Genomic DNA, 72,089 nt, shown 5'->3' with positions numbered 1-72,089 from the left:
GTTTGCGACCCCATGAATCGCAGCACGCCAGGCCTTCCTGTCCATCACCAACTTCTGGAGCTCACCCAAACCCATGTCCATTGAGTCAGTGATGCCATCCAACCATCTCATCCTCTGTCGTCCCCTTCTCCTCCTGCCTTCAATCTTTCCCAGCATCAGGGTCTTTTCAAATGAGTCAGCTCTTCGCATTAGGTGGCCGAAATTTTGGAGTTTCAGCTTCAACATCAGTCCTTCCAAAGAACACACAGGACTGATCTCCTTTAGGATGGACTGGTTGGATCTCCTTGCAGTCCAAGGGACTCTCAAGAGTCTTCTCCAAGACCACAGTTCAAAAGCATCAATTCTTTGGCAATGCTATATTTTCTTTATTATTTTTAGGCAGTTTCCTCACAGTCCTAGTTTGCTGAGAGTTTTCCTGAAAGGTTATTGAATTTTGTCAAATGCCTCTTCAGTATCTATTGAGATGGCACATAAACAAACACAGAGTCAAGAGGGTAAGTTCTACAACAGTACAGAAAGGAAGTTCTGAGGCTACAAAGGAAGGGCTAATGTAAAGCTTCAGAAGGGAAGTGGTACATGAATAGTGCCTTAAAGGGATAGAGTCTCACTGAACCACGAGGGAGGGAAGAGGATTCCAGGCAGAAAGAACAGAATGACCAATATGCCAGCACATTTGGAAAACTCAGCAGTGGCCACAGGACTGGAAAAGGTCAGCTTTCATTCCAATCCCAAAGAAAGGCAACGCCAAAGAATGCTCAAACTACCACACAATTGCACTCATCTCACACGCTAGTAAAGTAATGCTCAAAATTCTCCAAGCCAGGCTTCAGCAATACATGAACCATGAACTTCCAGATGTTCAAGCTGGTTTTAGAAAAGGCAGAGGAACCAGAGATCAAATTGCCAACATCCACTGGATCATGGAAAAAGCAAGAGAGTTCCAGAAAAACATCTATTTCTGCTTTATTGACTATGCCAAAGCCTTTGCCTGTGTGGATTACAATAAACTGTGGGAAATTCTGAAAGAGATGGGAATACAGACCACCTGACCTGCCTCTTGAGAAACCTATATGCAGGTCAGGAAGCAACAGTTAGAACTGAACACGGAACAACAGATTGGTTCCAAATAGGAAAAGGAATATGTCAAGGCTGTATATTGTCACCCTGCTTATTTAATTTATATGCAGAGTACATCATGAGAAATGCTGGGCTGGAAGAAGCACAAGCTGGAATCAAGGTTTCTGGGAGAAATATCAATAACCTCAGATATGCAGATGACACCACCCTTATGGCAGAAAGTGAAGAAGAACTAAAAAGTCTCTTGATGAAAGTGAAAGTGGAGAGTGAGAGAGTTGGCTTAAAGCTCAACATTCAGAAAACTAAGATCATGGCATCTGGTCTTATCACTTCATGGGAAATAGATGGAGAAACAGTGGAAACAGTGTCAGACTTTATTTTTGGGGGGGCTCCAAAATCACTGCAGATGGTGATTGCAGCCATGAAATTAAAAGATGCTTACTCCTTGGAAGGAAAGTTATGACCAACCTAGATAGCATATTCAAAAGCAGACATTACTTTGCCAACAAAGGTCCATCTAGTCAAGGCTATGGTTTTTCCAGTGGTCCTGTATGGATGTGAGAGTTGGACTGTGAAGAAGGCTGAGCGCCGAAGAATTGATGCTTTTGAACTGTGGTGTTGGAGAAGACTCTTGGGAGTCCCTTGGACTGCAAGGAACTCCAACCAGTCCAATCTAAAGGAGATCAGTCCTGGGTGTTCGTTGGAAGGACTGATACTGAAGCTGAAACTCCAGTACTTTGGCCACCTCATGTGAAGAGTTGACTCACTGGCAAGGACCCTGATGCTGGGAGGGATTGGGGGCAGGAGGAGAAGGGGACGACAGAGGATGAGATGGTTGGATGGCATCACTGACTCGATGGACGTGAGTTTGAGTGAACTCCCAGGAGTTGGTGATGGACAGGGAGGCCTGGTGTGCTGTGATTCATGGGGTCGCAAAGAGTCGGACACTGAGTGACTGAGCGGAACTGAACTGAAGGCCTAGAGTGATGAGAGTGGAGGAGATGGTAGGGAAGATGGTAAGGATGGTTTCACGGCTGCCGTGAAAGATGAGCGCACAGGAAGAACAGAGGAAAGGTGGAAGAGTTAGTAGGAAATGTAAGGAGGAAAAGTGAAAGTGAGGTCGCTCAGTCGTGTCCGACTCTTTGTGACCCCATGAACTGTAGCCCAGCAGGCTCCTCCATCCATGGGATTCTCCAGGCAAGAATACTGGAATGGGTTGCCATTTCCTTCTCCAGGGGATCTTCCTGACCCAGGGATCGAACCCAGGTCTCCCGCATTGCAGGCAGATGCTTTTAACCTCTGAGCCACCAGGGAAGACCAAGGAAGAAAAGTAGGGGTCAAATTAGCCTGGGCTTTGATGGTACGTGGGCTTTCCCAGTGGCTCAGCAGTAAAGAATCCACCTGTAATGTAAGAGCCACAGGAGACACAGGTTCAATCCCTGAGTTGGGAAGATCCCTGGAGAGGGGCATGGCAACCCCATTCCAGTATTCTTGCCTGGAGATTCCCCACGAGGAGCCTGGTAGGCTATAGTCCATAGGGTTGCTAAGAGTCAGACATGAGTGAAGTGACTTAGCATGCCTGTATGGATGCTATGTAAAAACCCACCGAAGCTGACAAAGGTCGAAAAGATGGAATTGCTTAAGAAATAGGCGATTTCTCAGAACCCAAAGACAAGACCACATCACAGAGTCAAGAAGACTGAAACTTGGAGGTAGGTCATGGTGAGCCCAGGCAGTGTTCACGCTTCAATTTTTCTCTTCTCTCTGCAGACAGAAGTGTTTCCTTCTTTCTCTTTTCAGACAGGAATTCTGGTCAATCCAGTCTCTGCGACACCTGTCCTGTGCATAGCACTAGCGTCTGCATGGAACAGATGCAGACACCCAGAGAAAACAACTCTGCGGTCCCAGTGCCAGTTCTTGATGTGACATTTCTGGTTGGTACAGCTCCCATCATGGGACCGCCCCTAGTTCATTCAACTTTTGCTAAAGGCCGAGGTCACATTTTTGTGAATATGGTGCCTGGACAGACTGGTTCCAAATAGGAAAAGGAGTACGTCAAGGCTGTATATTGTCACCCTGCTTATTTAACTTCTATGCAGAGTACATCATGAGAAACGCTGGACTGGAAGAAACACAAGCTGGAGTCAAGATTGCCAGGAGAAATATCAATAACCTCAGATATGGCAGAAAGTGAAAAGGAACTGAAAAGCCTCTTGATGAAAGTGAAAGAGGAGAGTGAAAAAGTTGGCTTAAAGCTCAACATTCAGAAAACGAAGATCATGGCATCCGGTCTCATCACTCCATGGGAAATAGATGGGGAAACAGTGGAAACAGTGCCAGACTTTATTTTTTTGGGCTCCAAAATCACTGTAGATGGTGATTGCAGCCATGAAATTAAAAGACACTTACTCCTTGGAAGAAAAGTTATGACCAACCTAGATAGCATATTCAAAAGCAGAGACATTACTTTGCTGACTAAGGTCCGCCTAGTCAAGGCTGTGGTTTTTCCAGTAGTCATGTATGGATGTGAGAGTTGGACTGTGAAGAAGGCTGAGCGCCGAAGAATTGATGCTTTTGAACTGTGGTGTTGGAGAAGACTCTTGAGAGTCCCTTGGACTGCAAGGAGATCCAACCAGTCCATTCTGAAGGAGATCAGCCCTGAGATTTCTTTGGAAGGAATGATGCTAAAGCCGAAGCTCCAGTACTTTGGCCACCTCATGTGAAGGGTTGACTCATTGGAAAAGACTTTGATGCTGGGAGGGATTGAGGGCAGGAGGAGAAGGGGATGACAGAGGATGAGATGGCTGGATGGCATCACTGACTCGATGGATGCGAGTCTGAGTGAACTCTGGGAGTTGGTGATGGACAGGGAGGCCTGGCGTGCTGCGATTCATGGGGTCGCAAAGAGTCGGACACGACTGAGCGACTGAACTCAACTGAACTGATCCCAGCCCTGGATGGGAGAAGGAACGATTCCCAGAGAAAGGGGACCTGTGACTCATGGACTGGGTGGATACCCCAGAAATTCTCACCTGTGGTCCTGGAAGCCACAATAAGGGGTTTGGACTTTATCCTGTGGGCAACTGGAGAGACTGAGAGGAATGAAAAAGATCACGTTTGGCTTTAGAAATGTGGACTACATGGAAATGGATCATAAGGGGGGAGAAACTCAGGGCTTGGGAAAGTGTTGAAATAATCAGGCCACAAAATGACAAGGCCCAAATTAAGAAAAAGTAATGAGACTGGAGAAGCATTTTAAGGATTGAAGCAATAGGCTTTGGTGACTGATCAGAAGTGGAGGCTGGGGGTGAAGGAGCTGAGAGGTTCCTTGCTTTCCTGCCAGTGGGATAAGGAGGAGAGTGAGCTAGTCAGTAGGACCGAGGCTACAGAAGGTGGAGGAACTGGGAGGGACAGGCATAGAACAAGGAGTGTGGGGAAGTAAGGCTAGCCTTACACACACTGAATGTGAGAGGTACCTGGACGAAGAAATCGATGGGTCACATCTGCTGAGCCTTTCCCCAGACAGACCCCCTTGAAACAAGCTGCATTGCTAATAAAAGAGCATTGGGAGGCATCATGAAATGATTCTCATCTCAATTAGTAATTGTGAAAACAGGAGGAAGCCAAATCTAGAAGGGAGAGTGTGGGCTTTGAAGTCAGTCCATGTGTGTATCCCTCCGCTGTGTGACCTTGAGAAAAGCAGTCAACCTTTCTGAGTCTCAATTTTGTCATCTGTGAAATGGTATATCGGGCTGATCTTACAGAATTATGATGAAAAATAAGTGTAATAATATCTGTAGAGTCCTTACAAAATAGAAGGCCCTCAGGAAGTGGTCACTGGGATCATTACTGTTTTTCACCATCATGTGATCTGGATTTTTGCAGGCAGGCAGAAATGCTGTAGGGCTTCCCAGGTGGTGCAAGTGGTAAAGAATCCCTCTGCCAATGCAGGAGACACAAGAGACAGAGGTTCAATCCCTGGGTTAGGATGATCCCCTGGAGAAGGAAATGGCAACCCACTACAGTGTTTCTTGTCTGGAAAATTCCATGGACAGAGGAGCCTGGCAGGCTACAGTTCATAGGGCCACAAAGATCTGCCATAACTGAGCACACACGCACAGAAATGCTATATCCTCAGTTTCAGGACTGAAGCTGGGTTTCCCGAAGAAGCAAGCCCATCCACTCCCTGCCATAAATGCTTCCTGAAATGATTCATCAAACCTATGGACCATTTAATGAAACTAACGCAGCAATTGAAAGCAAAATAGATGCAAAATTTGGGTCTACACAAGTGATCAACTGACTCTAAGCTGATAAATTTGACTATTGAGAACGTCGGGAGGCATCAGTGCTCAAACTGATGGTGAAGATAAGAACAAGAGCCATCTATGGGCTCTTTATTGCATGTTGAATACTGTTCTGAGGATTTAGAAACTATAAACTCGTTAAACCTTCGCAAACAACCCTACAAAATCAGTGCTATTATTATCACCCCCATTTTACAGGTAAGGAAACTGAGGCCCAAGGAGGTAAAGTAATCTTCCAAGACTGTACTGCTGGGATGCAGTAGAGCCAAGACTGGCTCCCAGAAAGTCTGCCCTGGGGCTCACCGGCTCATCAGGTCACAAATACTACATAATTCAAACTTATTTTTCATTGTTCTTCCAAAGGACATCTCACTGTTTAGCTGAGCATTGATTCAACTGAGTGTGAGGAATGTTGGAAATAATTTCTTTGGGGCGAATTTCCTCTCTGAAATACATTAGGGCATTTAGCTCCTCATACACCCTCGCTTGCATTCAAATATGCCCTTGTGAGGAGGAAAGAGACTTCTACTGAGGGAGCAGATAGTTATGGCACTTGCCAGCCAGGTAGTGTCCTGCTTCCCATCACAATTTGGGGTAGAGGAGAGGGAAGGATGTTAAAATCTGAACACGCAATGGGAGGGCATCCTTCAGCGGGAGGGCTCCTACGGGGCCTGTCTCGGGAAGCCCAGGCTCAGAGATGTGGAAAGAGATCAAGAATCTTAACCATTGAGGGTCAAGGGCCTCCCTGAGAATCTAAAGAAAACTGTAGACTCTTTCCTCATAAAAATGCATAAGCACAACCCTATATAAAAATGAAGTGAAGTCGCTCAGTTGTGTCCGACTCTTTGCAACCCCATGGACTGTAGCCTACCAGGCTCCTCTGTCCATGGGATTTTCCAGGCAATAGTCCTGGAGTGGGTTGCCATTTCCTTCTCCAGGGGATCTTCCCAACCCAGGGATCGAACCCGGGTCTCCCGCATTGTAGACAGATGCATTCTCTTTTTAAAAAGGGACTTCCTTGGTGGTCCAGTGGTTAAGAATCCGCCTTCCAATGAAGGGGACATGGGTTCGATCCCTGGTCGGGGAACTAGGATCCCACATGTCACAGGGCAACTAAACCCCCACGCCACAACCACTGAGCCCTCGAGCCACAAGCAGGGAGGGAGAAGCCCACGTGCCACAGTGAAGAGCCCGCGTGCCCCAGCGAAGACCTGAGGCAGCCCAAAGTAGATAAAATAGTTTTGAAATGCACAAGCACGACTCTAAATAAAAATACCATAAATCTGGGGGAACATGGATCCCCTGAAATGCACCCCGGAACCTCAGATTAAAAAGCTCTGCCACAGAAGATAGACCAGGCAGGCACTTTAATAATCATTCCCTCCAAATTCAGTCTCAGCTTATTAATTTGTAATGTAACTCCCTGGAAATCTCTCTGTAATATTGAAATTCATTATGCCCACTTATCATGCTCTGCCCTTGAGACACTTGTGAAATTAGCTGCGGAGACCAATTTGGATGGGCAGGCCCCATTTCTCACCTGACACGGCGTTATATAAGGAGTTATGCCCTGCCTAGCCAGTCTGGAGTACCGCATCACTTTGAAAATTCAAATAAAATGACTCAGCCCTCATCCTGATTATGATGGAAACTCTGTTCTTATTATAAGCATCTCCTTCCCTAAATAATGTCTGAAATGCTGAGGAATGGTTGCCGAGTCTGTGATCAATCCTTCTGAAGCCCACTCACCACCAGGTGCGGCTGTTGCTGTGGTGGTCACAGTGCTCCACGCACACAAGCAAGTCAGCAATAAGGAGTTTTCTTCAAACTCCTTAATTTGAGAAGTCACCGATGTCCCACCTGCGGGGCTGGCAGCAAGGCCAGCATCATTCTTCAACACATTTTATTATTTCTATTTTTGGGGCCATGCATCACGTCATATGGGATCTTAGTTCCTCAACCAGGGATCAAAATAATTGTCAAGGACCCACAGCTGAGATCCTGGGAAGATTAACAGAGGATTGGGAGGGGTTCCCAAGCAAAGTTGGGAGGAGGTGTGGTTTAACAATTTTGAAATGACTTTTTATATATTCTAGGGTTATGGAGATAAGTCAGTGTGTCACGGATAATAGGATCCAGGATTTTCATTGCTGGAAAATGAAATTATAAATATAGAAAATGCAAGGATGAGAGGTATCAGCATGAGCTCATGGTTTCTAATGGTTTTTAATATAATATAGATATATAAAATGTGAAGATATATATATATATAGTGTGTGTGTGTGCATATGTATATGCATTTATGGGCTTCCTTAGTGGCTCAGATGGTAAAGAATCCGCCTGCAAAGCAGGAGACCTGGGTTAGATCCCTGGGTCAGGAAGATCCATTGGAGAAGGGAATTGCTACCCTTTCCAGTATTCTTGCCTGGAGAATCCCATGGACAGAGAAACCTGGAAGGCTGCAGTCCACAGAGTCACAAAGAGTCGGACACAACTGAGCAACTTTCACTTTCACACACATACACACATATGTATATTTATATATATCTTACTTCTTTCCACCAAGAAGGACAAAAATCACTGATACTCCAGTAGCAGAGAGCATGCCTGGCACCCAGATCTTGGTTTCTAAATCTTTCCCACTGAAAAGCAAGAGGGGTCCGTAGGAAGACAGTTGATTTCAAGGCTGGAGCAGGGATTGGACAAAGTGAGCATGGAACATCTTATGCCAAAAAAGTGTAAAAGTACTCAAAGAATGATGGAAAATTTGAAAGGATATAGAACCAGTCGAAGAGCCCCCTAAAGGCCAAATCTTGGACAACTTAAGCATTGGAATAAATCATGACAGGAGCAAATTATAACCCACTAAACCAAATACAAATACATCGGTAAAAACTGATAAAAATAAATAAATGGGAGAGAAGAGCTCTCTTACAATGTTATACATCAAATGCAGAGGAAATGATGAAGATAGAAAATCATCATTTGGCAATCACAGTGGTAATAACTGATTCATCAATTGACTCATTGATGGATACTAAAGCTAGTGGATTAAAGTGTCATGAGAAACAGGATAGTCACATGGTCTCGAAGAATCTCTATGTAAGACACCTATTAATAACAAAGAAAAAAACTGTAACTTTGAGAAAATTGTCAGAAACCATCACAACCAAGTTCAAATTCAGCATCGCTGGTAATGAGGCAAATCAGCAATGAATATCTTCTGGCTGAAGCACTGAACTGAATACTTCCAGAGTATTTCCTGTCAAAAATGTATAAGCTAAATCTAATCATGAGAAAATAGCAAAACCCATATTGAAGGACAGCCTGCAGGCTAACTGGCCAGTATTCTTCAAAAGTGTCAGTACCATGGAAGGCAAAGAAAGCCAGAGAAACTGGTACAAGTTAAAGGAGATAATAGAAACAGGACAAGTGAATACAATATGTGACCCAGGATTTTCTTTTACTGTAAATGACATTTTTTTTGTATGATCGGCAAAATTTGAGCAAGGTCTGTAGATTACATGATCACATTATAAAATACCAAGTTCCAGTTTTAATAATTAAACTTGTTTATGAAAGAGGAATTTTCTTGTTTTCAGAGAGATGTACAGTGAATTACACAGGGATGAGGAGTTACCTTGGAGAAGGAAATGGCAACCCACTCCAGTATCCTTGCCTGGGGAATCCCCGTGGGTGAAGGGGCCTGGTGGGCTACAGTCCATGCAGTCACAAAGAGTCAGACATGACTGAGCGACTAAGAACAAGCACATGGAGTTTCCGTGCTTTACTTTCAAACCGTTGAGAGTGTTGGAGGGTAGGGAGATGGAATGTCAACATTTGAGCAGTTTGGGTGAATGGTATATGGGATTTTTGGGTACTATTTTCATATCTTATCTGTAGGTCAAAATAAAAAGAGTTTTATAACAATGATTTTCCTGTTCTTCCTGTTTCTGTGGATTGCGGGGCTCAGCTGGTCAGTTTCTTTCTGGTCTTACTCAGGATCTCTTGCCTCTAGAGTCAGATGTTGGCTGGGGCAGGAATATCCAAGATGGTGCCACTCACATCTCCCTCTCTCATCCGGATTTCGGTGAGGGTGACTGGGAGGCTGGACTAGAGGGATGCTGCGATGGAGGGCCCCTCCCTCTCACACAGCCTCAGGGTTTCTCCCTCTCCAGGCTGTCCCATGTGGTCTGTCCTGCAGGACTTCTTACGTGGTGACTGGGGGGAGTCCCACAAGTGCCGAAGTGAAAGTCTCCAGGCCCTCTCGAATCCTAGGGCCAGAAGAGATCATTTGTCACTTCCACCGTGGTCTCTGTTGATTTAAGAGAGCCACAGGGCCAGCCAGACTTCACAGAGTTCCAAGTGGCTAACTGGAGGTCAGGTCTGGAGACCAGCTACCTACCCAAAGCTGATCTGGCATGGGCAGGCAAGCCAATGCTTTCAGGGAACCTGGCGAACCAAGTATGCAGTTGGAGGACCCACACATGGCTGGTTGAGAAGTCCACGGGAGGCTGTTACCTCTGTGTCTGGGTTGAGCCTGCAGATGCTATTGGTCAGCAGGCAGGGTCAATGTCAGAAAAAAGAGTTGGTCACAGATGTAGGAAGAGTGAGGGTAAGCTTGAAACTGCCAGCAATTATGCATCATAAATTCCCTGCATTTAAAGCCTCAAGACTTTCACAGAGGAGACATATTGTATGACATCCTTTATATGTGAAATCTAAAAAGAAAGGATACGAATGAACTTACAAAACAGAAAGAGACTCACAGACTTAGAGAACGAGTTTATGATTGGCAGGGAGAGGGGGAAGGATAGGGGAAGGGATAATTAGGGAGTTTGGGATGGACATTGCTATATCTAAAATGGATAAATATGGAGTGTATAGCACATGGAACTCTGCTCAATGTTAGTGGCAGCTTGGATGGAAGGGGAGTTTGGGGGAGAAGGGATGTAGTGTATGTGTACGTGTGGCTGAGTCCCTTTGCTGTGCACCTGAAACTACCCCAACATTGTTAAGCAGCTCCACCCCAGTACAAAATAAAAAGGTTAAAAAACCCAGCATGACTTTCAGAAACTATTGGTTAGTTTAGGCTAAATTCTTTTAAAAAGAGCAAAGCATTGCAAACTCAGATCAGAGATTTATCCAAAACCATTTTTCTAGCTTATATGAGCAATAATGATTATGATAGCCAACATTTTTATACTCACTGGTACTCACCAGGTGCTATTCTAAAAGCTTCATGTGCCGAGCATCTTGCTAGCCTCTGGGGTTACCATGGTGAGCAAACCTAACCCAGATTTTGTCTCATGCAGTATTCAGACCAGTGGAGGTGGGAGCTGTTATTCCAATGGGTTCACAAATGAGAGTATAATTGCAGGCTGGTGTAGGTTTTCTAAGGATGAGTCAACCATTAGTGATTCCATTATTTTCAGTACTGTTCACATACTAAGATAGGAAAGTATACATTTTCTGGAGAACTTTTTGCTAAAAGGGTCAGATTCCTTCTTAACATCTCTGCTCCCTGATGCTCCATCTGGCCCCTCCCTCTGCAGACTGGGGCAGCTTTTAGCTCCCTATGTTGACCCTGTCTCTCTGCCTCATTTTGACAGGCTAAGTTTTTCTTCTCATCCTAATATTTCTTCCACCTGTTGGGCTTGTTTGGCTACCAGCCCTCCTTCTGCCTCTGGTATAAAAAGGTAATTCCAGAGATTAAAGGGAAAATAAGTAGTTGGCTAATTATTAAGTAGCCTTTCCTGAGAACACTGAAGACATTTTAAAATTGTACACAGCTATCTCCCCATTAGGTCATGCAGGCCTGGAAAATAATGAGTAGTTTAAAATCTCTCCAAGGGGAGCATGAGTAGAAAACAACCTCTCCAGGACCCTAAGAGCTTCATGTGATGGGACTCTGCCTTTATCCCACTGACATCCTTCCTAGGGAAAATCAAAGTCAGGTGATAGCCAGTGCTAAGACCCTAAACACTAGGAAAGAGCCTTGTATGAGTGACTATTAGCGTTACCCATTAGAGAACAGTGTTTTTTGAGGGGTTATTGTTTTGCTTTGGGGGTTGCAATTGGAAGGGGTGGGAGTCTTTGATAGACTTCATGAGTTTTCCGAAGTCATTATGTTTACTCATTTCACACGGACAAAATTTTTGCACTCCCCAAAATTTTGACTTATGGGTCTTGACTCTTCAAGAATGAACATGTATTATGGTCTGAATGTTTGTGTCCACTCAAAATTCATATGTTGAAGTCCTAACCCCCAAGGTGATGGTATTAGGAGGTAGAGGCTTGGGAGGTCATTATGTAGTAAGGGTGGAGCCCTCACAAATGATATTAGTGGCCTAGTAAAGAGAAAGTGAAGAGGAACTAAAAAGCCTCTTGATGAAAGTGAAAGAGGAGAGTGAAAAAGTTGGCTTAAAGCTCAACATTCAGAAAACTAAGATCATGGCATCTGGTCCCATCACTTCATGAGAAATAGATGGGAAACAGTGGAAACAGTGTCAGACTTTATTTTGGGGGGCTCCAAAATTACTGCAGATGGTGATTGCAGCCATGAAATTAAAAGATGCTTACTCCTTGGAAGGAAAGTTATGACCAACTTAGATAATATATTGAAAAGCAGAGATATTACTTTGCCAAACAAAGGTCCGTCTAGTCAAGGCTATGGTTTTCCAGTGGTCATGTATGGATGTGAGAGTTGGACTGTGAAGAAAGCCGAGTGCCAAAGAACTGATGCTTTTGAACCGTGGTGTTGGAGAAGACTCTTGAGAGTCCCTTGGACTGGAGGGAGATCCAACCAGTCCATCCTAAAGGAGATCAGTCCTGGGTGTTCACTGGAAGGACTGATGCTGAAGCTGCAACTCCAATACTTTGGCCACTTCATGCAAAAAGTTGACTCATTGGAAAAGACTCTGATGCTGGGAGGGATTGGGGACAGGAGGAGAAGGGGACGACAGAGGATGAGATGGCTGGATGGCATCACCGACTCGATAGCCATGAGTTTGAGTGAACTCCGGGAGTTGGTGATGGACAGGGAGGCCTGGCGTGCTGCGATTCATGGGGTCGCAAAGAGTCAGATACGACTGAGCGACTGAACTGAACTGAACTGAAAGAGAACCCACGGAGCTCCCTTGCCCCTAGTGGTGACAATCAGGAACGTCATAGTTGTGACCCTCTTCCTCAGGGCCTCTAGAAAACGAAAGAATGCATCCTGTCTGTCCCTTCCACCACTGATGGTGACATGCTCCAAGGTGTCTGGGGTGAATAAGACTGTTGAATTGATGCATACCTTGTGACACAAAGTATGCATATTGATTATAGAGATAACCATGATTTTTCTCAAATTAATTTTAATTATATGTTCACACGTAACATAGTTATTGTGGGATGTTGAATTTTCCAAAGATAGCCAGATTATTCCACATGCTCTTCTTCGATGAAAACTTGCTGTATTTGATCATGTGGTGGAGTCTATTTCTCCTCTCTTTTTGCCTGGAAAGATTCCGTGCCTGTTTTGATCAAGGCCACACAGTAGAAATGACCTGGTGCCAGTTCTTCTTGTGGCCCTTAATTGGCTTGGCATGCTCTACATTCTGCCTCTTGGAAACCAGTCTCCCTGTAAAAAATGCTGCTACCCTGAGACACCCATGATGTAAGGTCAAGCTGTGTGCACAGGACCTGGAAGACGAGACATTACATGGGGAGAGAGAGAGACCAAGGGGTACTGAATGGGCTGGACACAAGAGTGAAAAGCTCTCTCAGGCCTGGGTCCTCCAGCTGTCCCAGACAACATTGTGTAGAACAGAGATAGTGAACCTTCCCTCAAATTCCTGACCTGCGAAATCATGAGCAAAATAAACATGGTTGCTTTAAGCCATTAAAGTTTGGGTCATTTTGTTTCCTAGTCTCAGATCACTCAAACACTGAATAATAAATATTTGAACGTGACCAACAATTGTTTTTTGATCACCCTATATTTAGGCTCTAAGTTGCCTGTTGCAAGCTTTCACAGACTGTGAATTCCAAAGAGGTCAGATTAACATCCATCTCCAAAACGCAGAGGCCCTGAGCCACCAGCTGCTGACTGAAAGCCCACAGGCCTTGCCCTAACCCTCACTCTGCTTCATTCTCCTGGTTACTTCTAGGAGCTCAGTTGTGTGTGTGTGTGTTAGTCACTTAGTTGTGTCCAATCTTTGCAGCCCCATGGACTGTAGCCTCCCAAGTTCTTCTGTCCACGGGGATTCTCCAGGCAAGGATACTGGAGTGGGCCGCATGCCTTCTCCACAGGGGTCCACGTGTGCCCTTAAGCCAGACTATCTGCTGGCGACAGTCGCCAGGGACTGTGCGGTGTTACTCCTCTTGGGTTCCAAATCCCACTCATTTTTGCTCATTGCCACTGAGTGCTATCTCGCTATTGCCACTGCTGACTGGCCTTGTCACTGACTCTGTCCTGGGGCTTGTCTCAGCCACTAATCTCTGGTGTGAGATGATCCCAAAACCTCACCGTCTCTGATGAAGCCAGTCGCTTCACTGCTTGTCCTCACCCCCTAACAAAGGCTCTGTCCTGCTCAAGGAGCCAGGCGGGAAACAGCTAGTCCTCAGCTGGTCCCTTTCTCCTGATTCTGCTTCTCTCCCCTGGGTGCTACACAGCCCACTCACCTGACTCGCTCTTCTCCACCACTCCCCAAACCAGTGGCTCCCAGGCAATCAGTGGGTGCGAAGGAGCCATCAGAAGGAACCCCGTGGTCCTTTTTCCCAGCTTCCCTGCCAAGATGCCCTGTTTGAACAATTTACCAGGATCTTGGGTTGAGGGGAAGAGCAACAAATGAGCAAATACTTATAAATGTTCCTGCTGCTGCTGCTGGTAAGTCGCGTCAATTGTGTCCGACTTTGTGTGACCCCATAGACAGAAGCCCACTAGGTTCCTCTGTCCCTGGGATTCTCCAGGCAAGAACATTGGAGTGGGTTGCCATTTCCTTCTCCAATGCGTGAAAGTGAAGTCGCTCAATAGTGTCTGACTCTTAGTGACCCCACGGACTGTAGCCTACGAGGTTCCCCATCCATGGGATTTCCCAGACAAGAGTACTGGAGTGGGGTGCCATTGCCTTCTCTGATAAATGTTCCTACACTCAATCAAAAACCTTTTTTAAGCAGGATGAAGAATTGGAAGAATTCTTAACTACATCTTTCCTCTTAGATTTTTGCATCCCTGTTTGTGTTGCGTGACCGCATATAGACGTGGGAAACTGTTCAAAATCTGAAAGGTATCCACACCAGATGATGGGGAGCAGCCTCAGAGAAAGGAGCAGAAAACGAAGATGAAAAGGAACGGCTGAGAGAGGAAGGGAGAAGAAGTCAGGGAGAAGGCATCCGGGCTGGATCTTAATAATGAATGGTGCTCACTGGCTCCTTGGGGACACCCTGGAGCCTCCATCGCTGATATAATTGAATTATTGATGGGAAATATATGATGCTCTGGCTGGAGTTGACAGCTGGAAGACAAGCTGACAGCAATGTGAATTGATTCTGAATCTAACAAAGCGGAGACATCTCTGATTTTCAGAGATACTCAAGGCCCCTGTGGGCAGAGATGGTGAAGAGATCCAGGTTTTCAAAGGGTCTGGGACTCTCCCTGACCAGATCTGGAAGCAGCAGGAGAACTTGTCTAGAATCATGACCTTGCCCACTGATTTTTTTTAAAATTGGAGAATATTTGATTTACAATATTGTGTTAGTTTCTGCAGTACAGTGAAGTGAATCAGTTATGCATACACCTATAGCCACTCTTTTTTAGGTTATTTTCCCGTATTGGCCAATATAGAATATTTAGTAGTGTTCCCTATGCTATACAGTAGGTCCTTATTAGTTATTTATTTTATATATAGTTGTGTGTATGCGTCAACCCCAATCTCCCAATTTATCCCTCCATCCCCTTCCCTCGAAATGTTCTTTATGTGTGAACTGCCAAGGGCTTCTCTGGGACTCTGGGTATTTCTCAAGCAGTGTCCAACCCCCACTCTAATCTGCTCCCTCTTGTCCACTTGCAGTTGGAGCCTGTACTAGGTTGCTAGTGTTGATGTAACAAATATAGTTGAGCTTCAGTTCCCAGAGGAGATTGGTTCCAGGATCCGAAATCCTACAGTCTACCTTCTATACATGCCATTTTGTATCCAAGGATCAACCAACTGGGAGAGTTTCATACTATATTTGCTCTTCAAACAAATCCACATATAAGGGGTCCCACCTCGTTCAAACCTGTGTTGTTCAAGGGTCAGCTGTACCACAGTCTAGGTGACTTAAACCACAGAGGTCTATTGCCTCAGTTCTCGAGGCTAGTAGTCTGTGATCGAGGTGTCGGGAAGGAGGCTCTGTCTGCGGATTATGAGAGAGGCTCTGTTCCATGATGCTTTCCTTGCTGGGGGTGGTTTGCTGGCACTCTTTGGCATCTCTTGGGCATTTCCTGTTCCATCCCAATGTCTACCTTTATTTCATCTGGTATTGTCTGTGGGTCTGTCTCCACATCCAGATTTCCTCTTTTTGTAAGGACACCAGTCATATTGGGTGTCCTCTAATGACCACAACTTGATTATCCATTCGGTGATTCTATTTCGAAATAATTGTCCAAATAAGGGTCAAAAATATCCTATTACCTCAGTGTGAAATATAGAAGCATATCAAATCAACATGTTGTACTCCTTGTTGTTGTCTGTTGTTCAGCCGCTCAGTCGTGCCCAACTCTCTGCAACCCCATGGACTGTGGCACACCAGACTTCCCTGTCCATCACCAACTTCCGGAGCTTGCTCACACTCATGTCCACTGAATCAGTGCTGCCATCCAGCCATCTCACCCTCTGTCATCCCCTTCTCCTGCCTTCAATCTTTCCCAGCATCAGGGTCTTTTCCAATGAATCAGCTCTTCACATCAGGTGGCCAAAGTATTGGAACTTCCACTTCAGCATCAGTCCTTCCAATGAATATTCAGGACTGACTTCCTCTAGGATGAACTGGTTGGATCTCCTTGCAGTCCAAGGGACTCTCAAGAGTCTTCTCCAACACCACAGTTCAAAAGCATCAATTCTTTGGTGCTCAGTCCTCTTTATAGTCCAACTCTCACATCCGTACATGACCACTGGAAAAACCATAGCTTTGACTATATGGACCTTTGTCAGCAAAGTGATGTCTCTGCTTTTTAATATACTGTCTCTGTTTGCTGTACACCTTAAATTTACACAATGTTTTATGTCAATTATATCTCAATAAAATTGGAAAAAAAGAAGCAGCAAAAAAAAAAAAAAAAACCTCTTACCAAATAAGGCTCCATTCACAGGTGTGGGGGCTTATAACTTCAACACCTTCTTGAGGGACACAGCTCAACCTGTAACAGAGCCCTTTACACCAGCTCTCTGACCTGATTCCTGTCCTTCTTCAGAAAGCAGACTCTGTATTCTGTTTGCTTCCTTGGCCCACCCCAGAGGAATCCCAGCTCACTCCCGGAGCTCCATGCCTATTGGCACCCAGCTGGCTCCAGAGGACTCTCAGGTTAGCACCCCAACCCTGAAAGCCAGGGTTTTTGAACAGTAGAGCGCCCTGGGTCACTGTTGCTAGTCTCACCAGCTTCTACCCAGCCCAGATCCCTTCTGACCCGCTAGCCCAGCTGAACGGCTGAATCACACAGAGCATCAGTTAGCGCGATAATCAACATCAAGAAAGTGTTTTTGCTACAAAGCTCTTGTTATCTCAGAAGCTAAGAGAAAAAATAGAAAACCCTGGATTTTCTCAATCTCTAGGGTAGCCACGAGAGCAAGCACAGAACTAGCTCTGAAAGAATCTTTGTACCAGCCCAGCCCCCACCTACCACTGGAGTGGCTTTGAGCAAATCACTTAGCTCTCTGGCACTTTCGTCTCTCACCTGGAATGGACATGCACTGAACTAAGTATTTCCAAGTTCTTCAGCTCTGCGATTCAAGGTAGACAGGCGGGGATCAGGCAGGAAGTACATGTGATACATGTGATATCTATTTTTCTTGGAAGCTACACAGGGCAGATAAAGTCTCTGTGGTCTGTTGGTGAAACTTTAGGGCCCAGCATACTCTCTGGGGTGGGTAAGGTGCTCAAACTCCTGCACAGCGTGCCTTTCAGAACCATCTCATCTGGCCTGGGGCCCCATGACCTGCTGTGTATCTGGAACACTGTCCAGAGAGCTGGACCGAGGGGCTGGGGTGAGGGTGCAGCTGCCTTGGGGCTGGTACTGCAGGCTAAGGGCCAGGTCAGGAAGATCTAAACCACAACCCACTCCAGTATTCTTGCCTGGAAAACTCCATGAACAGAGGAGTCTGGCGGCTACAGTTCCTGGGGTTGAAAAGAGCTGGACGTATCTGAGCATACATGCACGCACCCAGGCTGAGTCTTGGCGATGCTCAGATGGGATGGCAAAGGCGACAGCAGAGGACCAGCAGGCACCCCGGGGCCCACAGGAACCAGCTCCTAATTTTATGTGGGGGCATCAGGGAGCCTTCGCAGAGGGCCTGAGATTTGGGTACTGAGATAGGCATTTTGTTGTGTTGTTAGTCATTCAGTCGTGTGACCCCATAGACTGTAGCCCGCCAGGCTCCTCTCTCCATGGGATTTTTTCAGGCAATAATACTGAAGTGGGTTGCCATTCCCTTCTCCAGAGGATCTTCCTGACCCAAGGATCAAACCCACATCTCCCGGATCGTAGGCAGATTCTTTACCATCTGAGCCACCGGGAAACCAAGGAGAAATTAGTGTTTGCCAAGGAGAAAAACAAGGAGGGCATTCCCATCAAAAAAACAGCACGTGCAAAGGCACCAAGCAATGATGGGAGCTGGAATATTCTGTCACCAGAAGCAGTTAAGTCGTGCTGGAGGGCACACCTCAAGGTAGGAAGGAGCAGAAGGTAGGGTCAGGGTGAAAGCTGTGAACTGTTGTTTAAGTGCTGAAGGAGGAGGCAGGAATGGACCTGTGAGATCTGCGATCTAGCTAGAGCATGACCTGAGGTCAGGTGACCGGGAAGAGGAATTACTACAGTTTGAATATTTGTGCGTCCCTACACTCATTTGTTCACTCCTAACCCCTAAGGTGGTGGTATCAGGAGGTGGGGCTTTGGGAGGTGCTTATGGTATGAGGCTGGAGCCCTCCTGAATGATACTGACCCAGAAAAGACCCCACACAGCTCTGTGGCCCCTTCTGCCACGTGAGGACACGGGAGCCTGATCCTGGAAAAGGGGCCTCACCTGACATGCCTGCACCTGGTCTCAGTCCAGACCCTGATAAATAAATCCCTGTTGTTTATAAGCTACCCAGTCTCTGGTATTTTGTTCTATAACCTGAACAGACAAAGGCAGGAGCCAAGAAGAGAGTGAGCTTCAGAAGCACTATGGCAGGCAGTGGGCCCAGGGGCTTGGTGGTTGGTGCTCCCTGGCCCTGGGACAGTCCCTTAACCTCTCAGGTCTCTTCTGTGAGATGACAGGGGATCTACAATGGAAGGTATTGTGATTCAATATATGAAGTGTCCAGAACTGGTAAACCAATGGAGACAGAAAGCAGATTGGTGGTTGCCAGGGGCGGAAGGGAGCAGGTGTTCAATGGACATTCTATTTCCTTTTGGAGGGATGAAAGTGGCTTGGAACTAGACAGAGGTGATATTTACACAACTTTGTGAATGTGCTAAGTGACACTGAATTGTTCACTCTGAAATGATTAACATTGTGTAACATGAATTCACATCAATAAAAAAAATAAGAGGTGGTTGTTTTTGTGGAGCATAAAGAAGTGTTTCTCATAATTTGGGGATTATTTTTCCCCTTGTAGAGAGCTTCAAAGAATATTTTTCATTTGTCAGAAATGACACATACTGGCCTGTCATAGAAGACAGTGTAGAATAAGAGAATAAGTCATTTTCTTTGACAAACTCAGTAGTGTTTCCAAAATGCTAAAATGCTTTTAATTGCATTAGTTATTGTGATGTACTCAGACTACTGGTTCAGTATATATATTCCTAGTATTGTAAATGTCTTATATGCAAGGGAAAAGCCACTACTGTGATGCACCTAAAATTTGGAGAATCCACTTGAAATGCTGTAGAGAATTGTTCTTTTATCAAGCGCATATTGACTAAAGGGTAACATTTTGAGAACTAGACATCCCACATGTTACTGCTGGGAGGTGGGGAGGAGTGGCTAATAGAAGCAAGGAAGGATGAAGCTTGCTTCTGGAGCTTGGATGCTTTATTCAGCATTCTCAGTGGTACAAAGACAAGGGAATCATGGGGACTGCTTTGGTAATGAAATGGATGAGCTGAGGAGGGATTCTGGGGAATGGAGAGAGCGTGGAGCTCAGAGGCCGGATTACTATGGTTTTGTGCAGGGTTATAGCTGGGGAGAGCAACCGGGGAGCCAAGTGCTTCTTTGAGAGGGCAGAGCCGCCCCAGTTCCTAGAGAGCTGATGATGTCCTTTTAAAGCCTTGCCCTAGATTTGCTAAGCAGGCAGTCCTCGGAGCAAGGTGAGAATGCTCAGAGGTGGGACTGAAAAAGCCTTCAAGGATCATCTTAGCATTTCAGGGAGATCGTCACAGCCTAAATTTCATTAAGGTAGAGATAAGTGCAAGGATTCAGATTACAAGTACAGGAAATACCCCCATTCGAGGTCAGGAGACCCAACTTCCAGTCTCAGTCATGTCACCAACTGTGTAACGTCAGGCAGGTCACTGAACTGGTCTGTTGCCCACGTGAGAGGGGCCTTGGAAGCCCTCTCCAGCAGTCAGCTCTAAGTCTGTGTCATTCTAGAAGAATACAAATAGTCAGGTTGACCAGGTCATCTATGAGCTAGAAGCCTGGGAATGAACGGGTTCTATAAGCTACAAAAGCCATGCAAAGGTAAGAATTTTTTACTGGAGATGGGAAACATTAAGATATGCTTAATTCTCTCAATCATCTATGGGGCAACAGATATTTAGTGAGCTCAGTGCTGGGTGCTGAGAATACAAAGAAACATAGGATAAGCCCCTGACTTGGAGGAGCCTTGGACCTAGAGAGGAAACAGCCAAGGACAGTGAAAGTTGGGAAGGGTGCTGGGTGGTGGTGGTTGGGGGGAGTGGTCCTTGTATGAGGCAGCACTCAATCTGAATCTCAAAGAACAATATTCTAGCCAAGGCTGATTTGACTTCAAGGAATAGAAAGTGAAGTCACTCAGGTGTGTCCGACTCTTTGCAACCCCATGGACTGTAGCCTATCACGCTCCTCCATGCATGGGATTCTCCAGGCAGGAATACTGGAGTGGGTTGCCATTTCCTTCTCCAGGAGATGAACACGGGTCTCCCACATTGTAGGCAGACATTTAACCGTCTGAGCCACTAGGGAAGTCCTCAAGGAATAGAAATCTCTTCAAATGAGGGATTGAGGGATTGAGGGATCTCCTAGAACCTAAGCCAGGAAATGAGTTATGTAGTCCAGGGTCATCGATCTGAAACGGAACACTGGAAAGAACAGAGGAGACACATGGTCTCTCTCTTTTGGGGGGAAAAAAAAAAAAAAAGGTTTTAAAACTGTTTTTGGCTGTGCTGGGTCCTCATTGCCGCGCAGGCCTTCCTCTCCAGTTACAGCAAGTGGGGGCTGCTCTGGGTGCTGTGCTCAGGCTTCTCGCTGCGGTGCCCTCTCTCGCTGCACAGCAGAGGCTCTAGGGTGCACGGCTCAGTAGCTGCAGCCCTTGGTCTCTAGAGCACAGGCTCAGTAGACGCGTGGGCTGAGTTGCTGCACAGCATGTGGGACCTTCCCAGATCAGGGATCAAACCCGTGTCTCCTGCATTGGCAGGAACCACCTGGAAACCATCCTCTGAACCACCAGAAAGAACCCACCTCTCTTTCATTATGTCTCTCCTACTCCTCCCTCCTCTCCTCCATCCCTCACTCTCTCTCATTTCTGACTCCCTCTGTGTATCTCTTCCTTTTTCTCTGTAGATCAGCTTCTCTGTGGGCTCATCAGCCTGTAAATGAGCCCCAAAACTGCTGCCTTAGGCTCCAAGCCCAGAATCTAGATACACTTCTAGTACCATTTCTGATTTGCTTTGTCACTACCTGACCACAAGGTACAGAATTCATTTGAATTCTAGAATGATTGATCTAGCTCAGTTGTCCAATCCAGGACACCCAACTCACTAGCCAACCACTGGTCAACAGTTTGGGGCTCAGCTGACCATCTCTGGTCCAATCAACAGAGTGCATAGTATTGGGAAGTCTCTCTTCCAAGGGCCAGGCAAGCTACAGGGGAGAATCAGGCTTGTTTGTTGATGCTGAATCTAGTGGAGAAGAGAGAAGGGAGATGGCAAGGAAGAGAGAGGGCAAGGAAGTAATATGAGTGAAGGACCTTTTGGCATCATGAAGTATAAGTTCCTTTTGGCGTCATGAAACAGCTTGAGAGGTTCAGTAAAGGGCGCCTCCATCTAGTGGTACTATAACTGGAAAGGCCTGGCTGCCAGCCTATTAGAACAGGCAGTGGCTGTCAACAGCTGGACTGGTGCTTGAATCTGATGCTTGACTCCAGCATTCAAGGCTGAATATCACACGTCTTTAACTATTATAGAAGCTTTTCACACATCTGCATTTTTACTGAAGGTTGTGGCCCTCTCTTATCAGGTTCCCCTGCCCTCACTTCCTCCTTTACCAAGTGAACGGTTCTCAGCCTGAAGAATAAGAGTCAGCTCTGCGGGCTGGGTCTGGACTGGTTTTCACCTCCAGGCCACCTGCGGAGTGCATAGCACAGCTGTTCCTTCTGTCTGCTGCTTGGGTCTGAGGGGACTTGACTTGTCTGCAAGAGTTTTGAAGCTGCATTTTCCCTTTTCAGCCTTTCTGGGGATAAGAAGGAGGAAGCTAATGTGGTTGGATGGCATCACTGACTCAATGGACGTGAGTTTGAGTAAACTCAGGGAGTTGGTGATGGACAGGGAGGTCTGGCGTGCTGCAGTCCATGGGGTCACAGAGAGTTGGACACTGAACTGAACGTGTTTGAGCCCCATGGAGGCTGCAGAAAATTCTGGGTGAGTGAGCACTAAAAACGGGGGAAGTTTCTGAAAAGCGTTGCTCAGCCAGCAGTACTTTAGCCCTGGCTGGGGTGAGTCTCTACCATGCTTTGTGTACAGGTGACTCATCTGAATGACTCCTTCTCTCGCTAGAGGGGCTACTGATTCTTATGGGGCATCTCCTATGTGCTAGACACTGAGCTATATATGACATATATCATCGTATTCAATCATCTATAGTCCACGCTCAGATTCACTGCACAAACTTTTCCATCCCAGACATCCTCAGATTTCCCACAAACATCCCACAAACTTCCCCACCTATTTCATATGGAGGTCTGGATATGCTGTGTAAAAAGCACCATTTGGAAATAAGACAGAGAAGAAGAAAATGGCATATCCTTTTCACATCATAGCAGGTAAAAGAGCACCCGAGAGTGTCTATAATTGCCCTGCCCAATGCAATAGCCACTAGCCACTCTGCCTGTGAGCTTTTGAATGGTGGCCTCTGGATTGAGATGTGCTGTTAAGTGGAAACTCTACACTGGACTTCATAGACTTAGCATGGAAAAAAATTGCAACATAGCTTATTAAAATTTTTCATGTTGATTCCATGTTGAAGTAATAATACTTCAGATATATTGGGTTAAATAAAATTCATTACTAAAGTTAACCAGCTCCTTTTTAAATATGGCTAATCAGAAATTTTAAATTGTGTCTGTGGTTTGTATTTTATTTCTGTTGGGAGGACTGGTCCAGCAGAATGTACTTAGTGCATCTCATTGTTTCCTATTGATTAAAAGTTCTAGATGTAATGAAGTTACTTGTTAATTTATAAACTTTTTTCCAGTAGAGATGCAGATAATTTCTGTTGAGTGGAACAAATAACCCTTAAGATTTCACTGGTTTTATATCTAACCCAGCAATTGTGTCCTAACATTTCATGACTCAGTCATTGTTCATTCCTAACATCTTGGCTTTTCATATGTTCTTTGTACTGGTCATAACATCTTATTGGTTCCCCAATTAATTAATGAGTTTTAAAAAATCCTTGACACACGTTCATTTTACATTTAAGAGTTTTTTCTTAACTTTTTGAAAAGGTTTTTTCAAAAAATAAGTGATTTTTACTTTTTAGGCCATCATGAATAGCATGCAAGCCACATGTGTTATTTTAAATTTTCTTGTAGTCACATTAAAAAGTAAAAATTAATTTTAAAAATATATGCCTTTTAATTCTGTATGTGCCAAATATTATCATTTTTACCTATAATCAACATAAAAACATTATCAAGTGTATTTTACATTCTTTTTTCATACTAACCCTCAGAAATCTGGCCCATCTCAGCCTGGACCAGACACATTTCAAGTTCCTAATAGTCACACGTGGCAAGTGGATCTTGCATTGGACAGTGCAGGTTTTGACTCTAAAAGTAGAAGTAAAGGAATATGACCAACAAATAAAGTCAGCTCCGGACATCCAGGGTCCACAAGTGAGCTGGAAGGCGGTTGTCTCTACAAAGACAACCAGAGGCCCCAGGGCAGAGGAGGAGAGCTGTACCTGAGGAGAGTGCTCAGGAAATACTCATCCTGTCCACCCACCAGCTGGGTCCACCTGAAGAAAATCACCTCTCTTTCGGGTTTCTCTCATGCATGCATGCTAAGTCACCTCAGTTGTGTCTGCCTCTTTGCAACCCTATGGACTGTAGCCTGCCAGGCTCCTCTGTCCATGGGGATTCTCCAGGCAAGAACAGTGGAGTGGGTTGCTGTTTCCTCCTCCAGGGGATCTTCCCAACCCTGGGATCGAACCCATGTCTCCTGTGTCTCCTGCATTGGCAGGTGGCGCCGCCTGGATTTCTCGGTTTCCTCGTTTGTAACGTGGAGGGGTTGAAGTTCTCTGAAGTCCCTTTTGTCACTGATGTGCCATCATTCTCTGAACTCCTCCTTGGGAGCACCCTCTGGGGAAGTCAGCCACTTTTGGAAGCTTCTGGGTACTTCTGAGTCTTCCTCTTGTCATCTCTTGACAAGAGGCTGGGAGGCTGGGAAATGGATATGGAGCTGCCCACTCAATCCAGAAGAGGATTCTCCCTTTGGGCCAGTGGGTAGGATCTCTTGCTTCATGAAGTTCTATAGTCAATCTTACGCAACAGAAGATGAAGGAAGTTAATTCCCTTCTGAGGATTCCAAGAGACTGTGAAGGAAATTAGGAGCCAGGATGTAACAAAGAAGAAAGAGAAACTCCAGGTTGATGGCTCACTTCAGGAGCTGTTAACTGTTGATTTCTGTAGGAGAAATTCTCTGGAGCCTTAAGACCAGGGAATTCATCTGTAGATGTTCTTGCGTAAATCAATGAGGGGAAGCCAAACGGATATGCCTTCCTCCAGTCCAACATCATGTGCATCCTGTGAGGATCCAACAACTAAATAACAGGGAGATGCCTCACCTGCTGGTGCCCAGAGTGAGGGGCTGTGGGACAGAGGCTCAGGGACATCAGTTTCTGTCTGTAGGTATAGGGACTGTCTGAAGATGGGAACTTCCTGTGAATCAATGGACAGCCTCCGAAGGCTGGGAGATACAGGCCTTTGAGGTTCCAGGCAAACTCTACTAGGAGAAATGTTCCACGTGGAGGCTTAGGACCTGTCCAAGTGCTCCCCTGTTTAAATCACCTTATATTAATAACAGTTGTGCTTGAATTACTGACCACATGTGGGTCGTACGCCTTTTATTTCAGCTTCTCCAGTGACCGGCACATTATCTGGTCCAGAGCAGCTACAGTAGATGCTGAATTCATGCATGAATCTATCAAACAGTTCACCAGTGGATAAAGCAATGAATAAATAAATACATGATTCTTTCATCAGATGGTTGTTGGACTAGGTGTTTTTTTTCCAGGCTTGAGACTGGAGAGTTTAATGAACTAGGAAAGATAGGAGAATCAACCCTTTCTCTGGCACTGCACAGTCCTTTCTTCTGACATTTCTACAGAGCAGAATGGCCAGGAGCTTGTGAAGCAAAGGCTCCCTTTTCTCCTGGCCCACGACTTACTGAAGCCATCTCTGGACAGAAAGAGGCGGTGGGGAGGGAGAAGCAGGGGCCGAGATATTTTCTGTCACATCTGGACTTATCCATTCAGGCCAGTTCCACGTGTCACATCAAGTCACAGCAGGGTAGGCGCCTTACATACAAGGGCAGCATTATGAGTCGTGAGATGCTAGGGAGGGCACAAAAATAGCTCCTCCCTTGTTGCCTGAAATCCCACCATGAGGAATGCACTGATAATTTATGTCTTAAAGAATAATTCTGATTTTAGGAGTTCTCTATTACACTGCATAAAAACCTGGGTGAATAGGCATCCTTCGTGGTTTTCAGCTCATGTCTCGGGGGCCTGTAGGAAAAGTCATAGCACAAGATGCCTGAAATAAAGTCTGCCGTCTTTGTCCCTTAATGCTGCAGAACACTGGGCCTTTTCCTCCCTGGAGCTTAAGGGTTTAACATCGGGCCAGTTTCTGGTGAGGGAAGGTGGATATAACACTCTGACTGCAGGCTATTAAGAGCCAGACAGATCCTCGTGGAGGTCCTTGTGTGAACAAGAGCGGACCCCACCAATCCACAGGGCACAGGACAGGCCCTTTATTATTATAGATAATAAAGCCTACCGTGGACTAGAACCCTAGGAGCCAGGTACATCTTTAAAATGCACCCTAAGCTTTCCAAGTTTGCCAATAACTCAAAGTGATACTACTATTATCATTGTCCCTTGAGGCTATTTTTTATATTAAAAAAATAGCTGTTAAATATAAAACAGACTTCATTCTGGAAATACGGTCTTGGGAACAAATTACAAGTGAGATTCATTCTTCTAACACAATATATTTGAACACCTATTTCTAGTAAGTCATTGTTGCTTACTATGTATGTGTACAAAATTGCTTCAGTAGTGTCCAACTTTTTTGTGACCCCATGGACTGTAGACCATCAGGCTTCTGTCCATGGGGTTCTCCAGCAAGAATATTGGCTTGGGTTGCCATGCCCTCCTCCAGGAGATCTTCCAGACCAGAACCCACATCTCCTGCATTGGCAGGTGAGTTCTTTAACACTGGCGCCAACTGGGAAGTCAGGTAGGTGTTTGAGAGTCAAAAAGGGAAAAATCTTTTTGTTTGTTAGCACGGATGTCAGAAGGTTAAGGCTTATTTACAATTGTTTGCTAAAGATCTATTTTGCGCCATGTTCTATGCTGAATGAAGAACAGAATGATCAATAGAACATAGTTGTTGCCCTCTTGCAGCTTAATTCACTGTCCCTATTGGGTGTAACTTGGCTGGGGTGTCTCCAGAATGCTTGCCCTGAGTAGGGAGGGTACACTTTTCCTGGTGTCCTCTTGTATGTGCAGACTCTAGCTGAGGATGGTTTTTTCATTGTTGAATTCCTGCTAGAGGTCAGGATAATTTTGGGGTCTCCCGTCAAGAAGGAGAGTGTGGTATTTGGGCAATTTATTTACATAATTTTAAAACAATGAGAATGTTGAATAAATAATGTGCCCTCTACTTTCTTAAGAGATTTTTTTTTTCTTTAACAGCATCAGTAATGGGATGGGGATATCACATGCCTCGTGTTACAATACCCTAAGGACCCCAGGTCATTTCAATGCAACTCTTTGAAAAAAGGGCACAACCTGGAACTAATGAGAAAACATCAGGGAAAAATAAAGTACACAATCGAGAAAAGAGACATACAAATCAATTGGTCTGTACTCTGAAAACATGCCATGAAAACAAAAACCAAGAAACTGTTTCAGGTTAAAGGAAACTAAGGAGATGTAACTAAGACCCTGGATTGGATCTTAGACCCAGAAAAGAAGTTCCTTTCTTCTGCCACAAAGGTCATTAGCAGAACAGGCAGATTTGAATAAGGTCTGTAGATTATAGTATCACAGGTGTAAATTTTCCGGTTTTGATAATTATATAGTTTTATATAAGATTATCTTATTTTCTTTTGTTTTGGCTGTGTGGTGGCTTTCAGGATCTTAAGACCCCTGACCAGGGATTGAATCCAGGCGCCCCCTGCAGTGAAAGCGTCGAGTCCTAACCATTGGACTGCCAGGGAATTCCTGTGACTGTCTTTTCTCTTTTCAAATAAACACTCAAGCATACACTGGTAAAGAGGCATCAGCGCTCAAATTTACTCTCAAATGATTCAGAAAAATTACTTAGGGAGAAAAATATGGCAATATATTGACATTTGGAAAGCCTAGACGAAAGGTACATAAAAATTCTTCATATTATTTTTACAACTTTTCTCTAAGTCAAAAATTTTACCGAAGACTATTTCATGTTTGCTACTCTTAAGAATATGCAATCAAAAAAGGTTTTTAACTCTAAATCACCTAAAGTTCCACAACGTTGATCCTATTTCTTTGATGAGAGGACACTCTCAAATTTTGCTAAATGTTTTAAAAGTAAGATACACAGACTATATTAATCAAAGTTTTAAAAGTAAGATACACGGACTATATTAATATATGTTTTTTCTTAATGAAAGACTGATTATAAGGCTTTCTTCTCAGGAAAAAGTAGTTGCTGTTTTGTGTCATTAGACAGAAAGATTTTATTTTCTGGGAAAAGTAAAATTCCTCACTGGTGTTTTTGCTTGTTCCTTGAAAGAAAAAATAATCAAGTAGGAACATGTTTTCTCAGTTTACTGAGCTGAGTTTTTTTAGATTACCTGCCAGATTATTCAATTATTATTCAATTACCTAGTCAGTTTTTTTCAGTGTCTTCCTGATTTTCTTCATTTTGGTTTCTATTCTCTTTCACCTTCTTAGTCATATCAAAAACCGTTTTTTCCAGTTTCTTTCAGATGGCTCTTTCACTCAAGCTCTTAGAGCGCTAACCCGTCCATTCTTTTGCAGTCTCACCCTTGTCATTTTTCACTGAGCTGAGACTGTTTTGAAAGTGGAGATGACGCTCTAATTGCACATCCTGTTAGTTTCTTTCCTTCACGGTGCACTGATGGAGGGATGGGTGGGTAGCTTCGTTTTCCATGTCCTCACCTGGCCCACTCCTCCTTTGGCGGCCAGTTGCACTGGCTCCAACGGGGTTGCATTAGGTGGGGGCAGCTCTCACAGGACGAGACCCAAAAAATGAGCATTGCTCTCCTCTGACCATGACAGATATTAAAAGCCAACTTTCCTAGCCATCCGCTGATTCTTTGGAGACCAGTCACAGATTAAATCTTGAGCTCTCTCCCCATCAGCTGCTGCTGCTCTGCCCTTCAGCCAGGCAACGCTTTTAGACCAAGCTCCTGGTCTTGGTCCTGGCCTCCTGGAAGCATGTCCACGCTCTTTGTCTTCAGAAATCCTGAGAGCACAAACCATTTCAAATGCCATTACTGCTCCCCATCTGCTATCAGCATCACCAGCTAGACATTGTCTCGACTCGAGAATTCCCAGTGAACCTAGCTTCACAGAGCATCACACAGTAGATTCCAGAAGTTTTTGAAATGCCCCCTCCTTCCTTCCCCTGAGCAGGCAGGTGGTGGTGGAGGGACAGGCCTAGCACTTTTTAAAGCTTTCTCTGAAGAAACTGTCTTTTTCAATTTTTCTGGCTCTTCAACTTTGATCCTTAAGATCAAGTGTGGACTAAAGTCTCTAAAAATGATTACCTGGATATCTATCTTGCAAATCTTGGGAAAGAAAACAAAGGACCAACAACTGTATTTCTATTTGACCTAAGTACTTCTGTGTACAGATCATAAAAAAGTCGATTTTGTACTTTAAACTCAAGTCAGTAGACTTTCCCTACAGAAACCAATTAAGAACTGAAGAAACCAAGAGATGAAAAAATATTGAAAAATTTAAGAATTGGCTACACGTAAGGTACGAAAGGAGATGCCTCAGTGACTTAGGCCTGAATGCAACATGTTTCCTCTAAACATTAAGGAGTGAGGAAACTCAGGCTGAATTCGCTCAAGTGGTTTGGCTGGTATGACAAAATTCTTCAGACCCCAAAAATTCTCCAGGATAGACCCAGAATGTGCTATCAAAAGTTCCTGGAGACGTTCCTCTTTCACGTTGAGACCCTTCATTCCTCACTTGTTTCAGTGTTTCCTAACATACTTTACCGGCTCAGTTGTTCTTCCAGCCAAAGCTCTGGTTCTTGCCTCCTGCTCCTGCACAATTAAATGGAAAGGATGGGAGTTTTAGGGTGTAATGCACGGGGTGGCGATTTTTAAGTATGGACAGCTTCACGAATCTTGCTATTTTCCGTATTTTTAAAACTGCCAATCATTTTACCATTCAAGCAAGCTTTTGACTAGTTTATTGGCCCTCTGTACTTTGTTTCCATTTAGTTCCTTTCCTTTGACTTTCAATGCCCAGAACTGGGTTAATCATAATCCTCGTTTCACCGCTCTTCTTGAATGGATCTCTGAGTGTTTATGAACCCACTGCCCTGCTCCCAAGCAGACAACCAGTGACGTATTCACCTTGTCTTCCCATCCCTCTCCGTAGTTAACCTCTTCTACATTTTGTACTTGTCATATGAGTCCTTGGTACAGAAAGTTTTATCACGTGTTTGCCTAGGCAAAAGATCTGCTGTTTTGAACTTTATATTGTACTGTATCATGTAGTTTACTCGGAGAAGGCAATGGCACCCCACTCCAGTGCTCTTGCCTGGAAAATCCCATGGATGGAGGAGCCTGGTAGGCTGCAGTCCATGGGGTCGCCAAGAGTCAGGCACGACCGAGCGACTTCACATTCACTATGTAGTTTACTGAGGCTGTTTTCTCAATGTTATTAAAATTCAACCATGTTATTGACAGGACCGTAGTTGACTTACTTTCATGAATGAAGACTATCTCATCGGGAAAATATTTATCCATTTCCTTTCAATGAACGTTTGGATCGTCTCCAGGTTTTTTTCCAATAGTTTAGCTCTGAATACTCTATTTCAATTTCTTAGGGCACACATGCAAGTATTTTTAAGAGATGTGTTCAAGAGAGAGAATTGCTTGGCTGTAGGGATATTAATGTTTAACCTTACAAGATAATGCCAAATTGTTGTCCAAAGGGATGTGATTTAAACTCCAATCAATACTGTATGTGACATTTCCATCCACACCATCTCCAATGTCTGGTATGGCCACTTTCAAACTGTTATTAGTCAAATGGAGTAAAATGGTAGATAAATTGTGGTCTTGGTTGGCATTTCTGTTAAGCCTCTTTTCATGTACTTAATGATCAGATATTTTTCTTGTATAAAAATGCCTGTTCTGAATCTGCCCATTTTCCTATTTTTATTATAATTCTTTACGTATCTATACTCGCTTTTTGGCCAGTCTTTCCTCAGTTGTTTCCTTCCACTTCCAGGTGTAAGAATTCCTATACAGTTGAATTTATATTAAAGTTCATATATTAACTGGGCTTTAATGTTTCTAGTTTTCTGGGTCCATCTTTACCAGACTTTTCCTTACAAACTTCAAGGTCAGCAAGTTACTCACTTAAACGTCTTATGACCATTCCAAAGTTTGCTTTTAAATCTTTCATCCTTCTGGTTTGATTTTTGCTGCCTGGCTTGCGCGATCTTACCCAACAAGCAATTGAACCTGCAGCCTCTGCAGTCAAAGTGTGAAGTCCTGAGCACTGGACCGCCAGGGTACTCCCTGGATTTGATTTTTGTGCATAAGTTAACAAAACCAGAAGAACTTGCGTTCATTAAAACAAAACATAAAAATTATGTGTTACCTCTCTCCTCTTGACAGAAGTTTTAACCTAACTGCTCCCAAGCTAATTCAGAATCAGTAAGGTGAAAAACCTGTTGTGACATGATCTGCTAAGCAGACTTTTTGTTTTGCAGACTGAAGCTTTTCTTTTTGGGGGGGGGGGGGTGGTGGCAGTTGTTGAAATGTTTTACACACCCTTGTTTTCTCAAATACCCAAACATTACATATTCCCTCTCCACCTAGACTTCAGCAACCTGGACACTAAGTTATTATAGCTCAAAATTAGAATCCCTGAGACTGGCTGCTGGTAGAAAGCATTTTAGACAAGCTCCCCTGATGTGATCAAAAGCATTACAAGTGAAAAGCCACAGGTGTTAAGAAGGCAGAGCCTGTTTCTTCCTACAATCTCACAGGGCTTCTCTTCCTACAACCTCACAGGGCTTCTCACCTGAGTGCAAGGAAGTCTTTCAAGTTCTGTCTTGATGCCTTTGTGCAGACTGTAACCTCCATCAGGTCCCATCCATTTTCCAAGTCTGACTCTGACATAAAATCTCTAAATAAAGTCCACCTTAAACACTCAGAACAGTGGCTGGCCCTAACCAACCTCTAATATTAAAAAATATAAGTACTGAAATATTGATAGGTTTTAAAGTTCTTGAATTGGAAATAATTTTACTAATTACTTTTTAGTAAGTTTGGGTTTTCAGAAATTTATGGTACTTATGAGTACTTACATGAAATACTCAACTGAATCCCTGGCATCACCTGCTGCTGCTGCTAAGTTGCTTCAGTCATGTCCGACTGTGTGTGACCCCACAGACGGCAGCCCACCAGGCTCCCCCATCCCAGGGATTCTCCAGGCCAGAGTACTAGAGTGGGGTACCACTGCCTTCTCCGTGGCATCACCTAGGATTGATAATAGCTGTGCCTAAGTATATCCATTCAATATATTTTGGTTTCTGCATCCAAGACACACATACTTGCTTGACCAGCACGATGGCTGGATATTCTTACATACTGTGGGTACACAGGTCAGAAGCAGATGTCCTTGATATACTTGGGGGTTGACAGTCAGACATAGACTTCAAAGGACCAGGTGAGTAGTATAACCAGACTTGGATGTACACAAGCAACTTTTTTAGTTTTCAGACTTTTAAAGTAGACCTACCACTGTAATGGGTTCTTAAACACCATTTCTTGATACCAAAAGTATCGGTTTCCTTAGAGGCATGTTGTAGTTTCCGAAACATAAAAAAAAACCAGAAGACCTATGAAGACCCAGTAAGCACATCTTATGTTTAGGTCTCCTGTATTTTTACAGGACTGCGATTGCTGTCAGTCCCATCAAGGTAACAGAAAAGTACTTTATAGATGCAATTTCATTCAGGAAAGGATCCAAGCCCAGCCATTTCCCAGGTGCCTAGTCTAAGCCACCATTTTAAGACTGCAAGTATTTTGATTCCACTATAACTTCCTATATGGTATGTGACAAAATAAACTGGCTTATTTCTTGACCTGTTTTTCTACAGGAATGTGTCTCTCTCTGAGCACATAAGGCCATTTAAAGTTCTCACATACTTCAGGCTCTCCTCTAAGGGAATAGACTACAATGTTCCTGCATCCATAAAAAGCCACCCTCCCCTACTGGCAACATAAACCACTTAGAATGACACTACCACCACTAGAAGTCTCAAATTCTTAGACCTGCACTTAGTCAACTAAAGACTTTTAAACCTCTCACCATCGATCAATAAAGTCAAGTCACTCAGTCGTGTCCAACTCTTTGCGACCCCATGGACTGTAGCCTACCAGTCTTCTCAGTCCATGGAACTCTCCAGGAAGAGTACTGGAGTGGGCTGCCATTTCCTTCTCCAGAGGATCTTCCCAACCCAGGGACCGAACCCGGGTCTCCCACATTGCAGCCAGATGCTTTACCATCTGAGCCACCAGGGAAGCCCAATAAAGTTAAGACCTGATCACAAATAAATCTTTGACTGCAGATTACAAACTGGCTTTAACTAGTTTTAAAAATATGCTCTGGGCCATGGCAAGATTGGTGACTATTTTTAGAGAAGACAAGAAAACTCCTATAGTTACTAAGCCCCTTGACATTACCTTCTTTTAATCCTCTTTGACCCCCACCCCAACTGGAAAAGCTAGGACCACAGGCCAAAGTGGCAGCAAAATTCAGACTTTAACTGATCACACTGCTGCCCACTTACGAGGCACAGCTCTCAAGTGGATATATACATTTAACAACTCCAATACTACACATACACCAAATACAAAACATTGTTGAGGTCTCCAAATTCCTGGGAATGTAGACAGAAACAAACATGAAGCCTGAACTGGGGGCAATTTAAGAAATGTTATAAAAAATTTATTATTCGGATCTCAAGGCAAAAAAAGGTCTCAGGTTGAAATCTTCCTTTATCTACTGGGCACTACTATGCAGAAACATAGTAAAAGCTAATATTAATGAAATTTTATCACAATTTCAGAATCAAACTAGCTTAGCAGATGACTGAGGCACATAAGTAGGCAAATGAGACAAGCTTTAGATTTTATTTATAATTTATGTGAATAAGATCCATCTCCTCAGTCTAGCTTCATTCCCTGTAGCTATAAAAAGATTATTTCATGTCCTTGGCCTGGTGGTCAGAAGAAATAAACAGAAAAAGAAAAGAGCTGTGAGTGAAGATGCATTATCATGTTGTCCCAAATGCATAAGAGATCTTTTACTCCTTGAAAGAAAGACCCCAAGGCCTCCATTGCACTTTTATTTGAATGTAATATTTGGGACAGTTGTCCCAGAGGGCTAATTCCCAATTTAATCTGAGGTCATAATAAAACAAACAACAAAACAGTATTTGGGATTTCAGTTTCTCACCCTTATCATCAAGACTCACTGCCTCCCATCATCAGTATTTATTGAGCATTTACAGTGTACTAGGCACAATAGAACATACAGAAAACATTGTCCCTGCTCTTGAGGAGCTTACATTCTAGAAGAAAAAAAAAATACACCTCTTTTAAAATGGTTATTTTTGTTTGGTGTTTTCTGCAAGGTACTGAGGAGTAGGGTGAGCTTTGGGTATTACTTAGCCCCATCATTATTTAAAGAGAGGAAGGGGAGGAATTTAAAGGCAAAGACAATGACAGACCATTCAGGATAGGTAGGGTGTATAGGGAGGTAACACAATCTCATCAACTCAGGAGAGATTCACTGCAGTGAATAGGAGGAGGGAAATAGTCTGTGGGATGCAAGCAGAGGAAGCAGGGTGTCCTTAGACATTGAGTGGAGCCAGAAAGATCATGCGGCCTTTTCCCCCAGTACATGGCCACCAAGTAGGAATGGTTGGTGACAAGACAGAGGCTAAAAAAGGTAATCCTGTGCACCTGACAAATAGAAAGAAAGGATCAAAATTGAAGGCAGGCTATAAGAATACCAAGAAATTCTTAAAAACAAAAGTGATTTGGAAGCACAAAACTTACAGTTAATGCTACCCAATGTCATGATGGGCCAAGAACACTGTGGCTTCCTAAGTTAGAAAATGCCATATACCAAAATTTTAAATGGAATAACATTACTTTTTTCAATCAACTCCCCGTCTCTGAAAAAAATTTTCAGGGGGAAGGGGGAGTATAGGACATGGTTGGGAACAGTAGTAGTTATCTTAGTAGTATTTTACTGTTATGATAAACTTTGTATTCAAACTTGGTAAAAGCCCATTAGCTGCCAAGAGGGAATAAGGAATGAATTTCCAAAAATGTACAATTTTCTTTAGAGAAGTTTCAGAACCAAAAGACTAATTTACATGAAAAGCTGTAGAGAAAGTAGTTGAAAAGTCCATTCATAAAACTTTTATTCCACTTACATGAACTTAATACACGTGTTCTTAACAATTATGCTTGGATTGTTCATGAAAATCTCATAAGACATTAAACAAAGCTAGCCATCATCTCAAGTTATTTCCCTGTTAACTATTTTTACAGCACATGCATGTTAGGCAAGTATCAAAAAAAAAAAAAAAATCACAAAAGCAAAAAAAAAAACCAACTAAAAAAAGTTAAATACATGGGTTTTTGTTTTACTGCTGTGCTTGATACACATGAAGTAATGAATATCAAGCAATTCATTTTTACTGCATCTTTACTTGTACATTTGTTCTTAGGTTGCCTAAAACATTTAAATACAAATAAAATGAGTGTAGCAAAAATAATGAAAGCAAACAGCAGGTAACTTTACAAATAATGGAATGTGAACCGTTTCTGCCCTTATCCAGAGTAAATTGGGTCACAACTAAAGGAACACTTCTGTAGCTGCAGTCAACGGTGTGCACACTGAGTCTGAGTATTCCACAGATAACACATGGTTTAACATGCAATATCCATGGGATATCCATTTCTACTACAGCTTTGTAAATGCTCCAAACCTAAAAAGTACCCACAACTACACCTGTGATTGGAACCAATTATCCCTTTTATTCCCCACCAGGACATACCAATATGCAGGCAATTTTCTTTGCTTAGACATGGAAGCAGTTTTAACACTGGCCCTCGTGAAGCCACAATGTACCAGAAGTACTATGCCAAACGTTTATAACTCGTATAAAAATCCCACATCCCCATATTGGCCCCCTCAAGATGAAAACAGACAACTCCCTAAATGTTAACTGGCTCTACTCCCCTAATATTAAACATAAAAACCACATGGGAAATATAGAAATTCAAATAGAAGTAACATAAACCTGTCATAAATCGTAAACAAAAAACTATTTGTGGGACAGCATGGATGACAAATGGTCTACTGTGTAAATTTTAGAATGAGGCAGACAAAAGGTGGAAGGCAGGTTAATTTTCCCCTCCTTCTCCTGCTTCAGCTTCGTCTCCTTGGGTATCCGATGTCCACAACTAGTTAAAAAAGAAAGAAATAATTTTTAGTATATTTCAGCTCGAAAATTTTTTATTATATACGCCAAGGTACCAGAATGTAAGCACAATTACTGGAAGGCTTAAAAAATAGCAGCACTGAAAACAGCCTCAAGATATAAAACACCTCCAGGAAACTATCCAATATCCTGTGATTAAATCATAATAGAAAGTTAATACGAAAAAGAATGTTTATATGTGTAACTGAATCACTTTGCTATACAGCAGAAATTAACACAACATTGTAAATGAACTATACTTTAATAAATTTAAAAAAACACCTGAATATAACACATTTCCTACCTAATCATTCTCTCAGCACAGTAAATACATACCAGAGTTATCTTTAAATAACAATATCAGATTAAGGAAATTCTTGGCTATTCATAGAAGGTAAAGAAAAAGTAGATGAAATCATAGAAATGCCAATTCTAAACATCAACGGCTATCCGATTATAGCCTGTCTTCAAACGCTGCAGTGTGTGAGTTCAGTGCAACTAAACCATACCCCTCACCCCGGCCCGCGCTCAAGGCGCGCAAGGCTGACTTGACTACTTCCACCTCGTAGCTTTAGACTTCCACTCTAAGGAGAGTGCCACACTCTGTGACATTCAAGAGTCAGGAGCAAGTCTGGACTAAAATACAATATAACTTTACTAACATTTTTAGTTTAGGAAAACACACCTTTTGTGAATCTGTCTGATTCAAAATATCAACAGTTTTTCTAAGTCTAACCACCCTAAAATGATTTTTAGAGGTAATCAGAGAAGGACTATTTCAAGATGACCTTGAAATTCTATACTGCTTCACACTGGAAAATGAAAGAGGGGGAACCTTATTAATGTTTTTCTATCCCCTAAATTACCCATTAGTTTTACTAATCAAATACATTTCTGGCCTGGAAAGGAGACTCTTGGAACAATCATACAGTTAGCTGAATGATCTCTAGAAGTCTGTACTGCTTTTACTAAACTGGGAGTCTTGTAAGACAAAATAAAATTATCCTTCAACATTATCTTTCCACTTCTAACTTTCAAGGATCTTTGTATTTTTCACATAAACATGAAAAATTGGATAAAATGTGTTTCTCTTCCCAGGGTTATGTGTTGACAGTGTATGTCAACTGGATTCAGACTCAAATATTCGTTTCTACAAAAAATGTCTTTGCTTGACATGTGAGTGGACGATCAACCTTATAATGGTAACAGGCGATATGACCAGGGCTCAGAGAAGGCACATAATAGTGATAAAATCAGAATCTGAACCTTGGGTTTTCTTCTCACTCACCTCTTCAAGTATGCTCTTCAAGCTATACAGATACCAAAATTCAGCTGCAAGTACATATTTCACATCAGGCCCTCTCAAAAAGTGCTGACAATACAATTTAGTAGTGACTGGGTCTCAAATTCTACCTTTTAGAAGTACCTCATCATTTCAAAGCAGAAAAATATGAAAAATTAGCTAACAAACTGCAGTACTTCATTTAATGTACATAAAATTATTCGCTCTTTAAAATGGACTATACCATACCCTCTTGAAAATAATAACCTTCCAGTGTATAGGAAACCCTCAATTATACTTTCTAAAATAACTTTCAGTGTTTAATAACTAACAGCTATACAATATTGTTGAAAAAACTGCTGAGAACATTCAACACTAGAATATATAAACTGGTCCAGAAAACTGGCAATGGACTAGATAAAATAAAGCTGAGAAAAGTGAAATGTATACAGTGATGTACAGTCCCCAGAAGAAACGGACCTAAAGCTAATAAAAAACCAGTAGCACTAAACTATAATCTTCACTCCTAGCTCTTTATCTGGCACGTGACAGATACTTAACACTCTTTTCACTCAAGCCTCGTAACTTCAAATTTAGTATCTATGTGAAGAACGTAAAAACCCTGACCTATCAACCACCTGCAATATGTAGACTATTTGAATTTCAATGCAAGTTTAAAAAAACTATTGGGGGGAGAAAAAAAAGACAATATACAACAAAGACAATACAAAAAAAACAAGTGATAACTGAATGCAAGAAATTCACTATTAAGGAATTAACTGTGTACTTTCTCAGTGTGATACTGGCATTGTGGTTTTAATCTTTTTCAGTCTAGAGCAGCAGGCCTCAACCTCGTTGGCACCAAGGATCAATTTAGTGGAAGACAATTTTTCCATGGACCAGGGGCAAGAGATGTTTTGGGGAAGATTTAAGTATTTTACATTTATTGTGCTCCTATGAGAATCTAGACAGCATATTAAAAATCAGAGACATTACTTTGTCAACAAAGGTTCATCTAGTCAAGGCTATGGTTTTTCCAGTAGTCATGTATGGGTGTGAGAGTTGGACTTTTCCAGTAGTTATGTATGGATATGAGAGGTGGACTATAAAGAAAGCTGGGTGCAGAAGAATGATGTTTTTGAACTGTGGTATTGAAGAAGACTCTTGAGAGTCCCTTGGACTGCAAGGAGATCCAACCAGGCCTTCCTAAAGGAAGTCAGTCCTGGGTGTTCACTGGAAGGACTGATGTTGAAGCTGAAATTTCAATATTTTGGCCACCTGATGTGAAGAGCTGACTCATTTGAAAAGACCCTGATGCTGGGAAAGACTGAAGGCAAGAGAGGGGGCGACAGAGGATAAGATGGTTGATGGCATCACCAACTCCATGGACATGGGTTTGGGTAAACTCCAGGAGTTGGTGATGGACTGGGGTTGCTGATCTGACAGGAAGTGGAGCTAAGGCAGTAATGCAAGTGATGGGGCTGTAAAAACAGATGAAGCTTCACTCACTTGCCCACCCACCACTCACCTTCTGCAGTGCAGCCCAGTTCTTAACAGGCCACAGACCAGTACCAGTCTATGGACCAGGCGTTGGGGACCTTGGTCTATAGTATACCAAAAAGGGTAATCATGACCTGCCACAGTAATTCTTTTTTTTTTCCCTAAGAGACTAGACAAAATAGATGTCAAGACTATGCAGGGTATCTGAAATTTTACAACTAAAGTTATTAATGCCCTACCCCTAGCTACATAAATACTGTTGCTGTTTAGTTGCTAAGTCATGTCCAACTCTTTTACAGTCCCATTGACTGCAGCCTGCCAGGCTCCTCTGTCCATGTTATTTCCCATGCAAGAATAATGGAGTGGGTTGCTATTTCCTTCTCCAGGGATCGAACCTGTAAGTCTCCTGCACTGGCAGGCAGATTCTTAGCTTTGATCCACACCAGAGAAGCCCTACATGAATACAGAGGCAACTTTAGGGTCACCATTTTTAACAGACTTCAAAGATAACTTAAGCATACTTTTGAAACTAAAAGCAAAACTCTCCTGTGACTAAAATGGAAAGAACAGAATTATTTGCATTGAAATGAAAAATCAAATGGCCTATATAACTGAAAGTCCAAAACCATGAATTACATAATTATTTTAAAAACATGAATTTTAATAAATATGTAACTAGTAAAAGGGCACATTTTTAGTCCTTGGTCTAATATTTCAGCTTCTGTTGGTTTTCTTCAGTTTTTAAAGCAGATAGTATCTTACATTAAAAACAAAAAAAAAGGATTAGAAATATTCCTGTCGTAGTCTATAAAACATATATAAGCATACTTCAGAGATATTAAGAGTTCAATTTTAGATCACCGCAGTAAAGCAGAAATCAAAGTGAGTCACATAAATTTGTTTCCAGTACATATAAAAGTTATATTGACACCATACTGCAGTTTATTAAGCATGTATTATGTGTTTAAAAAAACCAATGTACATACCTTATTAAAAAATACTTTGTTGCTAAACAAAAGTTCATCATCAATTGAACCTTTAGCCACTGAAATCTTTGTTGGAGGGTTTGAATCACTGAAAATTACCAAAATGTGACCCAGAAACATGAGATGAGCAGAGAACCCTGCTCAATAGAGTTTCAACAAGGCTTCAATGTGTAAAAACTACAATATCTGAAGTACAATAAAACAGAAATGCACCTGTAATTTCTTCATTATTAATTCACCATTCACAGTGCTGTTAGGTACTTACTGTCAAGTTATCTCTCAGTAACTGCATTATTAGCGTGCTGTCTTTGTATGACTCTTCACTTAATGTATCAAGTTCAGCAATGGCTTCATCAAATGCCTGTGACCAAAAAAAACACCACAATTCAGTGCTCACATAATGACTACTGAATTTCCATGTAACAGGTAAAAAATACATACTGTCTTTGCAAGAGAGCAGGCTTTCTCAGGGGAGTTCAGAATCTCGTAATAGAACACAGAGAAGTTAAGGGCCAGACCCAGTCTGATAGGATGTGTTGGTTGCATTTCCTTTTTGCTGATTTCAAAAGCTTCTTGGTATGCTTGCTGTGACTGATCCACAATCCCTGGATAATAAAAGGCACCAAAATGTATCAATGAAAAGTACTTTGTTTTCATCCCTCGAACCAAATCTTTACTCATCCAGTAATAAATTCTGAAATACTAAGCTGCAGCAACTTTAAAACTGGCCCTTAAATTTAAAAAAATAAGCTTCTGCTAGAAACCTACCCTAGTCACTGATCAATGTCAAGACAAAATAACTCTGTAACCATCTCAGTATAATTTTTAGTTAGTCTGTACTGCTCTACAGTTATGCTGTAATTACTATGTCTTAAAATTGTGAGGAAACATTCCTATACATAAAATTGACTTGTGAGCAATCATACATTTTACGAAACCAATTACTAGGCAGTAGGTATACAGCTGACCCTTGAACAACACGGGGCTCAGGGATGGATACCAACTGTTGATGCAGCTGAAAATCTGAGTATAATTTTATAGCTGGCCCTTCACGTCCAACCTTGTATAATGTAGTACTATAATATTCACAGGAAAAAAAATCCCTGTGTAAATGGATCCGTGCAGCTCAATCTGTGTTCTTCAAGAGTCAACTGTACAGTCTCAGGAAAAAGGAAAAAAAGAAGGGAAGGGACAGGGACTGGGGGAAGAGAGAGAAACAGAGAGGAAAAGGGAGAAAGAGCAAGGAAGAGTGAGCAGAGTCCATTTGCTGCTCTTCCAACAACAGAACGGAAGAGACCACCTCTGGCCTCTGTGACTTTGTAGCGCCCAGCAACAGGCTGAGGCAGCATACCTTTCTTGTCATCACCAGCTGCAACCTCAGCCAAGTAGCGATAGTAGTCTCCTTTCATTTTCAAATAGAAGACTTTGCTCTCTGCTTGTGAAGCGTTTGGGATCAAGAACTTTTCCAAAAGAGACTTGGGGAGAAAAGAAACAGTCATAATAAGACTAAAATATTTATAAAATTCAGAGAATCTGCATTTCCAAAATACACACCACAACTTAAGTGATAAAATTTTAATAGCCACTCATTGCCAATACTACTACTTTTGAAAGTAGTAGGGTCATAAATTTGTGGTTTAGAAGCAGAAGCAATTTGGACAGCAATACTCGAAATTTGAAATTACTGTTCAGCTTACTATTTAAAGCTAATTTGAATACTGGCCTTTCCCTCATAATGCTTATTAATTTACATGCTGATAAAGACTACATGTTTCAATGAATGTGAAAGCATGAAAGTTGACAAAACTTTATTATCATGTGTTATTATGTTTTATTAATATATATTTAACAAACTGGCAAACTTTTCAGTTTCAAGGCAGTCATGACACTAAAATGGAAAGAAGACAGAAATTAACCTTTTGAGACTATGAAGGTATATGACATAGGCAGAAACTATTAATATAATAGACACTACCAGAGTCCATGGCAGAAGAAGCAGAACAAAACTTTATTTATAAAACTACAATTAAAGTAATACCTTCTAAGGTAAAAAGCTGTTCAAAGTAAAAGTTCTATTTTTCCTATCTAAATTAAGACACTGGTAGGAATATGAGAATTAAAGATCTGAAGAGTAAACCTTTAGTTCATTAAAGTGATTCTCAGCTAACAAGATAAATGTTTACCAATCACCTCAAACACGTAAAACTTCACCCTACATAATTCTGTTCAAAACTATAACAATCTAATTAAATCCATACATGCTAATAATTACACTCTACAAATGATTTCAGAAAACCTTGACTTCACTGTATTAGGGGGATTAAGGCACAATAAACTAGTGATTTTTTAAGGAGGAGAAAGATAATATTCCAGTAGTAGAATTAGGCAAAATGTTAACTGTTTTTTAAAATTCTCCACTTCCTACTAAATATACTCTACAAATCAAAGTCAATTTTCAACTGGGCTTAGCCCCAAACAAGTCTCAATCTTTACAAGGAATAAGGGTATTTAATTCTTGGTTTCTATTCTTATAGTTGCCCAATAGTTTAGTCTATACAGCACTTCCTTATATGCCAAACAGTTTGAAAAATGCTTTTAAATAGTAACTGTAACTTTTTATGTTTATCCCATTATCATGTTCCAAATGGTGAGTGGGTGAGTAAGCTTTAATCTAGCTTCTCTCCCCTTCCTACAACTTAAAACTACATATACTCAAATGAACTGGGTAGCTCCAAGTTGGCAGTAGGACCAGGTTGCAATGCATTACAGGAAAAGGTTGGAGGTGACAGAATTCAACCTGAAATAATATTTCCTGTGATTATTAGCTGGCCTGAAATCAGAAGAGCACTTTGGTTAGGTAACAAAATTCTTATTACACGACACCTCTCGGCTGCAAGTGTTCTGTCATTCATTCCTTCATTCAGTTTTAAGGCTTCCTAGGTGGTGCTAACGGTAAAGAATACAGCTGCCAATAAATGCAGGAGACTCGGGTTTGATCCTTGGGTGGAGAAGATCCTCTGGAGTAGGAAATAGCAACCTACTCCAGGATTCTTCTCTGGAAACTCTCAAGGATAGAGAAGTCTCGTGGACTACAATCCATGGACACACGCACACACAGTGTGAAACCTCAACCAGCCTCAAAATACAGGGACCCTCTGGGGTTGGAGCACCACTGCCTTCTCTGACGGAGGATGCCCACAACCGAAGACTTGGCAGAATTCAAACTTCTGCCGTCTTGTCCCTTAGACGCCATCATTCTCTTTTGAGGCATGAACACTCTGAACTTTAGGGCTGGTCTTTGAGGATCTGCCTCAACAGCATAAGAGCGTTCCATGTAATATAGTGGTTTTTAAAAATAAATGCCCAGGCCTCTTCAAGTTTTATATCTTAATACAAAATGTATTCATTCAACTATGGGAGACCGTACAGCACAATGGCTTTGGAGTCAGTCTAGGTTTAGACTATGGCACTCCACAGCTGGAAGGGTCAATTCCACTTCTGACTGGCTAGGCTAAAGGTTATGCTATGAAGTCTAACTAAAGAAAACGTGTATTGCGATTAACCAGAATTCACAAATAACTTTAAATTAAACAGCATGAAAAAAAAATATATATATATAAATTTAAAGAAGTCTCCATGTATTACTCAATTGTGAACTGCTCTTTGGCTCATTTATGTAAATTTATGATCATATGAAGAATATCTCCAAATGAAAGAAGTAACAAGTAAAAGCCTAACCATGAAATCAGTTCTCTAGGTATTTCTAATTCATATTTTACTGCTTCAACATTTTTTTAACATTGACTTATTCTCCAAAACTTAAATATCATTGTGTGAGGCACTGAAAACAGTGAGCAGGACAGAACAAGGATAAAATGTCAAGCAGGGAAGGCACTATAGAAACTAAGGATTAACACAGCCTGGTCACGTCCTTCCACTTTTCAATGACTTTTATCTAATCCACTGTGTATTTGTAAAGATAAAGGACACAAACGTGCAGTTAGTTAAGGGAAAATCATTTAAAGTAAGAATACAAACTTGGAGAAGTTACTTAGGCAAGGTGTCAATAAATGTCGTGAGAATTTGTAACCCATCTTTTATGAGTGGTAGCTTCTCTCTCTCTAAAACTACCATTTTACATTAGGGTAACTCACACTGAGAATTTTTCAATTAGCAATTAAGTACCTCTTCCTCCAAGGTGAACACTGAATTTATCCAAAACATCTGATTTAAAATAATCTACTTTTTAAAGCCATTAACTGGATGCACTCATCTCACACACTAATAAAGTAATGCTCAAAATTCTCCAAGCCAGAGGAACCAGAGATCAAATTGCCAACATCCGCTGGATCATCAAAAAAGCAAGAGTTCCAGAAAAACATCTATTTCTGCTTTATTGACTATGCCAAAGTCTTTTGACTGTGTGGATCATAATAAACTGTGGAAAATTCTTCAAGAGATGGGAATACCAGACCATCTGACCTGCCTCTTGAGAAATCTTTATGCAGGTCAGGAAGCAACAGTTAGAACTGGACATGGAACAACAGACTGGTTCCAAATAGGAAAAGGAGTACGTCAAGGCTGTATATTGTCACTCAGTTTATTTAACTTATATGCAGAGTACATCATGAGAAATGCTGGGCTAGAGGAAGCACAAGCTGGAATCAAGATTGCCTGGAGAAATATCAATAACCTCAGATATGCAGATGACACCACCCTTATGGCAGAAAGGGAAGAATTAAAGAGCCTCTTGATGAAAAAGGAGAGTGAAAAAGTTGGCTTGAAGCTCAACATTCAGAAAACTAATCATGGCATCCAGTCCCATCACTTCATGGCAAACAGATTGAGAAACAGTGAAAACAGGGACAGACTTTATTTTTTTGGGCTCCAAAATCACTGCAGATGGTGACTGCAGCCGTGAAATTAAAAGACACTTGCTCCTTGGAAGGAAAGTTATGACCAACCTAGATAGCATATTCAAAAGCAGAGACATTACTTTGTCAACAAAGGTCTGTCTAGCCAAGGCTATGGTTTTTCCAGTAGTCATATATGGATGTGAGAGTTGGACTATCAAGAAAGCTGAGCGCCAAAGAATTGACGCTTTTGAACTATGGTGTTGGAGAAGACTCCTGAGAGTCCCTTGGACTGCAAGGAGCCCCGACCAGTCCATCCTAAAGGAGATCAGTCCTGAGTGTTTATTGGAAAGACTGATGTTGAAGCTGAAACTCCAATACTTTGGCCACCTGATGCGAAGAGCTGACTCATTTGAAAAGACCCTGATGCTGGGAAAGACTGAAGGCAGGAGAAGGGGACGACAGAGGAGATGGTTGGATGGCATCACCAACTCCATGGACGTGGGTCTGAGTGAACTCCGGGAGTTGGTGATGGACAGGGAGGCCTGGCGTGCTGCAGTCCATGGGGTCACAAAGAGTCGGACTCGACTGAGCGACTGAACTGAACCGGAACCTACAAGTAACAAAAGGCAAAAGCCAGGCTGCTTACTGGCCTAATGATAAACCAAAAGGACCTAGTGCCAACACAGTGGTGAATGTTTCTGATAAAATGGTGACTACAAAAAGTTGAAAAAGCAAACTCATCACTCTGTACCCATTAAGTAAATACATAAGAGTTCTTTCTGTCACTTATATCTCAGTAAAGCAGTTAAAAATAAAAGGTGAGACAGGGATACATGACAAACTTAAAATCTTTTGATGACATAAAAGTAAAAACCATTTAGATTTAAACAAAAAAAGCAAGACAGACTGGATTAAGGATTAAATTTGGTTCCAAAGGCTAACTGTGAAAGAACAGAACTGTGGTAGACTGACTCCAGAGATGGCCTCCACCATGCTCCTGAGTCAAGGTTAACTTTGTTGATTAGCTTTAACCAAACAGAATGTGATAAAGATGACTCCTATTCCAGTTCCAGACCTAACCCTTATGAGGACTAGCAGTTTCCTCTATTGCTCTCTTTGAACCCTAAGCCAGCGTTAAAACAAAACAAAAAAACTATCCTGCTAGAGAGCAACGTCAAGTCAGCTCCAGTCATGAGACATGTTTAGTGAAGCCACACGCGTACTTCAGACCCAGCGGAAGACAGCAATGAATGACTACAGCCAACACCATGTGAAAAACTGTCCAAAAGAATCCAGACAAGCCACAGAGTCATGAAAAAGAATTAAATTACTGTGTTAGTTTTAATCGGTTTGTCATGCAGCAAGACACAATTGAGAAAATAAAAATATTACTTCAGTAATAAATGGCATTTTAACACTTAAATTAAGCACTTTATATGGATTAATTGATCCTTCCATAACCTTACCTCTGAGAGACAAACTACAATTAGCCCTGTATCATAGAAGACAACAAACAGGGCCCAGCAGTGTACGTGCTCAAACTACAGCTAAGCTGCAAAGGTGCAACTCCAACGAGGCAGTATGACCCGCTCTACACTGTCCTACATTTCCTCTGCCTACTAAGAAGCAGAACATGATTCAGAGATAGAAATTAGAAACCAAAGTTAAGGATGATGTTTTAGCTCTACACTGTGCTGATGAGACCAAATCTAGAGTATGTTGTTCCTTTAAAAATAGAGATTTCACTGCCAGTCCAGTGGTTAAGACTCCACTCTTCCACTGCAGGGGACAAGGATTTGAGTCTTGGTGGGGGAACTAAGATGTCAAACGCCCCACCCCAAAATATCTAGACAGGCTTTGACAAACTGGAGGGTATCTAAGAAAGCAAGCAAGAATGTTGATGAAACTAGAAACAGTCATGAAAGCTGAAAAAAAAATTTAACATGAATGGCTCCAGAAGACAAGACTAAATTTAGGCAGAGGCAGATTTCTGCTCAGTATGAGAAAACTTATGAAACAAATTTGGAATAGGTCATCTCATTAGATGGCAAGTTCTACTCTTACAGAAATTTTAAAGGAGCAAATCACTATTTTTCAGAGATTCATAAATCAGATGTGGTTTCATTCAACTCTGAGATATGGAAGATACCAAATTCACTGAATTAAGTTAACTAGAGGCGATTTAAGTATGTTAATTTATCAGATTGAACAAAGAGAAATAAACATTCAATTTTCCAGATTTAAAAGCCAGAGGAGAAAAGCATGATGGAAGGGACAAGACCATGATGGGAATAAAAACAGAAGTGAAAAAAAGGAAGCTGCACTTCTTAGAAAGCAGGAGTGACAAGAAAAATTGGAGAACAGAAAACAAAGAGTAAAGAACTAATAGCTATTTTCAAAACATACGTAAACCAGAATACCCTGCGCTAGGTATATAATACAACCTCCTATGTTTCATTCATGTATACCAGGTACAATGAAGGTGATGACAGCTGGGACACTGTGACAATCTAAATTTAAAAGGAGACAGCATTACACAAGGAAAGACGCAAACAAGGTGCCACAATTTCTATTTCTAAAATGAAGGTTAGGCTGACTACTAATGTACCTTTCACTTGTGAAATTCTCCATATAACACAGTACCCTGACTTTCTAATCTAATTTATAACAGGAAAGGATTTTCGTGTCAAAGGCAAGCTTTCACGTTGTGCACCCACACACTGGACAGGGGCTGCCATGTGAACACACAGGGACCTCGCTGAAACAGAAGCTGATTTAGATTTACAGTAGTTTCTCAAGCACTTAAAAAAAATCTGTTTTTGACGATAGCTACTGTCTTGTAAAGATAATCATGGTCATTTAAAAAATACCTAAAATCAATTCGCTAAATTAGAGTTAATGCATGTTCTGACTTTATGCAGTAGTCATCTCAATAACGGGACTGGAAGCATAAAACCTACATCTGAAACGTCTCTCTAAATGGTTCATAATCCAAGCTAAATACATGATGTAATTCTGGAGAGGTTGCTGAACCTTAATCTCATCAACAGACATAAGGGTTTGAGATTTTAGAGTTAAAAAAGATTTTTTTTTTCCTTTACAGTATCAAGTACAATTAACTTCCTAGGTTGTAAAAACACTTCAAGATATATGGGGTGAAGTAATGATTTCCGCCCCCAAGTTAAACTACCCAAGGCAGAATATATAAACAATAGTTTCTAACACGTCTTGATCCAAAGAAGGTCAATGCTTTGACTTTGGGAGTGTATTAATACTAAGGAACCTTATAAACTGACAGGTTATCTAGTTCTGATTGCGCTTCTTAAGGCTCAACCTGCCACCACTACAATAAATATTTAATCCTAACCATGGTCAAATATTTCTAATAAAAGGTTTGTAAAGTGAAAATCCACCTCTATTCTAATGATATACCTCTCTCTCTCACTGTCCTTCAATCTGACTACAGACTGAATATTAAGAGTAAAACATCAACTCTTTAGGAACAATTAAGACTAGAGAACACTCTAAAACACCAAAACTGCTGCTGACCTGGTGGCGGCAAGGCCCTAATTTCTGGGCATCCAAGCATTTCTTGGAGCAACAGTTTGGGGTAATAGAAACAATATAAACTAAAATCAGGCAAACTTATATCCCTGTCTAATCATTAATTTTGAGATCTCAGGCAAGTTAATCTCTCAGAACCTTAATTTTCTCATCTATAAAAGAATTAAACAAAATTTAATTTTATATAATGATTTATCCTTTAATAAAAACATACAAATTTAAAATGAAAATCTACTTCAAAAGGCAGCTATGAGGTCTGAGTATTAATATAAATAGGAAAGCACCAGTCACAGTACCTGACACAGTAGGCACACTCTGTTGCTGCTGCTGCTAAGTCGCTTCAGTTGTGTCCGACTCTGTGCGACCCCACAGACGGCAGTCCACCAGGCTCCGCCGTCCCTGGGATTCTCCAGGCAAGAACACTGGAGTGGGTTGCCATTTCCTTCTCCAATGCATGAAAGTGAAAAGTGAAAGGGAACTTGCTCCATCGTGTCTGACTCTTAGTGATCCCATGGACTGCAGCCTACGAGGCTCCTCTGTCCATGGGATTTTCCAGGCAAGAGTACTGGAGTGGGGAGGCACACTCTACTCAGACATGAATTTAAAGCCTGGGGATCTTGACATTCAAAAATCTGCTTTAGTGTGCTCCCTGGTGGCTCAGACGGTAAAGCGTCTGCATACAATGCAGGAGACCGGGTTCAATCCCTGGGGAGGGAAGATGTCCTGGAGAAGGAAATGGCAACCCACTGCAGTATTCTTGCCTGGAAAATCCCATGGATGGTGGAACCTGGTAGGCTACAGTCCATGGGGTCAGGTCTCAAAAGAGTCAGACAAGACTGAGCAACTTCACTTCACTCTCAATTTTAGTACTCTACTTTGGGTTCAGTCATCAAAAGTTTGTTTATCTAGTAAGAGTGGTGAAATAATGCACAAAAAAACCCTTTCATTTAAAACACAGGATTAAATTACATCAAAGTACAAAAGATAAAGGAAATATTTTCCATTAGTACTTATTCTTTTTACAGCAAACGTGTAAAGGGCACAAACTACGGAAACACTGCTTACTAGCCACGTCAACTTGACAAAGTTCTGGAATTTCTCTGGGCCTCAGGTTTCTCATCTGTAAAAGAGATACTGGAAAATAGGTACAACTTCATGAATCTCTCCCAACAGACGCCCAGGGTCCAAAGATCCCTTTTTAAGAACTGCTGACTGACTTAGAGCAATCTGAACCATCCACCTTTCAATATACCAAGCTCTAAATGTATATTCTCCCTCAAGCTAATTCTCAGCAATACACTAGTTTCTGCCAATATCAACAATGGACTAACTAAATTATGTTACACTCATAAAACACTATACTGACATTACAAAGAAGTTGTGTGCCAATATGGAATGAAGCATAAAATATAATCAAAGTGTTGTGTGTGTGGATACAACTTACAGAACAGTTTCTATATGATCCTACTTATATATATTCTTCAAGGACAGAACTGTTTGCACAGGCACTGTAAGTTCCCAGGATACAAAAAAAAAAAAGACTGTAAGAGATTACCTCTGAATAACTGAGATGATGTAGAGAGAGTTTAATTTTTTAACTTTATATCCTATGTTCTGCAACATCTGTTATTCAGAACAATATAAAGTGAAATTTAATTATGATTTTGCACCTTCAACTTTTCATGTATGTACTCTCAACCTGCTTACAGGCTCCTTAAAGACACATGTTTTGCACATATTAAGCACTCAAACATCAAATCCCAAGGCCAAATTAACGTGCTATTTTAACAGCTTCATTTAAATATAACAGAGGAAACTTAGAACAATCTTGACTATCGAGAGCTCATCATCTTCGCAAACTTCTAAACAGTTTAAGTAAAATGTGATGGCAATTACTGAAGCTGATATTGAAAGTTAGATAATGAATATTTTGCTCCAAGAGGAAAAACGTTCTGTTTCTTTAAAGACCTAAAGTCAATAAAGTAAAGTCGCTCAGTCATGGTCGACTCTTTACAACCCCACGGACTGTAGCCTATCAGTCTCCTCAGTCCATGGAATTTTCCAGGCAAGAGTACTGAAGTGGGCTGCCATTTCCTTCTCCATTAAAGACCTAATTGTTCAAAAATGACAGGTGTCTGGTTGCTGTTCTACGCACATACATTCAGAAATAGCAGCCAAAGGGCAAGCTAGGTACATCCCAATATGCTTTCAGGATCCTTGGATAAGCTCTAGGTTCTATGCAATGACTCTAGAGGGGGCAACTGAGGAAGACAAAACAACAAAAATTCACCAGAGATAGGGTGGGAGAATAGTCTGAGGCAGTAAGGTGAAGTAAATCTGTTTGGAAGTCAGAACACCCAGATTTCGGTAGTGAAACTCTGCCACCAAGAGCAAATAGAGGAGTTTCAGATAAAAAACCATGATACACCCCCTCATTCAAGCTACTGTATTTTATAACAGCATTCTTTTCAAAACCTTCTTTCCAAATTTCATCCCAGGAAAGCTTCTCTAACCCACCATTCTTCCTTTATTAAGTGAGAATCAGACATTATATAGACTATAATGGGTATTTACTAATTTTTTGAAGTGTTTACTACAGCTCTGAAGAATGACCACCTGCCATGAAGAACTCATATCACTGGGCTATAGGCTATGATTTGGCTTGTCAATTAGAATGAAATGAAGTGAAGTGAAAGTCGCTCAGTCATGTCTGACTCTTTGTGACCCCATGGACTATACAGTCCATGGAATTCTCCAGGTCAGAATACTGGAGTGGGTAGTCTTTCCCTTCTCCAGGGGAGCTTCCCAACTCGGGGATTGAACCCAGGTCTCCTGCACTGCAGAAGGATTTACCAGCTGAGCCACAAGGGAAGCCTGTCAATTAGAATACATGAAGCCAATTAATAAAATTAAATTTCAAAAGAAAATTACAAGTTATAAAGCTGGGATATCTTCCCCTTTCAAAAAAGTAATCCATTCATTATAAAATGACATTAGCACTTTGGCAAACTATATTTAGTTCTATGTGGCTCAGATGGTAAAGAATCTGCCTGCAATGCAGGAGACCCAAGTTTGATCCCTGGGTCAGGAAGATCCCCTGGAGAAGGTAATGGCAACCCAGTCCAGTATTCTTGCCTAGAGAATCCCATGGACAGAGGAGCCTGGTGGGCCACAGTCCATGGGGTCAGAAAGAGCTGGACACAATTGAGGGACTATCAAAAGGATCTGCCTACAATTCGGGAGACCCAGGTTCAATCCCTGGGTTGGGAAAACCTCGTGGAGAAGGAAATGGCAACCCACTCCAGTATTCTTGCCTGGAGAATCCCATGGACAGGGGAGCCTGACAGGCTATAGTCCACGGGATCCCAAAGAGTCGGACACAACTGAGCAACTTCACTTTCACTTTTCATTGATTAGAAAAAATCATATTTACGGGGCACATCTATTGTAAAAAAAATTTAATGGGTACTTTTATACTATAGGGAGTTTTTAGAAGTCTCACTGCTGTTTAAATTTGAAAATATAATGTCCCAAAAATAATGGTTTGGTAACAGAACAACAGCATGTGTATCCTAATATGATACACCAAGGAAGGCACAGTGTCATTCCCAGGAATTTTCCCCGAAAATGCACAATCTGAATTTACTCATGAGAAAATCACCAGATGAATCCAAACCAAGGAATAGTTTACCAAAAAAAGAAACTGGCCAGAACTCTTGAAAAAAGTGGCAAATACGTAAAAAGGCAAAGACTGGAAAACTGATCCAGATTAAACTAGAGTAAGGAGACAAGACAAACTGTGATCCTGGACTGAATTCTGGACCAGAATTCGGCAATTATGGTGGTACACTTTGTAAGTGCTATGGGTTACATAAGTTTATTTTATCCATTATTTTATTAATTTATTGATTTTGACCATTAAGAGAACCAGGTAAAGGATACATGGGAACATTTTAGATTATTTCAAAATAAAAAGTAAAAAAAATAACAGGCTAGAAAAGACCATTTAATTACCATATGGTAAAAGAGGATACTTTCCCTTTTGGTTATTTAATATTACAATTATTATATAAAAGTTTTAAAGAGGAAATTGGATTCTTTTTCTGGAAGATTATCATTGAGTTCTGCACTCCAACCTTATACCATTTTTCATGCTCATCTGACTTTTTCAAATTTCCTTATCAGGCTGGTAAAACTTGTGTTTAGGAGATAATACGAAAACGAGTGATGTAGTTGTAAATAAAAATATGAGGGGTGGAGACGAGGTTCCCACTTCGTTTCAGACTATATTCCACCAACTGGTCACACTTTAATTTCCATTAATGTAAATATACCTTAAAAAAAAAATCACTAAGCAAATACTAAATAGTCCCAGAATATCAAAGCAAAATAATCAACTTCTAATGAGACATTTATGGACTACAATTTGAAAACAGCTGGGGAAGCATCTCCTTTGACTTGACCTCACTAGATATGTGTACACTGGAAAGACCAAGCCTCTACACCCATTCCTCTCTTTTAGATTGTATAATCATAGCCCTTTTCCACGAACACAACAAAGATAAAGAGGTCAGGATATAGATATTACACATTTATACCAATCAAGCATAAAAAATGTTGATGGTTAAAAGGTGCCAAGAACTTGAAGCACAAGGCGTTCAAGTGTGATTCCTGTTATTTTCAAGTATAAAACTCTAAAAATGCAGTCTAAAACTAAAGCCATCACTTTTAATGAAAATGTTATTCTTCCCAGCTTGCAAGATGGGATTTAACCTTCACTAAAAACACACCTCTAACTTCTCTAATATCCAACTTATCAAACAATTCAAACACATGAAATTCCAATGAAACAAAAAGTGGTCACTCTTTGCAAATTAAATGCAACTGGATCTCTCCTAGATTTACCAACACCCATACAAGTCAAGCAACTAGACAAAATCTTGTTGTACTTCAGCATCTTGATCTGTGAAAATGAAAAAACCAGGTAGGGCATATGCTCCTTTAAGCCTAAAATCCATTGATTCAATAAAATTCACCTCCCAATTTATTATCCAATTTAAAAACTCAGAAGCCCCACAAATGTCATTTTAAATATCTTCAATATGAAATTTATTTCAACAGCACAATGCAGAAGGTCAAAATTCTGGTATTGCACAATTCCCTTGTGCACAGAGAATTTCCCAAAACTTTCACTTTGAGGAAAGAGAGTGAAAAGAAAGTGGCTATTGTAAAAAGAAAGTGGCTATTTTCGTTGAGATAAAAGGCCCATCAATTTGGAAATTGTTCTCTTACTCCCTCTTGTGGCTGGATTGCTTTCTTTTCAATTACAACTTCATCAGTTGCTTCCAAAAGTGCTCCACCAAAACTGCTAGAGAATTAGGTGGTGTCAAGAACTGATTTGGGGCTCCCCTGGTAGTTCAGCTGGTAAAGATGGGCCCGCAATGCAGAATACCCAAGTCTGATCTCTGGGTCAGAAAGATTCCCTTGGAGAAGAAGACAATGGCAACCCACTCCAGTAATCTTGCCTGGAGAATTCCACACACAGACCATGGAGTCGCAAAGAGTCAGATATGATGAAGCAACTAACACACACGCGCACACATGAATTGATTTAGTTGGTATTTGTACACTTTTTGACTTTCTGTGCAATGCTGGCACAAAGTAATATTTTAGGTGTTTTATGAATAAGGTCACACTGCTATAAATGGGCAGAGCTGCTTAACTTCAAGGATGGAATCATACAGGACTCTGACCAGCCACTTAACTGAATGCATTTTCCATTAGTAAGAACTGGTAAATCTGCACCATATAAGTTTCAGCATATCAACAAGAAATTTGATAAAGCCAAGATTCAAAATGCACCTCCTAAAAATTAAGATGGTGAAACATACCAAAAAGAACTTACCGAGTATTGACTGGTAACTGCTAAAACTGACACTAGGGGGTTTTCCTTCTCCCCTTCCCCAGAGCCCTTTTCAGAGCTGGCATTACTGTTGACCTGGGCTGAAGTTTCTCACCCATCAAAGCTCCATTTCCCAGTATTTCCATCACGAAGGATGCTTTGTTTAAAAAAAAAAACAACTCATTTTTTATAGTGTTTTAAAAACTTGCATATGCACATTGTATATTATGTACAGCTCCCTAGTGGACCAGATTTTATCAGCCACTTTTTAAATAGAAGGCTGAAGACCAGTTCTTCTGAATTTGACCAACACAGCACTTTCCCCTCTAGGTTGCTGAGATTTCTATGAACAGAGGCTTTTTTTTCCCCGTTAGTATTATTTTTTAATTTTACTTTTTACAACGTTAGTTGGTTTCTGCTGTAGGGCAATGTCAATCAGCCATAACCATACATATATCCCCCTCTCCCTAGTGGGCCTCCCTCCCCTCCCCCATCCCACCCCCTGGGTCATCAGAGTGCAGGCTGGGCTCCCTGCGTTATACAGCAACATCCCACTATTGGATAGTGTTGAGTAGAAACTTTTTATATTTATTATGTTTTTCTTTATAGCACACAGCTTATAAAATAGCAGGTGATAAATTAAACTTATTAACATTCTCCTAAATTTAATATCCAATAAACTAACCCTCAATGCAGTGATATCAAAGAAGCACAGAAGTGATACCAAAGAAGGTAAGCAGTATATTTGCTATTTAATATCAACACAGGGGTGTACTAACTCTACATAAAATACCCTACAGGTAGATGCTACTATTATCATTTCCATTTTGAATATGTGGAAACAAGAGTCACAGAGATGAAACACTTGCCCAAGGTCATAAAAAAATGAATCAAAGAAAATTCAAACCACCAAAGTCTACGTAGACTGTGCTAGGTTATGTCACCCTTTTAAAGTAAAGCAGCAGTTTACATTTTTAGAAATGTTACACAAGATTATTCTTCAAGTCTTATCCCTATGATCCAATTAAGTCTGATGATAATGGACTTAATGGTGGAAACGATCAAAGAGGAAACTGAAAGGAAAGGTCATTACAAGAGCATGATTCTTCTGATGTCATAAACATCTAGCAGAAAAATACTCATCAAATTACTGACTTGAGAACTTGCTTGTTCTAAGTATACTACAACTCACCTACATAAATCAATGTCCTCAACTGTCCATTTCCCAGAATAACATTTTGTAATGTGTTTTGAGTAAGATTTTTACCAAGTGCCCCTGGGTTGAATGTGGTTCAAGTGTTCCTTTGAAATTCTGGGCAAGAATGTATGTTTTAATGTATGTTTTAAGAAGAAAAAATAATTATGATCTGACAATTCACAAGTCTTGAATGTTGATTCAAGAGAAGCGGGTCTATCTCAGAAACACATTTATATTTAATCACCTGGATGAGAAACATTCAACTCACCACTGGGTTCCTGGGTAATACTGTTAATCTGAAAGAACCCCCAGATCCCCCAACTTGTTTGCAAGACAGAAGTTAACTTCCACTAAAACATTTCTAACTTCTCTAATGTTGTCCAACTCATTAAGCAATTCAAGTCAATCCCTGTACCACAAAAATTGGGCACTCCTGGGACTCCTGGTTTTAAAAGAACGAACATGCATACAAGTCAACCTATTGGACAAAGTCTTAGCTTGAGTTGCTTCACTCTATAAATTAACATTTGGATTATCTTTATGTTCTTTCTTTGTCATCTGTTATAACCATATTTTTATTTGGAGGAGAACAGAAGAAAGCTCACAAATCCCATTGTGAGAAACTAAGAAAAAGATTATATGCTGAACTCTTATATTAATCTATTCCAATAAAAACAAATGTGAATGTGTGTCATCAACAGGGCCACACTGCTAACAAGTCACCTATATTCATCCATGCTATGCTGTCCCCAAGACCCATACTATAGCAAAAGAATGTCAACAGAATAGAATTAGTGAAATCTGCCAAGATATAAAACTATTTTATAGCACACTACTACTTATGTTATACGTTAACAGAAAATGTAAAACTGTCATCAATGACAAACTGCAATTGCATAGCAATTTTTACAGATACAAGTTTTTCATTATTATAGGGAAATGCTCACTGGAGAATAAAATGGAGAACAACCTGTTGCAAAGAAATGTACTTAGTACAATGGTAACTGATAAGAATGTCAGTTGGCTAAGCATGCCGTTTTTCCCAAGCCAAATTCAAACTTGTGCCACCTAAATATTAAGCATATCATATTCCTACAGTGTGTTTGACAAATTAAATACGAATGTCAACAGTCCTGTCTTTAAGGGGAATAAAGGAATAGAGCCAATCCTAAACTCAAAAACAACTCAGACATCAAGATTAAAGAAAGTTATTAGATTGCTGCAAAAGTAGTTGCAGCTTTGCATTGTTGGAACTTTGGTATTGAAATACATTCTTAAAGTAAATGTGGTTATATTATACATTATTTTCATGCCCCTTTCTTGCTTTATGTTGCTTTGCTAATGACATTCCTATTGCTATTTATTTTAGACTGCAGAAATGTTAGACAAAAAGCAAATTACAGTGATTTTTAAATTCAAGTTCAAAATGGGTGGTAAAGGAGCAGAGACAACTCACAACAACGAATTTGGCCCAGAAACTGCTAACAAAGGTACAGTGCACAGGTGGTTCAAGAAATTTTACAAAGGAGGTGAGAGCCTTGAAGACGAGGAGGGTAATAGCCAGCCGTTTGAAGCTGATCCCCTCACAACTACACAGGAAGTTGCTAAAGAACTCAACATCCCCCATTCTATAGTCATTCGATATCTGAAGCAAATTGGAAAGGTGAAAAAGCTCAGCAAGTGGGTGCCTCCTGAGCTGACTGAAAATCAAAAAATCGTTGTTTTGAAGTGTTTTCTTCTCTTATTCTAAATGAATCATTTTCCAATCTGATTGTGACGTGCAACAAAAAGTGGATTTTATGACAACCAGTCACGACTAGATCAGTGGCTAGACCAAGAAAAAGCTCCAAGGCACCTCCCAAAGACAAATCTGCACCAAAAAAGGTCATGGTCACTGTTTGGTGGTCTGCTGCTGGTGTCATACACTATAGCTCTCTGAATTCCGGCAAAACCGTTTTATCTGAGAAGTCTGCTCAGGAAATCGATGAGATGCATCAAAAACCGCCACGCCTGCAGCCAGCACTGATCAATAGAATGGGCCCAATTCTTCTCCACAGTAACACCCGACCAACTCCATGTCATACAACCAACACTTCAAAAGTTGAACAAGCTGGGCTATGACTACAACATCTTGCCTCGTCCACCATATTCACCTGAACTCTCACCAACTATCATTTCTTCAAAGCATCTTGACAACTTTTTGCAGGCAAAACATTTCCACAACCAGCAGGAGGCAGAAAATGCTTTCCAAGAGTTCATCGAATAATGAAGCATAGATTTTTATGCTACAGGAATAAACAAAAACTTTCCTCTGTTGGCAAAAATGTGCTGACTGTAATGGTTCCTATTTTGATTAATAAAGATGTATATGAGCCGAGTTATAGTTATTTAAAATTCACTGTCTGAAACCACAATTACTTTTGTACCAATCAGAGTAAAGAAACCCTCAGGCCATAAGATGGAAATTGGCAATGGCTTGTATCAGGGACAAGAAGACCAAACAAGAGCCAAAGGCACAGAAGGAAAGCATTTGCTTTATAAAAAGATAAGAGTAAGCGCTATCTGTATGCAGCACAGAACTGGGAAAAGAACAGTAAAGGTAACAAGTCCAAGTGAATGACCACCACTAGCAATGTAAAGTTTGTAACTTAGCTTCTGTCCATTAAAATTAGGTCAAGTTTATTCTTACAACATCACTTTCTTGCCAATATGCTTGAGTGGGAGAGTGAGGGATAGAACTACTACTAGTGGAATGGGAGTGGCAAATAATCCTGGGTACTACCCACAGGAAATGCACCACACAAATGAGTATCAACATGAATGTAAACAGTAGAGAACCAATGATGCAGCCAACACAGCAATTAACTTACAATTAGAAAAAACTCAAAGTTGAGTCCAAGATGTCATTGTTAAAAATCTAGAAAATGTGCTAAAAATTAAGAGGTTAGAAAGAATAGGTAGTTTCAAAAGGAAGAGGAGCTCCTGATTGCAGCACACTGAAGTTGACAGCAGAGGTTCAGTGCTCAAGAATCTGTCTCCCAATGCAAGGGAAGTTGGTTCGATACCTGGTCAGGGAACTAAGAGCCCACGTGTCAACTGACAACTAAGCTCCACACTCTGAAGCCCGCACACCACTGCTGGAGAGGAGCCCACACGCCACGACGACATATCCTGCAACTGCAACACAGATCCTACATGACACAACTAAGACCTGAGGCAACCCAGTAAACAAATACCAAAAAAAGAAGAAAAAAAATTCCCTGAAGAGCAGTGTTTATGCTCAATGCAAAACCGTAATAAAGAGAGCCGGAAATCAGGATGAAATCACAATAGGGATTATCTCAGGAATTTAAAAAAAAAAAAATTCTAAGGCCTATTAGCATTTCAGTGGACTACATTAAGTTTTTCTGAGCTTAGCTGACATCAGAACACCCATAATTTTGACTTCCTCTTGCAATGCAGGAGATGTGGGTTGAATCCTTGGGTTGGGAAGATCCACTTGAGGAGGAAACGGCAACCCACTCGTATTCTTGCCTGAGAAATCCAACAGAGGAGCCTGCCGGGCTGTACAGTCCATGGGTCGAAAAACAGTTGGACACAACTGAGACACTAGTCAACAGCAAATTATATTCATGGCAGGGGGAACCCGTCTTTCACACATTGAAGCCCCAATTCCAAAAACCCAAAGTTAATACTTAAATGATTATAAACTATGATGGAGGGTACTGAAAATCTGCTTCTGATGTTAGCAGGACATAGGTAGCTCTGATTTTCTTTATAAAAGCACAACTTTTTTTTGCATGTCTTGGAAGAGGCAAAATCCGGCATCATTTCCTTTGGGTAAAGTTTCTGCAAGGCCATTAAGTCCCAAATTCATTAATTTATAACATAATTGACCCCTTCATGCTCTAACCAGCACCCTCTCTCTCTTCCTAATCTCATCTCCTGCAAAATTACTGCAAAAGGCTTTTGAATAAAGCAACTGTTTCTACCTAATGCTCTGACAGAATGAACCATCACTTAATTTGCTGGATTAACCAAACCTCACTTAACAGACTGTCTTTAGGCCAGGCCTTTTTCATTCCTAGGTAAACACCAATAATGCCCATGTCGTTTTATCTTTGGGCTAAATACTTCAGATACATTTTTCAGCTACTCTCTGAAACCCCCTTTAGTTTCTATCAGCAGTTATACCATTATTGAGTCCTGTATTTGTTCCCCAAGCTATGCCATTATACTTGGATATACTTACTTAAAATGCTATGCTATTTTTGTTATCAAATTTAAGTATGAAAAGAAGCATTTCTAATGCAATTACACTGCATGTTTTGAAAGGAGACACACACACATCTTAATTACTTGGGTTATCCAAACAATTGAAAGATTAGAAAAATTCTGATTACTTTCTTTTAGCTTCTGAGTTCTTACTCTACTATGTAAACTCAAATTACATTTTATAAAGGTTGCGTCTCTTTTAGCAGCAGGTCTATGTACATTCAAAAAGGTCTTAGCTCCACACTAGAAATGGGCAAATGAACACACACATTTGTTTTAACTGAAAATGTTTAGAATACGTACAAACACAATTTGAACTACTTTTCAATTAACCAATTAACTAGGATCTTCTACTGTACCACTACTGAGATATTACCGTAAGATTTTTTTATGAGTAAAAAAATGGGCATTTAATTTTTGGCCACACCCTGCAAAACATATGGGATCTTACTTCCCCAACAAGGGCGTGAACCTTCACTCCTGCATTTGAAGTGTGGAGTCTTAACCATTGGACCACCAGAGAAATCCCCAAATTGGGTGTTTTTAGAAGAAAAACTGAAAAGCAAAATTACTCTTGGTAAACTATAAAGATACTCTAGGGTATCTTTATTTCCCTACCTCTCTAATTCAAATGCGTCTGCTGGGGCTGAACACAATTTCTTCCTCTTTCTTGGGCAGATCAGAAGAGTCAAAGAGTTCATCATAAGTGTACATGTTTCTCCTATACTTTTAAGATTTTTCTTAGGTTTTTCTGCTTGAATTTCAATTTTTAATTCTGTAATCTATTCCTTAGTTCACTTTTAACTATCTTCACAGCGCATCTAATCACTAAACTTCTCCAGGTCCTCTATTTCTCTTTCTAGAACAGCAGGAAAGACTTCATTCTTATATTAAATATAAAGTATTGCTTGGCTGAAAAAGGATAAGTAACCTGTTGCTCTTGACCAAGCTGTTACTCTTCCCCTTCCCACCAAATAGTAAACACCTATCTTTCCATTGTTTCTTTCCTTTACATTTCATACACCTCAGACTTCCCAAATTTACAAACTACCTCACCAGGTACAATAGTTAACCGTTATCAAGAAAACTCTTAAAAAGACTGCTGAATTTTATTACCAAAAGACTGTCCAATGCAGTTTTTAAAGCCCAAGGCACTTCCCAGCTTGCTCCTGTTTAATGGCAGTTCTATGGAGATAAAAACCAGTGCCCAGCAACACCACCTTAAAAATGTAGAGAAGCATAACAAAATGGAACTCAGTCAAGTTAACTGAATCACACAACAAATACTGTTGCCAACTGTTATAAATGACAGACTCACAATTCTACTAATTCATGTCCTAATAAGGAAGCCATTCTTTAACTTATTCCAGTGGCTTTCATTTCTTAAAATGAAACCTTTGAAAACTTGCTGGCCAGTATGGGTCTCTGTCCTTGAAAGATAGAGAATTTTTAAGGTTTCTTGGATCCTTTAAATTTCATTCTTAGATTTCCAAGTTAGAGAGACCGCAATTATCTTATAGGCAGGTTTGTACCACTCTCACTGCTTTACAGAGAAGCCCCAAACTGAGATAATCAGGGCCCCAAGAGCTCTACCTGATCTTCTCCACAGTCCTATGGAGTAGATATTATTCCCATTTAACTGAGCTCAGTTTTCTCTGATGAATATCTTCAGGCCACCCGGCCATTTAAAGGTAACACCAGTTACGACTCAAAACCTGCTCTTTTAGGCCGCTATATTATTGAGTTTGAATTAGGTACAACCTAGTATGCATATGCTCATTTCATTTTACATTTCATCAGGTTCAAGATAAAACCACCTAATTCTTGGCTTCTTGTGACTTTAGACAGAAGAGGTATCAACCCCTTCCCCCACTGACACAAGAACATTTGGTCTAAGATCTGCTAGAAAAGGCTGACTGCATTAGTTCACATACTGTAATTTCAAATTTAACAACACAAGGAAGAGAAGAACCGTAATTTCGCGTAAAGAGAAGTTCATGTTGTGAAGAATAAGGCCAGTGACCATGTTCTTCAGTAATGCTCTAAAACTTCTGTATAAAGTAACATGGTCCCTGCTCTTTCACTGCTTAGTAAATAGTATAAATTAAACAAACATTTGATAAGTACATTTAACCAAATAAGAGTAAAGAGCTCTTCAGAGAAACTTTGAACCATGGAGGTTAGTTCCTACTAATAGGAAGACAACAAATATTTTCTTAGGCAGTATAGAGCAATGAAGTCTGGTTCATTAATGATGCTATCAGCCAATAATATCAATTCTGAAAAGCAATTATCTGCTTATTTTTCTCAAATTAAAAGTCAAAGAAAAAACTAGAGCAATAAAAATTACAACTGGTTACATTTTTATTATATAAGATATTGAGATATAATTAGGCACACGTTCACTAATTATCAAGCAAATCAGGTCAAATCATTTTTTCTCTAGAAGCAACAGTTCTGCTATATTTTATTCTTCCATTTTACTTAACAGGAAAAAAGGAATTTTATGCAAGATGTTTCCTGAGTCAACAGGACCTGTGTGAAGAAAGATGATCGGGAAAAGAAGCCTGCCTGTAAAGAATCACAGTATCTGTAAATATCCAAGTTTCCCCAAGCTGAAACAGAAAAGGCTTTGGAAAATTAGCCATACTGCTGACCTAGTTTCACCTCTTTTTCAAAAGAAGCCAAAAGCTCATTTACTTAACAAATAATTTGAATATCTACTATATATTAGCAGGGATGAGCCATGCAAAGATCACTAATGGAGCTTCACTTCTGAAAAGACTAAGGTTGGGAGCAAAAACTTTAGAATTCTCTGAGCCTTTTACATAGTAAAGGAATTAAACTTTCATTTATCTATACTTTCAAAGTGGAAATTTCATTTAGATTTGGTGCGAAGCCACTGTGCTATTCTGAAGGAGAACACAGTGACCAGCAACCAGTATCAAACTCCCTTAATAATCATTTCAACAGGAAAAGCTATTCAGAGATTAATCCAGATATTCTCACCCACTGATCCAACGCAGTATTGTTTTTCCTTGATAAGGAAAGCAAAGGAAAGTAAAGCTAAAACTGCTAGTCTTTTCCCAGGAAAAGTCTCACGATGGGAGCTTTTATACTTTTTGTGTGGAAAACATGCAAATACCTACCTGGAATTGCAAATAAGCTGTTAGTAGAGGATGAATGTTACCACATCCCCTTTTATTCCTAAAACTGACATTTGTCTTAAGGGAAATAACAAAACTCTTAATTATTTAATCTATCAGATATAATAACGGGGGAAGAAACATTAGAGTGAACAAAATTAAATAACATACTCAGGTTCTTACCAGTAAACAGAGCAAGGAAGGTGGGGAAAAGCCCAATAGCATTTTTTTAGTTATAGGGAAACACGGTATTTCCAAATTTTAAATAGTCCTATCACATTAGCAAAGCATAAGATAAGCATTTGTCACTGAGTCTCAATAAAAGCATGGAACTCCCTTCTCATTTTAGTAATGAATGATAGCTATCAATATAAAGATTTCAAGTAAGCAATCAAAAACAAACTACCCACAAGATAGATACCACATGAGAAGACTGTAGCCCACATTAAGATAGAAAACGTTACTCTTCTTTAAAAAGACAGTCTAAAGTAAATTATCATTTGAGAAAAATACTCATAATTTAGGAACTGAAGCTATTCCATCAGCGTTAGACTACTGTAAAGGAATCATAATACCATTATAATTTTAACAAAAACTCCAAACCCCCATCAGAAATAATTTTGTATTGCTTGTTATAGTACTTCTTCCGTGAACAAGATTCAAATACTAAGAAATGCAGCTGGATTTTCAGAGAAAGTGGGATTCAGCCTCTCTATATATACCAGAGCCCTGTCAAACAGAGACTCATGTGTATGTAAGAGTACCCATCTGCAATGTAAGAGTAATCATTTAGTTAAACCCACATTAAACATTATTTCACGAATTCCCTGTTCGTTAAAATATGAAAGTGTTAGTGTATACAGGCTGTTATATGCTAAACGGTTGCACTGTCCACCAACTTATCCTTATATTTCAACTTTTTTGAAAACTTATCCTTATATTTCAACTTTTTTGGCACAGAAAGTCGCCATTTGTAAGAAAATTTAAAAATTAACCAAAATGTAATGTTCACGTCTTTTAAGCTATTTAGAGAAGCAGTGCTTCAACGGAGTAGACACTGAATTCTTAAAATGCTTCTTGACTGAACCTGGAAAATCAAGCTTTGAGTTTTTCATAATCTTTTAATGTGGTTGTCACGTTCAAAGTTGACTTCCAACACTTAAATGCAGAAAGGCAAAAACAACTGTCAAGCCAGTTTTCTGCACGGCTGACTCATTATATTAACATTTCAGTGGCTAACCCAGGGAAGGCTACTAGGTCTACCATGTCTACTACATCTAACATAAAGCAAGAGAGGTAAAATGTCTGCATCTATATACTTTTAAGAAAATCAGCTCTAGAACTACTACAAATATTCTAACCACAACTGAAATGATAATTTGATTACTTTACCTTTTCAATTAGAACAAAATATACTACCAATCTATTTGAGCTGACTGATAATCATTACAGAATTCATTTTATACAAATCTAACCACAATTGTTCTAACATTTTAGTAATGACACTCTGAAACACTTGGAAATCTAGAACACCCCATTTTTAAAAGGAAAAGAGAAACCAAAGAAAGAAAAAGCTGAGAGTAATGGAACTGATAATCGTTACAGAAACTCTGTATTACAGTGACACTAGACTGAACGGTTTCTCACCAGTACATCATTGCAGATATCTCTTAGCTCGGTCTCTATTTTCTCTCTGTATTCTCGAGCCATCTGCTGTTTTTTCTCAGCACCTTCCGTCTTTTGCTCAATACTGGAGACGACCCTCCAAGATGACCTACGGGCTCCTACAACATTTTTATAAGCAACTGAGAGAAGATTCCTCTCCTCATTGGATAATTCAGCTCCTTGCTCAGTTACAGACTTCATGCAGGCTGCCATGTCATCATATCGCTCAGCCTGCTCGGCCAGTTTGGCCTTCTGTACCAGCTCGTTTTTATCCATGACTGGATGTTCTGCAGGGGAAAAAAAGTAGCATTTAGATATTTTTTCCAGTAAAACAGACTAAAAATCATAGCCTTTGTAAACATGTTAACACTTCAAACTTAATTACCAATGGAAGATTCTCTATGTGTGGAATTCAATGGAACTTCACAAAAAGATGCTCAGAACAAGAAAAAAAAAAAAAAGTGGCATACTCAATGAGCATAGTGTACATTTAAAGCCATTAAAATCAGTTTAGCAAAACTAAAATTACATTATCTCATCTTTGTTCACAAGATCCTTAATTTCACATAAAGTTGAAGCACACTTGACTAAAAGGCTGCCTTAAAAACCAACCCTTATCTTACTTGGTCAAAATCTCAACTCTAGTTTCAAATATCACTGGGTAATCAAAAATCAAGCAGCTTTTCTTTAGTGAAAACACCATCTATGAAGAATACGACCATACTTTCAGAATCACGACTCCTGTCAGTTTTAATGTAATTCATGTCCTATTACTGTTAGTATCTGCTCTTGTCAAGTGTTTAAATTTTAGCCAATAACACTCCCACCCCAAGCCCACTGATCTTTGCAACAGTTGATCAGCATGCCAATTTCCTGGAAGAAATGACCATATTGCTTATTTTAATACTGTGACTGTAAAACCACCACCAAGGATCAATAACTAACCCTAAGGCTTCATTCATCTGTACCTTGTTACATGCACATGGGCTTAAAAAAAAAAACAACAAAAAACCGTGAGTCCTGGAACTTCAATTCTTACTATCTTTGAGCACTAAAATGTAGATACTAAATGCTTCCCAGTGTGATCAGTGTTTCTGATGTCACTGTTCAGTTTAAATGCAGACTTACTGCCTTGTTTCTAGTAGTCAAAAATTAATTGAATACATTATCACTCAAGCTGCCCTTATCAAGACTTCCTAATTCTTCCTCATTTTAAAGCTCTGGACTTTTCAATTTCCCCCTTATTCTATTCCTTAAGACATCCTTCTGAAAGATCCTAAAGCAGCACAGGAAGATACTAGCCCCTACAGTGGTCCCAAAGGGTACATGACTTACGATGAACAGAGGAGTCACTGTACGGGAATTGACTCCCTTTCTTTACCTTCCCAGGGAAATCCCACAAAACATTTCTTTTTAAAAAACCAAATCGGAACCAATCCTTTGTATTTAAACAAGTAACTAGCTAGCCTTAATAGGAAGTATACTGTTTTCAATGTCAAACCCAAAATCTATTGTCGCATAACCTTCCTAGCCCTTACTTCCAATTACCAATTCTCCCCCCTAGAAATTAAAAAATGCTCTCCGGCTAATGCTACTTCTAAAGAAAATTATCTACAACCAGTATAAAGGTTCCTCTCCCAAACCCCTCGGTAAAGAGGGGAAGTGGACTAGTTTTCTCAAAGAATAAGCAGCGCTCCCAGGACTCGCCGCACCCATTTAACCCTTCACCGGCGGAAGACTTCGAGGTGGGTGAAACGACAACAGGCCGCCTGTGACTTTAAAGGGCAAACCCTTCTGTCCGCGCCAGCCGCAACCCCCCTCCTTGGCTCCGCCCAGGCTGGTGCCTCCGCGCGAGTCCCCCCGTCTCCCTCTTTGTCATGGCGGATCTGTGTCAAGGAGCCCAACCTACAGCCTCGTGTTAATTCCCGCACCCGGGCCCGGGGTGGGGTGGGGCGGGGGGCGCGGGGAGGAGACGCGAGCCCCCGCCTGCGCGGGGAATGGGGAGCCGCCCGCCCGCCTCGCGGGCACGGACGCCGGGGCCGCCCGCCCGCAGAAGCGGAACCACGAGCGGCCGGCCGCGGACACACCCCACTGTCCCGTCGGCGTCCGGCCGCCACCGGCCGCCGCGGGTGCTCCTTTAGTCTCCGGGGGCCCGACAGCTGCAGCCGGTGGGGGAGGGGGCGAGCCACACCCAGGCGAGCCGGGCCGCCGCCGGCTGTTACGCGCTGGCTCACCCACCCCGGTCGACACACACGCGCGCAGGAACCCTCAGGTCTACCAGGTCCCCGCACCCCCGGGAGGACGAGCGAGCCCCGTGGTCCCCCGTCTTCCCTACCCTCATCGCTCTCCCCTACCTGGGCTCCGAAAGCCCCCTCCTCCACGCGGAGATAGAAAGCCAGCTCCATCCCCCCCACTCCGCCGGAATATTCAAGTTCTCCCTGCCCCCTCCCACCCCCGCGGAACCCGGGAAATTCGGCTCGAGGTCTCAGGCGAGCCCCACCCCGGGGCCGGCTCGACCGAAGCACGGCCTCGCCCCGCTCCACCTGGCAGGCGCTTCCGGGCCGCCTTGGCTCGCAGCCCCGTGGCCAGGGCCGACCCTCCCGCCGCCGCGCCGCCGCCGCCCGGCGGGGGGAGGAGGGCTGGGTGCCTCCGCAGCGCGGGGCGCGGAGGCTGCGCCGCCGAGAGGGCGGGAGAGGCGGGGGGAGGGGACGGGGGGCGGCGGGGAGGGGGCGGCTCACCTGCGCCACTGCAATGCCCGCGGCCGCCGAGTCATTCTCTCTCGGGCGGAAGCGGGCAGCGGGGCGGCGCGGAGGAGGGGGCTGCGGGGGGGTGGGGCGGGGTGGGGGGGGGCGCGAAAAAGAACGGATCGCGGCCGGCGCTGCCTCGGTCACCCTCGGGAGACCGGCGACCGGGCGGGTCCCTGGGGGAAACCTGGCGTGCGGGCGCCCTTCCCACCCCCCCCAACGCCCGGGGACCGGATCAGACCGGGCGCCCCTCCGGGCCGAGGCGTCGATCAGGAAGCAAGTAGCCGGAGGCGGCCGCGAGCCGCCCGCCAGAACCCAGCGGAAGAGAAGCCGCCGCCCGTCTCCGCCTGAGGAGACTCCGCCTCAGCCCAGCGCCGCTCCCAACCGCAGGCGAGCGGGGCTTGAGGGGATGCGGAGCGGGGACTGCTCCCGCGCTTTCGGATGCTTGGCCTAGGACAGGAAGAAGCGGCGCGAGGTGGCGGCGGCGGTGGAGGCCGAGTCCCTTACCTGTGTCCGGAGTAGGTGGCGACGGACGGATGGGGCTCAGCAGTCTCTGGGCGGCAGCGGCGAGGCTGAGACTCTGTCCCTGGATCTCGCTGCTCACAGGCTACAGCCGCTCCGCAGACACGGGGTTTCCTCCAATCACCAGCCCCGGCAGCAGGGGCACCACACGCACGATGACGTCAAACGCTGCTATGGCAACCGTTGATTGGTGCCCACAGCTCTGGGGGCCCAGAGCAACCGCCGCTCCCCAGCGCGCGGCCGTCCTGCCCGCCCGCGCTGGAGGGCGAGTGGAGGAGCGCGCGCGTCCCCTACGCTCCCAACTCTCCTCCCTAGCCCTCTCGGTTTCCAACTTCTCTACTCCTGTCCTGAGGGTGCCCGTACAGAAAGCCCTTTTTTTCTTCTTCTGGTCACCAGTATCCCCACCGTTTCCCTCGCCTTCCCCACGGATGTCCCGCAACCCTTCTCCGGCTCGCTCCCCCAAAACCAGCCGGGAGGCAATTTTTCCCCACCCCCACTTAGGGTTCGTGCGACCCTTCTGCGCCTGCGCCAGTTACTCCCTCAAGAAGGGGCGCCCGTTCGGCAACATCCGGGACCTTTCACACTCTCCCCCCCCCCACCCCCTCCCATCCGCCTGGCCCGCCCCGCCCTCCGTGCTTCGCGGCGGTAACTGCCCCCCGGGGCCATCCGCGGGGCTAGATTACGAGAGCGGCTCCACGGCGCGGGCATTATGATCTGGACTTGGGGGTGGGGGCGATGTGGCGTGCTAGCCCCCCAGCTTCTCCCGACACACGCCTGGCGGGGCGATCGGGGCGCGCGGCCCCTCCCTTTTTCCTTTCCGCTGCCGCCCCTTTACCTGCTGCCTCAGGGACTGCGGCCGGAGGCCTTTTAAGGCTCGGGATAGAGGGAGGCGTCCGGTCCCAGTACGTGGGCTGAGCCACCAGTTGGTTTTTCCAATCGGGGCTGGGGCATCAGTGCGCAGTGACAGCTGCGAGGGGACAATGGGTGGGCACCAAATGGGAGTGAGGTGTGGCAGGCGGAGCTGGCGGGAGGTGAGGCCTGGGAAGAGGCTCTCAAAAGGCCTTCAGCCTCTGAGAGGGAAAGACGGCGTCCTTAGGTGGAGGCTTTGAGGGGACCCTGGAGGCCGTAACATGACAGGAGGCAGAGAGGTTTGACTGTATTCCCTCATTTTTCGTAGGTTGATTTTTTTCTGTCCAAAATAAAGCTTTCACTTAGAGACCTCATGCTTCCGTGGTTTAAAACGTGATGATTACCTGTTTCCTCCTGACAGGGGGACGCGCTATTCCCAGGGCCCGGGTTGACCGAGCGGGCGGTGGGCCGCGGGCGGGGCGAAGAACAGGGACCCGGAGCCAGGAAGAGAGGAAAAGAGAAGGGCGGAAATTGCAGGTGCCGCGTTAACGTGCCAACCTAAAACGGTAGGGCCTCCACCCAGTCAACTTCAGGAAGTTCAAAGACATGCATTCACTGTGTGAAATGTCTTTGATCCGTCTTCCTTTAGGTAATTGTTAGAACTTAGAAAAGATTAGTACCTGGATGACCTACCAAACCAACTGCAAAAGTCATTGAGAGTTTCTAGAACTCAGAACTCTTCTTGCTACCCATGTGTGAGCTCCATCTTGGCCTCGTTTATTTTTCCAACATCACTTTATTGAGCACCTACTGTGGTGGTTTGGTCGCTAAGTGATGTCCAACTCTTGTGACGCATGAATTGTAGCCTGCCAGGCTCCTCTGTTCAGGGGATTCTCCAGGCAAGAATACTGGAGTGGGTTGCCGTTTCCTTCTCCGGGGGATCTTCCCGACTGGTCTCCTGCATTGTAGGCAGATTCTTTACCAACTGACCTAAAAGTCACTTCAGTCGTGTCCGACTCTGTAAGACCCCAGAGCCGGCAGCCCACCAGGCTCCCCCATCCCTTGGATTCTCCAGGCAAGAACACTGGAGTGGGTTGCCATTTCCTTCTCCAATGCGTGAAAGTGAAAAGTGAAAGTGAAGTCGCTCAGTCGTGTCCGACTCTTAGCTACCCCATGGACTGCAGCCTACCAGGCTCCTCCGTCCATGGGATTTTCCAGGCAAGAGTACTGGAGTGGGGTGCCATTGCCTTCTCCGCTGAGAACATACTAGGGCCCTGCTTTAAGCACAGCTGACGAAAGAGCCTTCCAGGAGTTCAGCCTCAAGTTCCCCAGAGGATTGAATTTATCAGTAACCGTCATGTAAAATGTTTCCTCACTCTTCCAGCGCCTGGTGCTTCGGAGCGCCTTGTCTGTTCTGTATGATGGGTTCAGTGTGCCGCAAGAGTGTTCTACAAGTAACGTTTGGCCTGAAGTTCCAGCTGGCAGTTAAATAGTAAAATATAAACGAGAAAGAGGATTTTCTACTGACCAGTTCAATTTCAGTGTTTTTAATTTTCCCGTCGGAACAGATTAATAGTGGACAGAATGGATGAATAAATTGATCAGAGTTTTGTTTCTGGGATATTAAAGTCACCTTTCTTTGACTCCCAAGCAAATTCTTTTAGGGAGTGACTCACTTAAAATGACTAATATTTGAAAAGCTTTCTTTAAAAGAAATTCTTGTCTCTAGTTTTATACCAGATTTCAGCACCAGAAAGACAGAAGATACTAAGTTTAAAAAATATTTCCTAAAAGGAAATTGATGGGAGTTCCCTAGTGGCCTAATGGTTAGGATTCCAGGCTTTCACTGCCATGACCTGGGTTCTATCCGTGGGATGAAACAGATTGCTCATAAACCTCACTCCATCAAAAAAAGTGAGGTTGTTTAATATCTCAAGTATATATATAGATAGAATATATGCCCTTTGTTTTAGAGGAAGTTTAGGGATTTTGCTGCATAAATAAGTTGTGGATTTACCTTAGGAAACAGCTAAATTAGATTTATGCCTCCTGCTTTTTTGGTGAAAGGACAGTAACTATTAGGTTTTACAAACTCAGATCAATGTGTTCATGGAATAAAGTGTAATGAGGTTGCAGGGAAGCAAGAATAGGGAATGTCATGGAAGCCCCAAGTGATAAATACTTTGAGGAATAGGAATAACATATGGCAAGGATAATTGAAAACAAATAGAACCTATGAACTTGAACGCTAGGACATTTACTAGAAACTTTCACTAGTAGTCTGACTTGTTTTACTTTCTTCAGTGCTCAACCCTGTTGGCTCAGTCAAGTTGCTTAACTTTCTGTGTCTTGATATTCAGTTCAGTTCAGTTCAGTCGCTTACTCGTGTCCAACTCTTTGCGACCCCATGAATCGCAGCACGCCAGGCCTCCCTGTCCATCACCAACTCCTGGAGTTCACTCAAACTCACATCCTTTGAGTCAGTGATGCCATCCAGCCATCTCATCCTCTGTTGTCCCCTTCTCCTCCTGCCCCCAATCCCTCCCAGCATCAGAGTCTTTTCCAATGAGTCAACTCTTCGCATGAGGTGGCCAAAATATTGGAGTTTCAGCTTTAGCATCATTCCTTCCAAAGAAATCCCAGGACTGATCTCCTTCAGAATGGACTGGTTGGATCTCCTTGCGGTCCAAGGGACGCTCAAGAGTCTTCTCCAACACCGCAGTTCAAAAGCATCAATTCTTAGGTGCTCAGCTTTCTTCACAGTCCAACTCTCACATCCATGCATGACTACCGGAAAAACCATAGCCTTGACTAGACGGACCTTTGTTGGCAAAGTAATGTCTCTGCTTTTGAATATGCCATCTAGGTTGGTCATAACTTTCCTTCCAAGGAGTAAGCGTCTTTTAATTTCATGGCTGCAATTACCATCTGCAGTGATTTTGGAGCCCAAAAAGTCTGACACTGTTTCTACTGTTTCCCCATCTATTTCCCATGAAGTGATGGGACCAGATGCCATGATCTTAGTTTTCTGAATGTTGAGCTTTAAGCCAACTTTTTCACTCTCCTTTTTCACTTTCATCAAGAGGCTTTTAGTTCCTCTTCTCTTTCTGCCATAAGGGTGGTGTCGTCTGCATATCTGAGGTTACTGATATTTCTCCCTCCCGGCAATCTTGATTCTAGCTTGTGCTTCTTCCAGCCCAGTGTTTCTCGTGATGTACTCTGCATAGAAGTTATATGCAGACTCTTATATGCAGAGTCTTGATATTACTGTCAATAAAGTAGTGGTAATAAAAACACAACTCATTAAATGGTATTGAAGATTAAATGAATATATATTATATATGGCTTCTCAGATGGCACAAGCAGTAAAAGAACCTGCCTGCCAGTGCAGAAGACCTGCCAGTGGAGGTTCGATCCCTGAGTTGGGAAGATTCCCTGGAGGAGGGCATGGTAACCCACTCCAGTATTCTTGCCTGGAGAATCCTTTGGACGGGGGAGTCTGGGGGGCTACAGCCTATAAGGTCGA

At 42.2% G+C, this 72,089-nt stretch overlaps 1 protein-coding gene across 4 annotated transcripts; it reads right to left on the bottom strand.

The window, feature by feature from the left end:
- Positions 1-33,909: 33,909 nt before the first annotated feature.
- Positions 33,910-67,774, bottom strand: YWHAZ (tyrosine 3-monooxygenase/tryptophan 5-monooxygenase activation protein zeta). 4 transcript variants are annotated; one of them, XM_012183375.4, is made up of 6 exons: positions 67,700-67,774; positions 64,431-64,735; positions 41,194-41,317; positions 40,284-40,447; positions 40,108-40,203; positions 33,910-36,057 (listed from the first exon to the last, which is right to left on the bottom strand). In XM_012183375.4, the coding sequence occupies exons 2-6, from the start codon at positions 64,722-64,724 to the stop codon at positions 35,998-36,000; spliced, it is 738 nt and encodes a 245-aa protein (XP_012038765.1). In that variant the 5' UTR covers positions 64,725-64,735; positions 67,700-67,774; the 3' UTR covers positions 33,910-35,997.
- Positions 67,775-72,089: the final 4,315 nt, after the last annotated feature.

The sequence above is a fragment of the Ovis aries genome, chromosome 9, assembly GCF_016772045.2.
Source record: "Ovis aries strain OAR_USU_Benz2616 breed Rambouillet chromosome 9, ARS-UI_Ramb_v3.0, whole genome shotgun sequence".
NCBI classification, from domain to species: Eukaryota; Metazoa; Chordata; class Mammalia; order Artiodactyla; family Bovidae; genus Ovis; species Ovis aries.
The sequence above is the reverse complement of the archived record's forward strand: the minus strand, read 5'-3'. Positions and strand labels throughout refer to the sequence as shown.

What these genes read in the sequence shown, in the direction of transcription:
- YWHAZ (XM_012183375.4), bottom strand. Translation starts at nt 64,724, where the DNA reads ATGGATAAAAACGAGCTGGTACAGAAGGCCAAACTGGCCGAGCAGGCT. An exon ending in ATATCTGCAATGATGTACTG is followed by an intron (nt 41,318 to 64,430) that starts GTGAGAAACCGT and finishes TTTCTCCCCAAG; the next exon opens with TCTCTTTTGGAAAAGTTCTT. An exon ending in TACTGAGAGATAACTTGACA is followed by an intron (nt 36,058 to 40,107) that starts GTAAGTACCTAA and finishes TTTTTTAACTAG; the next exon opens with TTGTGGACATCGGATACCCA.